The following is a 72,089-nucleotide window of genomic DNA, read 5'->3' as shown; positions in this document are numbered from 1 at the left end:
AAGCATACAGTATCCTGGGCTTTATTAATAGGGGCATAGAGTACAAGAGCAAGGAAGTTATGTTGAACATGTGTAAGACGCTAGTTCGATCTCAGCTGGAGAATTGTGTCCAGTTCTGGGCACCGCACTTGTTTTAGTTTTACTCACACTGTCCCAGACGTTAACACTTTCAAATCCTTACCCTACACTCTGTCTCTCTCCCCTTCTCTGTCTCTGTCTGTCTCTCTCTCGCCCTCTCTGTCGTCTCTTTCTCTCATATGGCTGTCTACCTCTCCCTCTCATGTCTCTCTCTCTCCCTCAGGTTTCTCTCACTCTCTCATGTCTCTCTCTCTCATCTCACTCTCTTTCATGTCTCTCTCTCTCTCTCTCATGTCTCTCTCTCTCATGTCTCTCTCTCTCTCGTTCATGTCTCTCTCTCTCTTTCATGTCTCTCTCATGTCTCTCATATCTCTCTCTCATGTTTCTGTCTCTCACGTCTATCTCTCTCTTTCATGTCTCTCTCTCTCTTTCATGTCTCTCTCTCTCATGTCTCACTCTTTCATGTCTCTCTCTCTCTCTTTCAAGTCTCTCTCTCTCTTTCAATTCTCTCTCTCTCTAATGTCTCTCTCTCTCTCTCCCTGTCATGCATCTCGCTCATGTCTCTCTCTCTCTCTCATGTCTCTTTCTCTTCTCTCATGTCTCTTTCTCTCATCTCTCATGTCGCTCTCTCTCTCATGTCTCTCTCTCTCTCTCCCTCTCATGTCTCTCTCTCATGTCTCTCTCTCGCTCTCTCTCTCATGTCTCTCTCTCTCTCTCCCTCTCATATCTCTCTCTAATGTCTCTCTCTCTCCCTCTCATGTATCTCGCTCATGTATCTCTCTCTCTCTCTCTCATTTCTCTTTCTCTTCTCTCGTGTCTCTTTCTCTCATCTCTCATGTCGCTCTCTCTCTCATGTCTCTCTCTCTCTCTCTCTCTCTCTCTCTCTCTCTCTCTCTCATGTCTCTCTCTCTCTCCATCTCAATGTATACTGACCCTAACCCTAATGTATAATAAGCCTAACCCTAATGTACAGTAACCATGAACCCAAATGTACACTAACCCTAATGGATACCAACCCTAACACTCATGTATACTAACCCTGAACCATAATGTATACTTACCCTAACCCTAATGTATACCAACCCTAACCCTAATGTATACTGACCCTGACCCTAATGTATACCAACCCTGAACCATAATGTATACTGACCTTGAACCCTAATGTGTACTAACCCGAACCCTAATGTACACTAACACTGAACCCAAATGTACACCAACCCTAATGCATACAAACCCGAACCCTAATGTATACTGATCCTAACCCAAATGTGTACTAACCCTGAACCTTAATGTATACTATACCCTGAACGCGAATGTATACTGACCCTGAACCCAACTGTATACTGACCCTGAATCCGAATGTATACTAACCCTGAACCCTAATGTGTACTGACCCTGAACCCTAATGTATACTAAACCTGAACCACAATGTATATTGACCCGAAGCCTAATGTACAGTAACCCTAACCCTAATGTATACTAACCCTGAACCCGAATGTATACTTACCCGAGCCCTAATATATACTAACCCTAACCTTGATGTATACAAACCCTGAACCATAATGTATACTGACCCTAACCTTAATGTATACTGTCCCTGAACCCCAATGTATATCAAAACTAACCCTAATCTAGACTAACCCTAACCCTAATGTTTACGAACCCTGAACAATAATGTACACTACCCCTAATGTATACCAACCCTAACCCTAATTACACTAACACTAACCCTAATCGATACTGACATAGAACATAGAACATCGAACAGCACAGTACAGGCCCTTCGGCCCACGATGTTGTGCCGAACCTTTAACCTACTCTAAGCTCAAACTAACTACCTACCCTTCATTCTACTATCATCCATGTACCTATCCAAGAGTCACTTAAATGCCCCTAATGTATATGCTTCTACTTCCACCCCTGGCAGCGCATTCCACGCACCCACCACTCTCTGTGTAAAGAACCTACCTCTGACATCTCCCCGAAACCTTTCTCCAATCACCTTAAAATTATGCCCCCTGGTGATAGCCCTTTCCACACTGGGAAAAAGTCTCTGACTATCCACTCTAACTATGCCTCTCATCATCTTGTACCCCTCTATCAAGTCACCTCTCATCCTTCTTCGCTCCAATGAGAAAAGTCCTAGCTCCCTCAATCTTTCTTCGCAGGACATGCCCTCCAGTCCAGGCAGCATCCTGGTAAATCTCCTCTGCACCTTCTCTAAAGCTTCAACATCCTTCCTATAATGAGGCGACCAGAACTGAACACAATATTCCAAGTGTGGTCGAACCAGGGCCTTATAGAGCTGCAGCATAACCTCGCGGCTCTTAAACTCAATCCCCCTGTTAATGAAAGCCAACACACCATACACCTTCTTAACAACCCTATCAACTTGGGTGGCAACTTTGAGCGATCTGTGGACATGGACCCCAAGATCCCTCTGTTCCTCCACACTACCAAGAATCCTGTCTTTAAGCCTGTATTCCGCATTCTAATTCGACCTTCCAAAATGAATCACTTCACGCTTTTCCAGGTTGAACTCCATCTGCCACTTTTCAGCCCAGCTCTGCATCCTGTCAATGTCCCGTTGCAACCTACAACAGCCTTCCACACTATCCACAACTCCAGAAACCTTCATGTCATTGGCAAACTTGCTAACCCAGCCTTCCACTTCCTCATCCAAGAAATTTATAAAAATCACAAAGAGCAGAGGTCCCAGAACAGATCCTTGTGCAACACCACTGGTCACCGAGCTCCATGCTGAATACTTTCCATCTACTACCACCCTCTGTATTCTGTGGGCCAGCCAATTTTGTATCCAGACAGCCAACCTTCCCTATATTCCATGCCTCCTTACTTTCTGAATGAGACTACCATGGCGAACCTTATCAAATGCCTTGCTAAAATTCATATGCACCACATCCACTGCTCTTCCTTCATCAATGTGTTTTGTCACATCTTCAAAGAATTCAATAAGGCTTGTGAGGCATGACCTGCCCCTCACAAAGCCATGCTGACTGTCTTTAATCAAACCATGCTTTTACAAGTGATCATAAATCCTGTCTCTCAGAATCCTCTCCAATAATTTTCCCACTACCGACATAAGACTGACTGGTCTATAATTCACAGGGTTATCCCTATTCCCTTTCTTGAACAAGGGAACAACATTTGCCACCCTCCAATCATCCGGTACTACTCCAGTGGACAGTGAAGGTGCAAAGATCATCGCCAAAGGCGCAGCAATCTCTTCCCTCGCTTCCCGTAATATCCTTGGGTATATCCCGTCTGGCCCGGGGACTTATCTGTCCTCATAACATTCAAAATTTCCAGCAGGTCTCTTAACCTCAACCTGTTCGAGCATATCAGCCTGTTTCACGCTGTCCTCACAAACGACCAGGTTCCTCTCACTAGTGAATACTGAAGCAAAGTATTCATTTAGGACCTCCACTACCTCCTCCGACTCCAGGCACTAGTTCCCTCCACTAGACCAGATCAGCCATACCCTCACTCTGGCCATACAGAGTCTGTATGTGTAGATGTGTGTGTGTCTCTCTCTGGCCATCTGAGTCTCTGAGTTTATGTGTGTGTCTCTCTCACTGCCTATCTGAGTCTGTGTGTGTCTCTCTCTCTCTCTCTCTCTGTCTATCTGAGTCTCTGTGTGTATATGTGTGTGTCTCTCTCTCTGCCTATCTGAGTGTCTGTGTGTATGTGGTGTCTCTCTCTCTGCCTCTCTGAGTCTCTGTGTGTATGTGTGTTGCTCTCTCTCTGCCTATCTGAGTCTGTGTGTGTGAATGTCTCTCTTTCTGCCCATCTGAGTCTGTGTGTGGATATGTGTCTGTCTCTCTCTCTGCCTATCTGAGTCTCTGTGTGTATGTGTATGTCTCTCTGTCTGCCTATCTGAGTCTCTGTGTGTATGTGGGTGTCTCTCTCTCTGCCTATCTGAGTCACTGTGAGTATATGTGTGTGCCTCTCTCTCTCTCGATCTGAGTCTCTGTGTCTGTGTGTGTCTCGCTGCCTATCTGAGTCTCTGTGTGTCTGTGTGTGTCTCTCTGCCTATCTGAGTCTCTGTGTGTCTGTGTGTGACTCACTCTCTGCCTTTCTGTGTCTCTGTGTGTATGTGTGTGTGTCTCTCTCTGCCTTCCTGAGTCTCTTTGTGTCTATGTGTGTCTCTCTCTCTGCCTATATGAGTGTCTGTGTGTATGTGGTGTCTCTCTCTCTGCCTCTCTGAGTCTCTGTGTGTATGTGTGTTGCTCTCTCTCTGCCTATCTGAGTCTGTGTGTGTGAATGTCTCTCTTTCTGCCCATCTGAGTCTTTGTGTGGATATGTGTTTGTCTCTCTCTCTGCCTATCTGAGTCTATGTGTGTATGTGTATGTCTCTCTGTCTGCCAATCTGAGTCTCTGTGTGTATTTGGGTGTCTCTCTCTCTGCCTATCTGAGTCTCTGTGAGTATATGTGTGCGTGTCTCTCTCTCTTGATCTGTGTCTCTGTGTGTCTGTGTGTGTCTCGCTGCCTATCTGAGTCTCTGTGTGTCTGTGTGTGTGTCTCTCTGCCAGTCTGAGTCTCTGTGTGTTTGTGTGTGTCTCTCTCTCTCTGCCTTCCGGAGTCTCTGTGTGTATGTGTGTGTCTCTCTGTCTACCTATCTGAGTCTCTGTCTGTATGTGTGTGTGTGTCTCTCTCTCTGCCTATCTGAGTCCCTGTGTGTGTGTCTCTCTATCTCTGCCTATCTGAGTCTCTGTGTATACTTGTGTGTCTCTCTCTGCCTATCTGAGTCACTGTGTGTGTGTGTCTCTCTCTCTGTCTGCCTATCTGAGTCACTGTTTGTGTGGGTGTCTCTCACTCTGCCTATCTGACTCTCCGTGTGTATGTGTCTGTCTCTGTCTCTGCCGATCTGAGTCACTGTGTGTGTGTGTGTGTCTGTCTCTCTCTGCCTATCTGAATCTCTGTGTGTGTGTCTCTCTCTCTCACTGCCTATCTGAGTCTCTGTGTGTATGTGTGTGTCTGTCTCTCTCTGCCTATCTGAGTCTCTGTGTATATGTGTATCTCTCTCTCTCTGCCTATATGAGTCTCTGTATGTATGTGTTTATCTCTCTCTCTGCATATCTGAGTCTCTGTGATAATGTGTGTGTCTCTCTCCACCTATCTCAGTCTCTGTGTGTATGTGTGTGTCTCTCTCTCTCTCTGCCTTCCTGAGTCTCTTTGTGTCTTTGTGTGTCTCTCTCTCTGCCTATCTGAGTCTCTGCCTGTATGTGTGTGTGTCTCTCTCTCTGCCTATCTGAGTCCCTGTGTGTGTGTCTCTCTCTATCTTCTGCCTATCTGAGTCTCTGTGTATACTTGTGTGTCTCTCTCTGCCTATCTGAGTCTGTGTGTGTGTGTCTCTCTCTCTCTCTCTCTGCCGATCTGAGTCTCTGTGTGTATGTGTGTGTCTCTCTCTGCCTATCTGAGTCTCTGTGTGTGTGTGTCTCTCTCTCTCTGCCTTTCTGAGTCATTGTTTGTGTGGGTGTCTCTCGCTCTGCCTATCTGACTCTCCGTGTGTATGTGTCTGTCTCTCTCTCTGCCGATCTGAGTCTGTGTGTGTGTATGTGTCTGTCTCTCTCTGCCTATCTGAGTCTCTGTGTCCGTGTCTCTCTCTCTCTCTCTCTGCCTATCTGAGTCTCTGTGTATATTTGTATCTCTCTCTCTCTCTCTGCCTTTCTGTGTCTCTGTGTGTATGTGTGTGTCTCTCTCTCTGCCTTCCTGAGTCTCTTTGTGTCTATGTGTGTCTCTCTCTCTGCCTATCTGAGTCTATGTGCGTATGTGCATGTCTCTCTGTCTGCCTATCTGAGTCTCTGTGAGTATATGTGTGTGTGTCTCTCTCTCTCGATCTGTGTCTCTGTGTGTCTGTGTGTGTCTCGCTGCCTATCTGAGTCTCTGTGTCTCTGTGTGTGTCTCGCTGCCTGTCTGAGTCTCTGTGTGTCTGTGTGCGACTCACTCTCTGCCTTTCTGAGTCTCTGTGTGTATGTGTGTGTGTGTCTCTCTCTGCCTTCCCGAGTCTCTTTGTGTCTATGTGTGTCTCTCTCTCTACCTATCTGAGTCTCTGTCTGTATGTGTGTGTGTGTCTCTCTCTCTGCCTATCTGAGTCCCTGTGTGTGTGTCTCTCTATCTCTACCTATCTGAGTCTCTGTGTATACTTGTGTGTGTCTCTCTGCCTTTCTGAGTATGTGTGTGTGTGTCTCTCTCTCTCTCTCTCTCTGCCGATCTGAGTCTCTGTGTGTATGTGTGTCTCTCTGCCTATCTGAGTCTCTGTGTGTGTGTGTCTCTCTCTCTGTCTGCCTATCTGAGTCATTGTTTGTGTGGGAGTCTCTCGCTCTGCCTATCTGACTCTCCGTGTGTATGTGTCTGTCTCTCTCTCTGCCGATCTGAGTCTCTGTGTGTGTGTGTCTCTCTCTCTCTCTCTGCCTATCTGAGTCCCTGTGTGTGTGTCTCTCTATCTCTACCTATCTGAGTCTCTGTGTATACTTGTGTGTCTCTCTCTGCCTATCTGAGTCTGTGTGTGTGTGTCTCTCTCTCTCACTGCCTATCTGAGTCTCTGTGTGTATGTGTGTGTCTGTCTCTCTCTGCCTATCTGAGTCTCTGTATGTATGTGTTTATCTCTCTCTCTGCCTATCTGAGTCTCTGTGACAATGTGTGTGTGTCTCTCTCCACCTATCTCAGTCTCTGTGTGTATGTGTGTCTCTCTCTCTCTGCCTTTCTGAGTCTCATTGTGTCTATGTATGTCTCTGTCTCTACCTATCTGAGTCTCTGTCTGTATGTGTGTGTGTCTCTCTCTCTGCCTATCTGAGTCCCTATGTGTGTGTCTCTCTATCTCTGCCTATCTGAGTCTCTGTGTATACTTGTGTGTCTCTCTCTGCCTATCTGAGTCTCTGTGTGTGTGTGTCTCTCTCTCTCTCTCTCTGATGATCTGAGTCTCTGTGTGTATGTGTGTGTCTCTCTCTGCCTATCTGAGTCTCTGTGTGTGTGTCTCTCTCTCTCTGCCTATCTGAGTCATTGTTTCTGTGGGTGTCTCTCGCTCTGCCTATCTGACTCTCCGTGTGTATGTGTCTGTCTCTCTCTGCCGATCTGAGTCTCTGTGTGTGTGTGTCTGTTTCTCACTGCCTATCTGAGTCTGTGTGTGTGTCTCTCTCTCTCTCTCTCTGTCTATCTGAGTCTCTGTGTGTATATGTGTGTGTCTCTCTCTCTGCCTATCTGAGTGTCTGTGTGTATGTGGTGTCTCTCTCTCTGCCTCTCTGAGTCTCTGTGTGTATGTGTGTTGCTCTCTCTCTGCCTATCTGAGTCTGTGTGTGTGAATGTCTCTCTTTCTGCCCATCTGAGTCTGTGTGTGGATATGTGTCTGTCTCTCTCTCTGCCTATCTGAGTCTCTGTGTGTATGTGTATGTCTCTCTGTCTGCCTATCTGAGTCTCTGTGTGTATGTGGGTGTCTCTCTCTCTGCCGATCTGAGTCACTGTGAGTATATGTGTGTGCCTCTCTCTCTCTCGATCTGAGTCTCTGTGTGTCTGTGTGTGTCTCGCTGCCTATCTGAGTCTCTGTGTGTCTGTGTGTGTCTCTCTGCCTATCTGAGTCTCTGTGTGTCTGTGTGTGACTCACTCTCTGCCTTTCTGTGTCTCTGTGTGTCTATGTGTGTGTCTCTCGCTGCCTATCTGAGTCCCTGTGTGTGTGTGTCTCTCTCTCTCTCTCTGCCTATCCGAGTGTCTGTGTGTATGTTGTGTCTCTCTCTCTCTCTCTGCCTCTCTGAATCTCTGTGTGCATGTGTGTGTCTCTCTCTCTGCCTATCTGAGTCTGTGTGTGTGAATGTCTCTCTTTCTGCCCATCTGAGTCTTTGTGTGGATATGTGTTTGTCTCTCTCTCTGCCTATCTGAGTCTATGTGTGTATGTGTATGTCTCTCTGTCTGCCAATCTGAGTCTCTGTGTGTATTTGGGTGTCTCTCTCTCTGCCTATCTGAGTCTCTGTGAGTATATGTGTGCGTGTCTCTCTCTCTTGATCTGTGTCTCTGTGTGTCTGTGTGTGTCTCGCTGCCTATCTGAGTCTCTGTGTGTCTGTGTGTGTGTCTCTCTGCCTGTCTGAGTCTCTGTGTGTTTGTGTGTGTGTGTCTCTCTCTGCCTTCCGGAGTCTCTGTGTGTATGTGTGTGTCTCTGTCTACCTATCTGAGTCTCTGTCTGTATGTGTGTGTGTGTCTCTCTCTCTGCCTATCTGAGTCCCTGTGTGTGTGTCTCTCTATCTCTGCCTATCTGAGTCTCTGTGTATACTTGTGTGTCTCTCTCTGCCTATCTGAGTCTGTGTGTGTGTGTGTCTCTCTCTCTCTGTCTGCCTATCTGAGTCACTGTTTGTGTGGGTGTCTCTCGCTCTGCCTATCTGACTCTCCGTGTGTATGTGTCTGTCTCTGTCTCTGCCGATCTGAGTCACTGTGTGTGTGTGTGTGTGTCTGTCTCTCTCTGCCTATCTGAATCTCTGTGTGTGTGTCTCTCTCTCTCACTGCCTATCTGAGTCTCTGTGTGTATGTGTGTGTCTGTCTCTCTCTGCCTATCTGAGTCTCTGTGTATATGTGTATCTCTCTCTCTCTGCCTATCTGAGTCTCTGTATGTATGTGTTTATCTCTCTCTCTGCATATCTGAGTCTCTGTGATAATGTGTGTGTCTCTCTCCACCTATCTCAGTCTCTGTGTGTATGTGTGTGTCTCTCTCTCTCTCTGCCTTCCTGAGTCTCTTTGTGTCTTTGTGTGTCTCTCTCTCTGCCTATCTGAGTCTCTGTCTGTATGTGTGTGTGTCTCTCTCTCTCTGCCTATCTGAGTCCCTGTGTGTGTGTCTCTCTCTATCTTCTGCCTATCTGAGTCTCTGTGTATACTTGTGTGTCTCTCTCTGCCTATCTGAGTCTGTGTGTGTGTGTGTCTCTCTCTCTCTCTCTCTCTGCCGATCTGAGTCTCTGTGTGTATGTGTGTGTCTCTCTCTGCCTATCTGAGTCTCTGTGTGTGTGTGTCTCTCTCTCTCTGCCTTTCTGAGTCATTGTTTGTGTGGGTGTCTCTCGCTCTGCCTATCTGACTCTCCGTGTGTATGTGTCTGTCTCTCTCTCTGCCGATCTGAGTCTGTGTGTGTGTATGTGTCTGTCTCTCTCTGCCTATCTGAGTCTCTGTGTCCGTGTCTCTCTCTCTCCCTCTCTGCCTATCTGAGTCTCTGTGTATATTTGTATCTCTCTCTCTCTCTCTGCCTTTCTGTGTCTCTGTGTGTATGTGTGTGTCTCTCTCTCTGCCTTCCTGAGTCTCTTTGTGTCTATGTGTGTCTCTCTCTCTGCCTATCTGAGTCTATGTGCGTATGTGCATGTCTCTCTGTCTGCCTATCTGAGTCTCTGTGAGTATATGTGTGTGTGTCTCTCTCTCTCGATCTGTGTCTCTGTGTGCCTGTGTGTGTCTCGCTGCCTATCTGAGTCTCTGTGTCTCTGTGTGTGTCTCGCTGCCTGTCTGAGTCTCTGTGTGTCTGTGTGCGACTCACTCTCTGCCTTTCTGTGTCTCTGTGTGTATGTGTGTGTGTGTCTCTCTCTGCCTTCCCGAGTCTCTTTGTGTCTATGTGTGTCTCTCTCTCTACCTATCTGAGTCTCTGTCTGTATGTGTGTGTGTGTCTCTCTCTCTGCCTATCTGAGTCCCTGTGTGTGTGTCTCTCTATCTCTACCTATCTGAGTCTCTGTGTATACTTGTGTGTGTCTCTCTGCCTTTCTGAGTATGTGTGTGTGTGTCTCTCTCTCTCTCTCTGCCGATCTGAGTCTCTGTGTGTATGTGTGTCTCTCTGCCTATCTGAGTCTCTGTGTGTGTGTGTCTCTCTCTCTGTCTGCCTATCTGAGTCATTGTTTGTGTGGGTGTCTCTCGCTCTGCCTATCTGACTCTCCGTGTGTATGTGTCTGTCTCTCTCTCTGCCGATCTGAGTCTCTGTGTGTGTGTGTCTCTCTCTCTCTCTCTGCCTATCTGAGTCCCTGTGTGTGTGTCTCTCTATCTCCACCTATCTGAGTCTCTGTGTATACTTGTGTGTCTCTCTCTGCCTATCTGAGTCTGTGTGTGTGTCTCTCTCTCTCACTGCCTATCTGAGTCTCTGTGTATATTTGTATCTCTCTCTCTCTCTCTGCCTTTCTGTGTCTCTGTGTGTATGTGTGTGTCTCTCTCTCTGCCTTCCTGAGTCTCTTTGTGTCTATGTGTGTCTCTCTCTCTGCCTATCTGAGTCTATGTGCGTATGTGCATGTCTCTCTGTCTGCCTATCTGAGTCTCTGTGAGTATATGTGTGTGTGTCTCTCTCTCTCGATCTGTGTCTCTGTGTGTCTGTGTGTGTCTCGCTGCCTATCTGAGTCTCTGTGTCTCTGTGTGTGTCTCGCTGCCTGTCTGAGTCTCTGTGTGTCTGTGTGCGACTCACTCTCTGCCTTTCTGAGTCTCTGTCTGTATGTGTGTGTGTGTCTCTCTCTCTGCCTATCTGAGTCCCTGTGTGTGTGTCTCTCTATCTCTACCTATCTGAGTCTCTGTGTATACTTGTGTGTGTCTCTCTGCCTTTCTGAGTATGTGTGTGTGTGTGTGTCTCTCTCTCTCTGCCGATCTGAGTCTCTGTGTGTATGTGTGTCTCTCTGCCTATCTGAGTCTCTGTGTGTGTGTGTCTCTCTCTCTGTCTGCCTATCTGAGTCATTGTTTGTGTGGGTGTCTCTCGCTCTGCCTATCTGACTCTCCGTGTGTATGTGTCTGTCTCTCTCTCTGCCGATCTGAGTCTCTGTGTGTGTGTGTCTCTCTCTCTCTCTGCCTATCTGAGTCCCTGTGTGTGTGTCTCTCTATCTCTACCTATCTGAGTCTCTGTGTATACTTGTGTGTCTCTCTCTGCCTATCTGAGTCTGTGTGTGTGTGTCTGTCTCTCTCACTGCCTATCTGAGTCTCTGTATGTATGTGTTTATCTCTCTCTCTGCCTATCTGAGTCTCTGTGACAATGTGTGTGTGTCTCTCTCCACCTATCTCAGTCTCTGTGTGTATGTGTGTCTCTCTCTCTCTGCCTTTCTGAGTCTCATTGTGTCTATGTATGTCTCTGTCTCTACCTATCTGAGTCTCTGTCTGTATGTGTGTGTGTCTCTCTCTCTGCCTATCTGAGTCCCTGTGTGTGTGTCTCTCTATCTCTGCCTATCTGAGTCTCTGTGTATACTTGTGTGTCTCTCTCTGCCTATCTGAGTCTCTGTGTGTGTGTGTCTCTCTCTCTCTCTCTCTGATGATCTGAGTCTCTGTGTGTATGTGTGTGTCTCTCTCTGCCTATCTGAGTCTCTGTGTGTGTGTCTCTCTCTCTCTGCCTATCTGAGTCATTGTTTGTGTGGGTGTCTCTCGCTCTGCCTATCTGACTCTCCGTGTGTATGTGTCTGTCTCTCTCTGCCGATCTGAGTCTGTGTGTGTGTCTCTCTCTCTCTCACTGCCTATCTGAGTCTCTGTGTGTATGTGTGTGTATGTGTGTGTCTGTCTCTCTCTGCCTATCTGAGTCTCTGTGTATATGTGTATCTCTCTCTCTCTCTCTCTGCCTATCTGAGTCTCTGTGATAATGTGTGTGTGTCTCTCTCCACCTATCTCAGTCTGTGTGTATGTGTGTGTCTCTCTCTCTCTGCCTTCCTGAGTCTCTTTGTGTCTATGTGTGTGTCTCTCTCTACCTATCTGAGTCTCTGTCTGTATGTGTGTGTGTCTCTCTCTCTGCCTATCTGAGTCCCTGTGTGTGTGTCTCTCTATCTCTGCCTATCTGTGTCTCTGTGTATACTTGTGTGTCTCTCTCTGCCTATCTGAGTCTCTGTGTGTGTGTGTCTCTCTCTCTCTCTCTCTGCCGATCTGAGTCTCTGTGTGTATGTGTGTGTCTCTCTCTGCCTATCTGAGTCTCTGTGTGTGTCTCTCTCTCTCACTGCCTATCTGAGTCTCTGTGTTTATGTGTGTGTGTGTCTCTCTCTGCTGATCTGAGTCTCTGTGTGTGTATGTCTGTCTCTCTCTGCCTATCTGAGTCTCTGTGTGTGTGTCTCTCTCTCTCACTGCCTATCTGAGTCTGTGTTTATGTGTGTGTCTGTTTCTCTCTGCCTATCTGAGTCTCTGTGTATATTTGTATCTCTCTCTCTCTCTCTCTCTCTCTGCCTTTCTCAGTCTCTGTATGTATGTGTTTATCTCTCTCTCTGCCTATCTGAGTCTCTGTGTGAATGTGTGTGTCTCTCTCTCCACCTATCTCAGTCTCTGTGTGTATGTGTTTGCCTCTCTCTCTCTGCCGATCTGAGTCTCTGTGTGTGTGTCTCTCTCTCTCACTGCCTATCTGAGTCTCTGTGTGTATGTGTGTGTATGTGTGTGTCTGTCTCTCTCTGCCTATCTGAGTCTCTGTGTATATGTGTATCGCTCTCTCTCTCTCTCTCTGCCTATCTGAGTCTCTGTGATAATGTGTGTGTGTCTCTCTCCACCTATCTCAGTCTCTGTGTGTATGTGTGTGTCTCTCTCTCTCTGCCTTCCTGAGTCTCTTTGTGTCTATGTGTGTGTCTCTCTCTACCTATCTGAGTCTCTGTGTGTATGTGTGTGTCTCTCTCTGCCTATCTGAGTCTCTGTGTGTGTCTCTCTCTCTCACTGCCTATCTGAGTCTCTGTGTTTATGTGTGTGTGTCTCTCTCTCTGCTGATCTGAGTCTCTGTGTGTGTATGTCTGTCTCTCTCTGCCTATCTGAGTCTCTGTGTGTGTGTCTCTCTCTCTCACTGCCTATCTGAGTCTGTGTTTATGTGTGTGTCTGTTTCTCTCTGCCTATCTGAGTCTCTGTGTATATTTGTATCTCTCTCTCTCTCTCTCTCTGCCTTTCTCAGTCTCTGTATGTATGTGTTTATCTCTCTCTCTGCCTATCTGAGTCTCTGTGTGAATGTGTGTGAGTCTCTCTCCACCTATCTCAGTCTCTGTGTGTATGTGTTTGCCTCTCTCTCTGCCGATCTGAGTCTCTGTGTGTATTTGTGTCTCTCTCTCTGCCTATCTGACTCTCTGTGTGTTTATGTGTGTGCCTCTCTCTGCCGATCTGAGTCTCTTTGTGTATGTGTGTGTCTTTCTCTGCCTAGCTGAGTATGTGTGTGTATATGTGTGTGTGTCTCTGTCTGCCGATCTGAGTCTCTGTGTATATGTGTGTGTGTCTCTCTCTCTGCCTATCTGAGTCCCTTTATGTATATGTGTGTGTCTCTCTCTGCCTATCTGAGTCTCTGTGTGTGTATGTGTGTCTCTCTCTCTGCCTATCTGAGTCTGTGTGTGTGTGTGTCTCTCTCTCTCTCTCTCTCTGCCGATCTTAGTCTCTGTGAGCATATGTGTGTATGTCTCTCTCTCTGCCTATCTGAGTCTCTGTGTGTGTTTGCGTCTCTCTCTGCCTATCTGAGTCTCTGTGTTTCTGTTTGTGTGTCTCTCTCTGCTTGTCTGTGTCTCTGTGTGTCTCTCTCTTTCTGCCTATCTGAGTCTCTGTATGTCTGTGTGTGTCTCTCTCTCTCTGCCTATCTGAGTCTCTGTGTGTATGTGTGTCTCTCTCTGGCTATCTGAGTCTCTGTGTGTATATGTTTGTCTCCATCTCTGCTTGTCTGTGTCTCCGTGTGTATGTGTGTGTCTCTCTCTGCCTATCAGAGTCTCTGTGTGTATGTATGTGTGTGTCTCTCTCTGCCTATCTGAGTCTCTGTGTGTCTATGTGTGTGTGTCTCTCTCTGCTTTTCTTTGTCCCTTTGTGTATGTGTCTTTGTGTCTCTCTGCTTGTCTCTGTCTGTGTTTATGTGTGTGTGTCTCTCTCTGTTTGTCTCTGTTTGTTTGTATGTGTATGTCTCTCTCTCTGCTTGTCTCTGTCTGTGTGTATGTGTATGTCTCTCTCTGCTTGTCTCGGTCTGTGTGCATTTGTGTGTCCCTGTCTCTGCCTATCAGAGTATTTGTCTTTGCATATTTGTATTTGTATTTGTCTCTCTCTCCCTGCCTGTCTGAATCTCTGTGTGTATGTGTGTGTGTGTGTCTCTCTCTCTGCCTTTCTGAGTCTCTGTGTGTTTGTGTGTGTCTCTCTCTGCCTATCTGAATCTCTGTCTGTATATGTGTGTGTGTGTCTCTCTCTGCCTATCTGAGTCTTTGTGTGTGTGTATGTGCGTCTCTCTCTGCTTGTCTCTGTCTGTGTATGTGTGTGTGTCTCTCTCTCTGCTTGTCTCTGTCTGTGTGTATGTACATCTCTCTCTGCTTGTCTCTGTCTGTGTGTATGTGTGTGTGTCTGTCTTTGCTTGCCTTTGTCTCTGTCTGTCTCTCTGCCTGTCTGTGTCTCTGTGCTTTGTATGTGTGTGTCTCTCTTCCTGTCTGTGTCTGTGTGTCTATCTGTCTCTGTCTTTCTCTGCCTGTCTGTGTCCTCTCTTTCTATGTGTGCATATTCTTTCCTATCTGCATGTGTGTGTCTTTCTGTGAGTCTGTGTATATCTCACACAGACTCTCACAGGCACACACTCACAACTCATACCTTCAAAGGCAGGCACACACACGCACACACACACACACACACACACACACACACACACACACACACACACCTCATTCCCACACAGACACTGTCACACACATTCATTCACATACATATACACACACTCACACTCATTCACCTACACACACACACTCAAACTCACACACAACACATTTCCACACATACAGACTCACTCACTCTTATTCACACATATGCCCACACTCAATCTCACTCACATACACAATTCATTTCCACACACTCAAACTCTCATTTCCTCACACACTCAAACTCACTCACACACTCACAAACACACATCCACTCACACACACCCATTCACACATTTCATTCCCATACAGACAAACACACATATTCACACACACACACTCTCACACTCCACGCCACACACACACACGCACACACACACACATTCCCCCACAAACACAGACACTCATACAGACACACAGCCACACTCGCAGACACAGACACACTCATTCACACACCGACACACGTGTATCCGTGAGTGAGTGATTTTTGTGCGTGTTTGAGGATGTCATGAGGATGTGTGAGGGTGATGTGCATCTGTATGTGTGCTCTATAGAGCTGTGTGTGTGTGTGTATGTCCATGCTTGTGTGAGTGTTGCATCTGCGTGTGTGTATGTGTAATTCTGTGTGAGTCTGTGTGTATGCCTGAGTGTGTGTGTGTGTCTGCATGTGTGATTTTTCTGTGTGTGTGTATGTGTGTGAGGGTGTCTGTGTCTCTGTGTATGTGTGGTGTGTGTGTGTGTGTGTGTGTGTGTGTGTGTGTGTGTGTGTGTGTGTGTGTGTGTGTGTGGAGTGATGTGATGGAGCAGGTTGTACAGGGTGTGTCTGTGTGTGTGAGGGTGTCTGTGTCTGTGTGTATCTGTGTGTGAGTGTGTCTTGAGGGCGTCTGTGTGTCTGTGACTGTGTGTGTGTGCTCTATGGGAGCTGTGTGTGTGAGTGTGTGAGGGTGTTTTGAGGGCATCTGTGTGTCTGTGTGAGGGTGTCTGTGTCTGTATCTGTGTGTGAGGGTGTCTGTGTCTGTGTGCTCTATGGATCTCTGTGTGCGTGTGTGTGTCTGTGAGAGGGAGTCTGTGTGTGAGTGTGTGAGTGTGTGAGGGTGTTTTGAGGGTCTCTGTTTCTGTGTCTGTGTGTGCTCTATGGAGCTGCGTGTGTGTGTGTGCTGATCTGGAAGTGAGAGCCTCTCCTTTGACAGAGAGCTGCTGCCCTTACACACAACATACGGACTGCTGACCCACAGCAGTGTTGCCCTCAGTAATGGCAGATAGAGTGAGGCACTCAATGCCACTTTCGCAGAGTGGTATGAGGGGATGGGTAATAAAAACCACTGTGACCTCGCAGCGACACCCACATCATGTGCATGAATGAAAATGATGATGTGAAGAGGAGGAAAGTCCCTCCCTCATTCTCTTTCGCAATCATTTCCGCTCAATACCGACAAGATTAAGAACCAGGCCTCTGGTAATTATTATCAGAGATATTTCGGCGATTGCCTGAACGGATTGTGCCCCACGAGAGTGAGAAGTGACCCCAAAGTTTGAGGGCAGAGAGAGAGAAGGATTCGCTTGGAGATTGGAACTCCATCGCAGATCACAGCCCGGGATCTTTCTGCACACCAAATACAAGGTGGGTACAGGCTCAGGAAAGGCCCAGGCTGCACGCTTGGCATAGTCTGAACTGCTCGTGGGAGGGAGAGCAGGAATTTAGCCAGTACCCTGCTCTCCTGTGTCCCGCAATGACACTGATTCCCTTCGCCCTTCATCTCCTCCCCGTGCTCACAGACCCTCCCAGTCCAGCAACACCACCATTCGAAAATGCGAATCCCAGTCTTCAAATCCCCACATGGCATGCTCGGCCCATCCCTAACGCTGTAACCTCCTCCACCCCTACAACCTTCCCTATCTCTGCAACCTCCTCCACCCCTACAAACTTCCCTAACTCTGTAACCTCCTCCACCCCGACAACCATCCCTATCTCAGTAACCTCCTCCACCCCGATAACCTTCCCGAACTCAGAAACCTCCTGCACCCCGACAACCTTCCCTAACTCTGCAACCTCCTCCACCCCGACAACCGTCCCTAACTCTGCAACCTCCTCCACACTGACAACCTTCCCTATCTGTGTAACCGCCTCCACCTCTGCAACATTCCCTATCTCTGTCACCTCCTCCACCCCGACATCCCTCGCTATCACTGTAATCTCCTCCAGTCCCTACAACCTTCCCTATCTCTGCAACCACCTCCAGCCCTACAACCCTCCCTATCTCTGTAACCACCTCCAGCCCCTACAACCCTCCCTATCTCTGTAACCTCCTCCACCCCGACAACCCTCGCTCTCACTGTAACCTCCCCCACTCCTACAACCCTCCCTATCTCTGTAACCTCCTCCACCCCTACAACCTTCCCTATCTCTGTAACCTCCTCCAGCCCCTGCAACCATCCCTATCTCTGAAACCACCTCCAGCCCCTACAACCCTCCCTATCTCTGAAACCTCCTCCACCCAGACAACCCTGGCTCTCTCTGTAACCTCCTCCAGTCCCTACAGCACTCCCTATCTCTGTAACCTCCTCCACCCCTACAAACTTCACTATCTCAGTAAACGCCTCCAGCCCGACAACCCTCGCTATCACTGTAACCTACTCCAGTCCCTACAACACTCCCTATCTCTCGAACCTCCTCCACCACCACAGACTTCACCAAATCTGTAACCTCCTCCAGCCCGACAACCTTCCCTATCTCTGTAAACTCCTCCAGCCCCTACAACCCTCCCTATCTCTGTAACCTCCTCCAGTCCCTACAGCACTCCCTATCTCTGTAACCTCCTCCACCCCTACAGACTTCCCCATCTCTGTAACCTCCTCCACCCCTGCAACCTTCCCTATCTCTGTCATCTCCTCCAGCCCCTACAACCCTCCATTTCTCTGTAAACTCCACCAGCCCCTACAGACTTCCCTATCTCTGTAACCTCCAACACCCCTACAGCCTTCCCCATCTCTGCAATCTACTCCACCCCTACAACCCTCCCTATCTCTGTAACCTCCTCCACCCCTGCAACATTCCCTATCTCTGTAACCTCCTCCACCCCGACATCCCTCGCTATCACTGTAATCTCCTCCAGTCCCTACAACACTCCCTATCTCTGTAACCTCCCCCACTCCTACAACCCTCCCTATCTCTGTAACCTCCTCCACCCCTACAACCTTCCCTATCTCTGTAACCTCCTCCAGCCCCTACAACCCTCCCTATCTCTGTGACCTCCTCCACCCCGAGAACCCTCGCTCTCACTGTAACCTCCTCCATTCCCTACAACACTCCCAATCTCTGCAACCTCCTCCACCCCTACAACCTTCCCTATCTCTGTAAACGCCTCCAGCCCCAACATCCATCCCAATCTCTGAAACCACCTCCAGCCCCTACGACCCTCCCTATCTCTGTAACCTCCTCCAGTCCCTACAGCACTCCCTATCTCTGTAACCTCCTCCACCCCTACAACCTTCCCTATCTCAGTAAACGCCTCCAGCCCGACAACCCTCGCTATCACTGTAACCTACTCCAGTCCCTACAACACTCCCTATCTCTCTAACCTCCTCCACCACCACAGACTACCCCAAATCTGTAACCTCCTCCAGCCGTACAACCTTCCCTATCTCTGTAACCTCCTCCAGCCCCTACAACCCTCCCTATCTCTGTAACCTCTTCCGGTCCCTACAGCACTCCCTATCTGTGTAAACTCCTCCACCCCTACAGTCTTCCCCATCTCTGTAACGTCCTCCACCCCTACAACCTTCCCGATCTCTGTAATCTCCTCCAGCACCTGCAATCCTCCATTTCTCTGGAACCTCCACCAGCCCCTACAGACTTCCCTATCTCTGTAACCTCCAACACCCCTACAGCCATCCCCATCTCTGCAATCTACTCCACCCCTACAGCCTTCCCCATCTCTGTAACCTCCTCCACCCCTACAACTTTCCCTATCTCTGTAATCCCCTCCAGCCCCTACAACCCTCCATTTCTCTGTAACCTCCACCAGCCCCTACAGACTTCCCTATCTCTGTAACCTCCAACACCCCTACAGCCTTCCCCATCTCTGCAATCTACTCCACCCCTACAACCTTCCCTATCTCTGTCACCTCCTCCAGCCTCTACAACCCTACCTATCTCTGTAAACTCCTCCACCCCTACAGCCTTCCCCATCTCTGTAACCTCCTCCACCCCTACAATCTTCCTTATCTCTGTAAACTCCTCCACCCCTACAACCCTCCCTATCTCTGTAACCTCCTCCACCCCGACAAACCTCGCTATCACTCTCACCTCCTCCACCCCTACAACCCTCACTATCTCTGTAACCGCCTCCACCCCTACAGCCTTCCCTGTCTCTGTGACCTCCTCCACCCCTACAAACCTCACTATCTCTGTAACTTCCTCCAACCCTACAAACTTCCCTGTCTCTGTTACCTCCTCCAGCCCCTACAGCCCTCCCGATCTCTGCAACCTCCTCCACCCCAACAACCCTCACAATCTCTGTAAACTCCTCCACCGCTACAGCCTTCCCCATCTCTGTAATCTCCGCCACCCCTACAACCCTCCCTATATCTGTAACCTCCTCCAGTCCTACAACCTTCCCTATCTATGTCACCTCCTCCACCCAGACTACCCTGGCTCTCTCTGTAACCTCCTCCAGTACCTACAGCACTCCCTATCTCTGTAACCTCCTCCACCCCTACAACCTTCCCTATCTCAGTAAACGCCTCCAGCCCGACAACTCTCGCTATCACTGTAAGCTACTCCAGTCCCTACAACACTCCCTATCTCTCTAACCTCCTCCACCACCACAGACTACCCCAAATATGTAACCTCCTCCAACCCCGCAACCTTCTGGATCTCTGTAACCTCCTCCAGCCCCTACAACCCTCCCTATCTCTGTAACCTCCACCAGTCCCTACAGCACTCCCTATCTCTGTAACCTCCTCCACGCCTGCAGCCTTCCCCATCTCTGTAACCTCCTCCACCCCGACAACCTTCCCTATCTCTGTAATCTCCTCCAGCCCCTACAACCCTCCATTTCTCTGTAACCTCCACCAGCCCCTACAGACTTCCCTATCTCTGTAACCTCCAACACCCCTACAACCTTCCCTATCTCAGTAAACGCCTCCAGCCCGACAACCCTCGCTATCACTGTAACCTACTCCAGTCCCTACAACACTCCCTATCTCTCTAACCTCCTCCACCACCACAGACTTCCCCAAATCTGTAACCTCCTCCAACCCCACAACCTTCCCTATTTCTGTAACCTCCTCCAGCCCCTACAACCCTACCTATCTCTCTAAACTCCTCCACCCCTACAGCCTTCCCCATCTCTGTAACCTCCTCCACCCCTGCAACCTTCCTTATCTCTGTAAACTCCTCCACACCTACAACCCTCCCTATCTCTGTAACCTCCTCCACCCCGACAAACCTCGCTATCACTCTCACCTCCTCCACCCCTACAACCCTCACTATCTCTGTAACCGCCTCCACCCCTACAGCCTTCCCTGTCTCTGTGACCTCCTCCACCCCTACAAACCTCACTATCTCTGTAACCTCCTCCAACCCTCCAAACTTCCCTATCTCTGTTACCTCCTCCTGCCCCTACAGCCCTCCCGATCTCTGCAACCTCCTCCACCCCTACAACCCTCACAATCTCTGTAACCTCCTCCAGTCCTACAACCTTCCCTATCTCTGTAACCTCCTCCACCCCTACAACGTTCCCTATCTCTGCAACCAGCTCCACGCCGACAACCTTCCCTATCTCTGTAACCTCCTCCACCCCTACAACCTTCCCTATCTCTGTAACGTCCACCACCCCGGCAACCCTCCCAATGTCTGTAACCTCCTCCAGCCCTCCAGCCTTCCCTATCACTGTAACCGCCTCCAGCCTCTTCAACCCACGCTATCTCTGAAAACTCCTCCACCGCTGCAGCCTTCCCCATCTCTGTAACCTCCTCCACCCCTACAACCCTCCCTATCTCTGTAACCTCGTCCAGTCCTACAACCTTCCCTATCTCTGTAACCTCTACCACCCCTACAACGTTCCCTATCTCTGCAACCAGCTCCACGCCTACAACCTTCCTGATCTCTGTAACCTCCTCCACCCCTACAACCTTCCCTATCTCTGTAACGTCCACCACCCCGGCAACCCTCCCTATGTCTGTAACCTCCTCCAGCCCTCCAGCCTTCCCTGTCACTGTAACTGCCTCCAGCCTCTTCAACCCACGCTATCTCTGAAAACTCCTCCACCGCTACAACCTTCCCTATCTCTGTAACCTCCTCCACCCCTTCAACCTTCCCTATTTCTGTGACCTCCTCCAGCCCCGACAACCTTCCCTATCTCTGTAACCTCCTCCACCCCGAAAACCCTCCCTATCTCTGTAACCTCCTCCAACCCTACAACCTTCCCTATCTCTGTAACCGCTTTCTGCCCCTACAACCCTCACTATCTCTGTAACCGCCTCCACCCCTACAGCCTTCCCTGTCTCTGTGACCTCCTCCACCCCTACAAACCTCACTATCTCTGTAACCTCCTCCAACCCTACAACCCACCCTATCTCTGTAAGCTCCTCCAGCCCCTACAACCCTCCCTATCTCTAACTTCCTCCACCTAATTCAGCCCTCGCTACCTCTTTAACCTCCTCCAGCCCCGACAACCTACCGAGATCTCCGCACTACTCCAATTCCGGCCTCTTGAACATCCCCCGATTCCCATCGCTCCACCATTGGCGGCCCTGCCTTCAGCTGCCTGGGCCCTGAGCTCTGGAATTCCCTCCCTAAACCTCTCCGCCACTCTCTCTCGCTCTCGCTCCTCCATAAAACCTCCCTCTTTCACCAAGCCTTTGCTCGCCTATCATTAAGATCTCCTTAAGTGTCTCAGTGTTGAATCTTGTTTGATGCAAAGCAGCTTGGGATGTTAACGAGGCTATGTAAATACAATAAAGTAAATATATAAATGCAAGTTATTGTGGGACTCCCCCCATCCCCAAACAGTGGGACTCCTGCCCCCCGCCAAACTTATGAACTCTTAATTGATTTTGACAGATGATGCTGGATGATTTCCGAGTGTTTGGAAAAGCTCTCCAATTGTCAGTGAAGATTTCGACCGAGAATGCGGCTGAGGTGAGTTTCTTGGCCAGGAGAATGATTTTGGGTGGAGACCAACATCTCATTGCAGGTAGGCCCCACCAAGCCTGTTCCACCTCTCAGAACCTGGATTATACTGTCCCAGGGCCCAGTGTGGTCCCGAAAGCCAAACACAGGCACAGCAAGATCCCATGTCCCAGGGCCCACTGTTGCCCTGAGAGCGCAACACAGGCACTGCATGATCCCATGTTCCAGGGCCCACTGTGTCTCCCAGACCCAAACACAGGCACAGCAAGATCCCATGTCCGAGGGCCCACTGTGTCTCCCAGACCCAAACACAGGCACAGCAAGATCCCATGTCCCAGGGCCCATTGTGGTCCCGAGAGCCAAACACAGGCACAGCCAGATCCCAGCTCCCAGGGCCCACTGTGGTCCAGAGAGCCAAACACGGGCATGCAATATCCCAGCTTCCAGGGTCCACTGTGGTCCTAAGAGCCAGACACAGGCACAGCAAGATCCCAGCACCAAGGACCCAGTGTGGTCCAAACACAGGAACAGCAAGATCCCATTTCCCAGGGCCCACTGTGGTCCAGAGAGCCAAACACAGGCACAGCAAAATCCCATGACCCAAGGCCCACTGTGGTCCCGAGAGCCAAACACAGACACAGTAAGATCCCAGCTCACAGGGCCAATGTGTTCCACAGAGCCAAACACAGGCACAGCATGATCCCAGCTCCCAGGGCCCACTGTGGTCTCGAGAGCCAAACACAGGCACAGCAAGATCCCATGTCCCAGGTCCCTGAGTGATCCCGAGAGCCAAACACAGGCACAGCAAGATCCCAGCTCCCAGGGTCCACTGTGGTCCTAAGAGCCAAACACAGGCACAGCAAGATCCCAGCTCCAAGGGCCCAGTGTGGCCCAAACACAGGCACAGCAAGAGCCCATGTCCCAGGGCCCACTGTGGTCCAGAGAGCCAAACACAGGCACTGAAAGATCCCATGTCCCAAGGCCCACTGTGGTCCCGAGAGCCAAACACAGGCACAGTAAGATCCCAGCTCCCAGGGCCAAAGTGGTCCATAGAGCCAAACACGGGCACAGCAAGATCCCAGCTCCAAGGGCCCAATGTGGTCCCGAGAGCGAAACACAGGCACAGCAAGATCCCAGCTCCCAGGGTCCACTGTGGTCCTGAGATCCAAACACAGGCACAACAAGATCCCAGCTCCCAGGGCCCACTGTGGTCCCGAGGGCCAAACACAGGCACAGCAAGATCCCAGCTCCCAGGGTGATACTGAGACCAAAACACAGGCACTGCAAGATCCCAGGTCCCTCTCTCCCACTGTGGTTCCGAGAGCCAAACACAGGCACAGCAAGATCCCATGTTCCAGGCCCCAGTGTGGTCCTGCGACCCACACACAGGCACAGCAACATCCCTGGGCCCAGTATGGTCCTGAGATCCAAACACAGGCACAGCAAGATCCCATGTCCCAGGCCCCGGTGTGCTACTGAGACCCAAGCACGGAATCACAGCAAGATCCCTGGTCCCTCATTCGCAGTATGGTCCCGAGACCCAAATGCAGGCACAGCAAGATCCCATGTTCCAGGCCACAGTGTGGTCCTGAGACCCAAACACAGGCACAGCAAGATCCCATGACTCAGGGCCCAGTGCTGGACTGAGACCTAAGCACAGGCACAGCAAGATCCCATGACCCAAGGCCCACTGTGCTCCTCAGACCCAAACACAGGCACAGGAAAATCCCAGGTCCCTCCCTCCCAGTGTGGTCCCATGACCCACACACAAGCACAGCAAGATCCCAGGTCCCTCCCTCCCAGTGTGATCCCGAGACCCAAATACAGGCACAGCAAGATCCCATGTCCCAAGGCCTAGTGTGGTCCTCAGACCACAACACAGGCACAGAAAGTTCCCAGGTTACAGACCACTCCAATATGGTGCTGAGCTCCAAACACAGGCACAGCAAGATCACACATCTCCCCCTTCCCGCCCCCCAGTGTGGGACTGAGCTCCACACACAGACACAAGATCCCAGGTTCCCAACCCCCATTGTGGTACTGAGATCCATGCACAGGCCCAGTAGGATCCCAGGTCCCAGCCCCTGGTGGGGGTGGGAGTGTGTGTGGGGAGGGGTAGGCAGGATACATTGGTCCTCAGTACACCTCGGGTTGGATTTAGTTGTAGCTCCTGTGCTGGATGACGGTGCAGAGATCCCTGTTGGTGACATTTGGGAGTGCGGTTGCAATCAGGGCTCAGTCGTGGTGCAGCCTTCCACAGTGCAATATCCAGTGGACACTCGCAGTACGGAGCTGGCAGGTGAAGCTGCTCCTGGACTGGCAAGGAGGAATTATCATCGTGTTCTCAATTCACGGTCAGAAACTTTCAATTCTATCTCTGTTTAACAGCAGGAGAATGGGATAATTCGCAGCCCGGATAAAACTGCTGGTGGATACATTGGAGGTAAAAAGAAATCATATTCACTTGCTCCCTCTCTGCCTCACCACCCTCTCCCTCAACCTACCCCCCTCACTCCCACTCTTCTTCTCTCCCTCCCTCTCACTCTCTCGCCCCCTCTCTCTCTCATCTCCCACTCGCTCCCTCTCTCCCTCTCTCTGTCTCACTCTTCATCTCTACTCTCTCCCTCTATCCTTCTCTCCCTCTGTCTCACTCTCTCTCTCCTGGTCTCTCCCTCTCTTCTATCTTCCTATAGCTTTCCTATGTATATGTGATGGTTTTCTAGAACAGTAAAATAGTATATTGAGGAACCAATTGGAGAACGAGCTATGTTAGATATAGTATTGTGCAGAGAGAAAAGGGTTGATTATTAATCTTGTTGTCAAGGAGCCTTTCGGAAAGAGTGACCATAATATTATAGAATTCTACATTATGTTTGAAAGTGATGTAGTTCAATCCAAAACTAGGGTCTTAAAGTAAATTGGGAAACTACATTAAAAAGGTATTACTGTAGACAGGAAGTGGTTAGCATTTAAAGAATTAATACATGGCTTTCAACAAATGTACAGTCCTTTGAGGCACAAAAACCCAGCAGGAGAAATGATTCAACGATGACTAACAAGAGAAATTAAAGGTAGTGTTAAATCAAAGGAAGAAGCTTCTAAAGTTGCCAAAAAACGTAGTGAGCCTGAGGATTGTGAGTGTTTTGGAATTCAGCAGAGTAGGACCAAGAAACTGATAAAGAAAGAGAAAATATAATATGAAAGTAAACTAGCGAGGAGCAGAGGAACAGACCGAAAAAGTTCCATAGGTATGCAAAAAGGGAAAAGATTAGCAAAGACAGCAATGGGCCCATATTCACTTCTGGCAGATGGAGTAGAATGTGGGAAATTGCAAAGTTGTCCATTTTGGCAGGAAGAATAAAAAAGAAGCATAATATGTAAATGGTGAAAGATTGCAGAGCTCTGAGATGCAGAGGGATCTGGGTGTCCTAGTGCATGAATCACAAATGTTTAGTCTGCTGGTGCAGCACGTAATTAGGAAAGCTAATAGAATATTATCGTTTATCGTGAGGGGAATTGAATGCAAAAGTAGGGAGGTTATGCTTTAGCTATACAGGGCATTAGTGAGACCACATCTGGAGTACTGTGTACAGTACTGGTCTCCTTATTTAAGGAGGGATGTAAATGCATTGGAAGCAGTTCAGAGAAGGTTTACTAGACTAATATCTGGAATGGGCGGTCTGTCTTATGAGGAAAGATTGGACAGACTAGGCTTGTATCTGCTGGAGTTTAGAAGAGTTAGAGGCGACTTGATTGAAACATATAAGATTCTGAGGGGTCTTGACAGGGTGGATGTGGAAAGGATGTTTCCCCTTGTGGGAGAATCTCGAACGAGGTGTCACTGTTTAAAAATAAGGGGTGGTCCATTTAAGATAGGGATGAGGAGAATTTTTTTTCTTTCAGAGTGTTGGGAATCTTTGGAATTCTCTTACTCAAAAGGCAGTGGAAGCAGAGTCTTTGAATATTTTGAAGGCAGAGGTAGATATTCTTGATAAGTAATGGGGTGAAAGGTTATTGGGGTTGGTGGAAATCCATGTTGACTCTGCCCAATCCTACCATTATGTTCTAAGTATGCAGTTATCACATGCTTTATTACAGATTCTAACATTTTCTCTGTAACTAATATCAGAGTAACAGGTCTGTAGTACCCCACTTTCTCTCTCCCTACTTTCTTAAAGAGTGGGGTTACATTTGCTACTTCCAATCTTTAGGAACTGTTCCAGTATCTAAAGAATTTTGGAAGATGACCACCAATGCATCCACTATCTCTGCAGCCACCTCTTTCAACACTCTGGGAATGTAGATCATCAGGTCCAGGGGATTTAATCAACTTTCAATCCGATTAATTTCTCCAGTACAACATTTTTACTGATTGTAATTTCTTTCAGTTCCTCATTCTCGCTTGAGACTTGGTTCTCTAGTATCTCTCGTTTTTTTTGTAAAAGGGAAATCATGTTTGACAAACCTGTTGGAGTTTTTTGAAGCTAAAACTAGCAGAATAGATCAGGGGGAGCCAGTAGATGTGGAAGAGTCTGTCAATCTGGAATTAGCCTTTATAACCACTCCAGGTGCTGCTTCACAAACCACTGACCATCTTCAGGCGCTTACCCATTGTCTCTCGAGACAAGGAGGCGAAAGAAGAAGGTATATTTGGATTTTCAGAAGACTTTTGATAAGGTCCCACACAGGAAGTTAGTAAATAAAATTAGAGTGCATGGGATTGGGGGTGATATACTGGTATGAATTGAGAATTGGTTAATGGACAGGAAACAGAGAGTAGGAATAAACGGGTCATTCTCAGGTTGGCAGGCTGTGACTAGTGAGGTACTACAAGGATCAGTGCTTGGGCCCCAGCTATTCACAATCCAAATCAATGAATTGGAGGTGGGGAACTAATGTAATATTTCCAAGTTTGCTGATGACACAAAACTAGTTGGGAATGTGAGTTGTGAGGCGGATGAAATGAGGCTTCAGAGAGATTTCGATAGGCTAAGTGAATTTTTTTTCAAATTCATTCATGGGATGTGAGCCTCCCTGGCCAGACCAGCATTTATTGCCCATCCCTAATTGCCCTTCAGAAGGTGGTGGTGGACTGCCTTCTTGAACCGCTGCAGTCCATGTGGGGTAGGTACACCCACAGTGCTGTTAGGAAGGGAGTTCCAGGATTTTGACCAGGAAACATTGAAGGAACGGCGATATAGTTCCAAGTCAGGATGGTGTGTGACTTGGAGGGGAACTTGCAGGTGGTGGTGTTCCCATGTGTCTGCTACCCTTGTCCTTCTAGTTGGTAGAGATCACGGGTTTGGAAGGTGATGTCTAAGGAGCCTTGGTGCATTGCTGCAGTGCATCTTGTAGATGGTACACACTGCTGCCACTGTGTGTCAGTGGTGGAGGGAGTGAATGTTTGTAGATGGGGTGCCAATCAAGAGGGCTGCTTTGTCTTGGATGGTCTTGATCTTCTTGAGTTTTGTTGGAGCTGCACCAATCCAGGCAAGTGGGGAGTATTCCATAACACTCCTGACTTGTACCTTGTAGATGGTGGACAGGTTTGGGGAGTCAGGAGGTGAGTTACTCGCCTCAGGATTCCTAGCCTCTGACCTGCTCTTGTAGCCACTGCATTTATATGGCTACTTCATGTTCAGTTTCTGCTCAATGGTAGCCCCTAGGATGTTGACAGTGGGGGTTTCAGCGATGGTAATACCATTGAATGTCATGGGGAGATGGTCTCTCTTGTCTCTCTTGTTGGAGATGGTCATTGCCTGGCACTTGTGTGGCGCGAATGTTACTTGCCACTTATCAGCCCAAGCCTGGATATTGTCCAAGTCTTGCTGCATTTCTGCACAGACTGCTTCAGTATCTGAGGAGTCACGAATGGTGCTGAACATTGTGCAATCATCAGTGACAATCCCCATTTCTGACGTTGTGATTGAAGGAAGGTCAGTGATGAAGCAGCTGAAGATGGTTTGGCCGAGAGTAATAATAATTAACTGGGGGAAAGCCAACTTCAATGGGGTAAGAATGGAGCTGGGACAAATAAATTGGAATCAAAGGTTGGCAGGCAAAACAGTAGCTGAACAATGGGTTGCCTTCAAAGAAGAGATAGTTCGGCTGCAGTCAAGGTATAGACACATGAAGGGGAAAGGTTGGGCAAAGAACTCCAGAGCTCCTTGGATGACAAAAGAGATGGTGTCCTGCAGACCCCCACCTACCAAGACTGAGGCAAACATTATTTTGACACATGAACATTAAAACTTAAAATTATGGCTGGGAAGAAAAGTTGACCTTTCACAAGGAATTGCCAAGCCCCTGACTGGAAAGACATTTGCATGCTGGCAGACAGTGTTGCAACAAGAGACCCCAGTCCTTGCTTCCCCATTACAGAGAAGAAGAGGTCAGACCAGTTCAGTCACATGACTAACGCCTGGACTGAAAAGATCTCTCTCCTGCCTGCTCACATTTCTTTCTCACGGAACTGAAGACCCATTGAAGTCACAGGAACCCCAAGAGAGAAAAGTCTCCTGCAGTGAACAAGGTTTAAGAAGAATACTGGGCCCCAATGAAAAGCAAGACGACATCCAATCAAGGACCACAGCGAGCTTGAAGCACAGTAAAAACCCCTCTTCAGAGATTGCCTCAAACATTTTTTACATAATTTTTCTTATCTTTTCTGCCCCTATTTTCATGTGTGTATCGTATGCATGCTAGCGTGTGGTGGGGCATGTATCTATAAACAATTCCCATATTAGAGTTTAAGTTTAAGGTTTAATGCATTTCACTTTTCTTCTTTACACCAAAGAAAGCCTGTTTATGCTCATTTCTTGACCTTTTCATTGGAAAGTGGTGAACAAGGATCCACCAAGGGGGCGCTCAAAACACAGTGTGTTTGAAATGAAACCCTGTTGCAGTCAGACCAGGTGAAGACAGTAAAATACCCCTGGACAACTTTCTCACCAGGTCATAACAATAGAGATTAAGATGAAGAAAAAGTGTGCTTATTGCAGATGCCGGGTCGATAAGACAAAAGAGAACCAGGCTGAACATAGAAGCTTCAGAGGGGAAGTGAAAAAACATATGAGAGAAGCAAAGAGAGAGTATGAGAAGAGACTGGCAGCTAACATAAAAGGGAATGCAGAAGTCTTCATAGGCATATTAATAGTAAAAGGGAGGGTGGAATCGATTAGGGACCACAAAGGGGATTTATGCATGGAGGCAGGTATCTGTTTTTATCAAGTAAGAAGATGCAACCCAGGCCACGGTGAAAGAGGAAGTAAGTCAGACACTAGAATAATTTAAAATTGATTAGGAGGAGGTATTGGATAGACTGTGTACTTAAATTTGATTAAGCACCAGGTGAGATGCATCAAGGATACTGAGGGAAGTGAGAGTGGAAATTGCGGAGGTACTGACCATAATCTTTCAGTCTTCCTTAGACTCGGGGGTGGAGCCAGAGGACTGGAGAATTGCAAACCTTACACTCTTGTTCAAAAAATGGTGTAAAGATAAGCCCAGCAACTGCAGGCCAGTCAGTTTAACTTCAGTGGTGGGGAAGCTTCTGGAAACAACAGTTAGGGACAAAATTAATAGTCACTTGGGTGAATGTGGGTTCATTAAGCAAAGCCAGCAATGGATTTCTTCAGTGAAAGTCATGCTAACTAACTTGCTGGAGTTTTTTGAGGAGGTAACAAAGAGGGTTGATGAGGACGATGCTGTTGATGTGGTGCACATGAACTTTCAAAAGGCGTTTGATACAGTGTCACACAACAGACTTGTGAGTAAACTTGTATCTCATGGAATAAAAAGGACATGGATATGAATTTCGTTGAGTGACAGAAAACAAAGAGTAGTGGTTAATGGATGTTGTTCGGGCTGGAGGAAGGTTTGCAGTGGAGTTCCCCCGGGATCAGTGTTGGGACCCTTGCTTTTTCTGATATATATTAATGACCTAGACCTTGGTGTACAGGGCACAATTTCAAAACTTGCAGTGATATGAAACTTGGAAGCATTGTGAACTGTGAGGAGGATAGTGTAGAACTTCAAAAGGACATAGACAAGTTGGTGAAATGGGCAGACAGGTGGCAGATGAAGTTCAATACAGAGAAATGTGAGGTGATTCATTTCGGTTGGAAGAACATGGAGAGACAATACAAAATAAAGTGTACAATTCTAAAGGGGGTGCAGGAGCAGAAGGACCTGGATGTATATGTGCATAAGTCATTAAAGGTGGCAAGACAGGTTGAGAGAGTGGTTAATAAAGCATACAGTATTCTGGGCTTTATTAATAGGGGCATAGAGTACAAGAGCAAGGAAGTTATGTTGAACTTGTGTTCGACACTAGTTCGGTCTCAGCTGGAGAATTGTGTCCAGTTCTGGGCGCTGCACTTGAGGAAGGACGTGAGGGCATTGGAGAGAGTACAGAAAAGATTCACGAGAATATTTCCAGGGATGAGGAATTTCGTTTCTGAAGATAAATTGGAGAAGTTAGGGCTGTTTTTCTTGGAGAAGAGAAGGCTGATAGGTGACTTGATAGAGGTATTCAAAATCATGAGGGGTCAGGACAGAGTAGATAGAGAGAATCTGTGGAAGGATCGAGAACAAGAGGGCACAGATTTAAACTGTTTGGTAAAAGAAGCAATGGCAACACGAGGAAAAATGTTTTTATGCAGCGATTGTTTGAGGTCTGGAATGTACTGCCTGAGAGTGTGGAAGCAGGTTTGATTGAGGAATTCAGTAAGGAATTGGATTGTTGTCTGAAACTGAAGAATGGGAAGGGCTGCAGGGAGAAGGAGGAGGAGTGGCAGGAGGTAAACAGCTCGTTCGGAGAGCCAGTACAGACAGGATGGGTTGAATGACCTCCTTCGGTGTGTAACAATTCTGTGATTCAGAGATTCTCCATTTCTCTGTTTCTCTCTCTCTCACCTTTGATCATTGATCCAACCCGTGTGCCTGCCATAATACAGTTTTTCTTTCTCTATTTAAGGAAATAATGGATCATGGAACATCAAATCCATCATCGCGTGTCTGATAATAATGGCTAAAATCGCACAGTCATCAGGTAGGATCAACCAACGGTATAACTGGGATTCAAGCAGTGAGCTACCTTATGATATAACCGGTGGTATGTCAGTGAGATAAAGCAGTGAGATAACTTGTGATATAACCAGTGATATATCAGCAAGATAAGGCAGTGAGATAACTTGTGATATAACCAGTGATATATCAGTGAGACAAAGCAGTGAGATAACTTGCGATACAACCAGTGATACATTAGAATTTTTAGAATTAGAACATTACAGCGCAGTACAGGCCCTTCGGCCCTCGATGTTGCGCCGACCTGTGAAACCATCTGACCTACACTATTCCATTTTCATCCATATGTCTATCCAATGACCACTTAAATGCCCTTAAAGTTGGCGAATCTACTACTGCTGCAGGCAGGGCGTTCCACGCCCTTACTGCTCTCTGAGTAAAGAAACTACCTCTCACATCTGTCCTATATCTATCACCCCTCAACTTAAAGCTATGTCCCCTCGTGTTTGCCATCACCATCCGATGAATAAGACGCTCACTATCCACCCTATCTAACCCTCTGATTATCTTATATGTCTCTATTAAGTCACCTCTCCTCCTCCTTCTCTCCAACGAAAACAACCTCAAGTCCCTCAGCCTTTCCTCGTAAGACCTTCCCTCCATACCAGGCAACATCCTAGTAAATCTCCTCTGCACCCTTTCCATAGCTTCCACATCCTTCCTATAATGCGGTGACCAGAACTGCACGCAATACTCCAGGTGCGGTCTCACCAGAGTTTTGTTCAGCTGCAGCATGACGTCGTGGCTCCGAAACTCGATCCCCCTACTAATAAAAGCTAACATACCATATGCCTTCTTAACAGCCCTATTAACCTGGGTAGCAACCTTCAGGGATTTATGCACCTGGACACCAAAATCTCTCTGTTCATCTATACTACCAAGAATCTTCCCATTAGCCCAGTACTCTGCATTCCTGTTGCTCCTTCCAAAGTAAATCACCTCACACTTTTCCGCATTAAACTCCATTTGCCATCTCTCAGCCCAGCTCTGCAGCCTATCTATGTCCCTTTGTATCCTACAACATCCTTCGGCACTATCCACAACTCCACCGACCTCAGTGTCATCTGCAAATTTACTAACCCACCCTTCTACACCCTCTTCCAGGTCATTTATAAAAATGACAAACAGCAGTGGCCCCAAAACAGATCCTTGCGGTACACCACGAGTAACTAAACTCCAGGATGAACATTTGCCATCAACCACCAACCTCTGTCTTCTTTCAGCTAGCCAATTTCTGATCCAAAGCTCTAAATCACCTTCAACCCCATACTTCCGTATTTTCTGCAATAGCCTACCGTGGGGAACCTTATCAAACGCCTTACTGAAATCCATATACACCACATTAACTGCTTTACCCTCATCCACCTGTTTGGTCACCTTCTCGAAAAACTCAATAAGGTTTGTGAGGAACGACCTACCTTTCACAAAACCGTGCTGACTATCGCGAATGAACTTATTCTTTTCAAGATGATTATAAATCCTGCCTCTTATAACCTTTTCCAACATTTTACCCACAACTGAAGGAAGGCTCACAGGTCTATAGTTACCAGGGCTGTCTCTACTCCCCTTCTTGAACAAGGGGACAACATTTGCTATCCTCCAGTCTTCCGGCACTATTCCTGTCGACAATGATGACACAAAGATCAAGGACAAAGGCTCTGCAATCTCCTCCCTTGCTTCCCAGAGAATCCTAGGGTAAATCCCATCTGTCCCAGGGGACTTATCTATTTTCACACTTTCCAAAATTGATAACACCTCCTCCTTGTGACCCTCAATCCCATCTAGCCTAGTCGCCTGAATCTCAGTATTCTCCTCAACAAAATTTTCTTTCTCTACTGTAAATACTGACGCAAAATATTCATTTAACACTTCCCCTATCTCCTCTGATTCCACACACAACTTCCCACTACTATCCTTGATTGGCCCTAATCTAACTCGAGTCATTCTTTTATTCCTGATATACCTAAAGAAAGCCTTCGGGTTTTCCCTGATCCTATCCGCCAATGACTTCTCGTGCCCTCTCCTTGCTCTTCTTCGCTCTCCCTTTCGATCCTTCCTGGCTAGCTTGTAGCTCTCAAGCGCCCTAACTGAGCCTTCACGTCTCATCCTAACATAAGCCTTCTTCTTCCTCTTGACAAGCGCTTCAACTTCTTTAGTAAACCACGGCTCCCTCGCTCGACAAGTTCCTCCCTGCCTCATAGGTACATACTTTTCAAGGACACGCAGTAGCTGCTCCTTGAATAAGCTCCACATTTCGATTGTTCCCATCCCCTGCAGTTTCCTTCCCCATCCTACGCATCCTAAATCTTGCCTAATCACATCATAATTTCCTTTCCCCCAGCTATAATTTTTGCCCTGCGGTAAATACCTGTCCCTGCCCATCGCTCAGGTAAACCTAACCGAATTGTGATCACTATCACCAAAGTGCTCACCTACCTCTAAATCTAACACCTGGCCGGGTTCATTTCCCAGTACCAAATCCAATGTGGCATCGCCCCTGGTTGGCCTGTCTACATACTGTGTCAGAAAACCCTCCTGCACACACTGGACAAAAACTGACCCATCTAAAGTACTCGAACTATAGTATTTCCTGTCTATATTTGGAAAGTTAAAGTCCCCCAGAACAACTACCCTGTTACTCTCGCCCCTGTCGAGAATCATCTTCGCTATCCTTTCCGCTACATCTCTGGAACTATTTGGAGGTCTATAAAAGACTCCCAACAGGGTAACCTCACCTCTCCTGTTTCTAACCTCGGCCCATACCACCTCAGTAGACGAGTCCTCAAACGTCCTTTCTGTCGCAGTAATACTCTCCTTGATTAACAATGCCACACCCCCCCCCCCTCTTTTACCATCTTCTCTGTTCTTACTGAAACATCTAAATCCTGGAACCTGCAACATGCATTCCTGCCCCTGCTCTACCCAAGTCTCCGAAATGGCCACTGCATCGAGATCCCAGGTACCAACCCATATCAGTGAGATAAAGCAGTGAGATAACTTGTGATATAACCAGTGATATATCAGTGAGATCAAGCAGTGAGATACATAGTTGTGACAATTCTGGTCTCCATATCCCTTGGTTAGACCACACTTGGAGCATTGTGCACAGTTCTGATCTCCGCATCCCTTGGTTAGACGACACGTGGAGCACTGTGCACAGTTTTGCTCTCCATTTCCCTTGGTTGGACCACACTTGGAGCACTGTGCACAATTCCAGTCTCCATATACCTTGGTTGGACCACACATGGAGCACTGTGCACAGTTGTGATCTCCATATGTCTTGGTTGGACCACACTTGGAGCACTGTGCTCTGTTCTGGTCTCCATATCCCTCGGTTAGACCATACTTGGAGCACTGTTCACAGTTCCGGTCTCCATATCCATTCGTTAGACCACTCTTCAAGCACTGTGCACAGTTCCAATCTCCATATACCTTGGTCAGACCACACTTGAAGCACTGTGTACAGTTCCGGTCTCCATATACCTTGGTTGATCACACTTGGAGCACTGTGCACAGTTCTGGTCTCCATATCCCTTGGTTAGACCACACTTGGAGCACTGTGCACAGTTCCAATCTCTATATCCCTTGGTTCAACAGCACTTGGAGCACTGTGGACAGTTCCGGTCTCCATATCCCTTGGTTAGATCACACTTGGAGCACTGTGCAGCGTTCCAGTCTCCATATCGCTTGGTTAGACCACACGTGGAGCTCCGTGTACAGTTCAGATCTCCATATCCCTTGGTTCGACCACACTTGGAGCACTGTGCACAGTTCTTGTCTCCATATTATAAAAAGGATATAGAGACCCTCGTGAAGATGCAAACAAGGATGATCCCAGAACTGAGAGGTTACATATAACTATCAGGAAAGACTGAACAGGCTGGGGCGGTTTTCTCCAGAAGTGAGAACGCTTGAACCGTGGCCTAATAGAGGTCTTTAAAATCATGGCAGTTTCGATGGGCCCTGTGTGGAGAAGACGTTTCCACTTGTGGGTGAGATCAGAACTCGGGACCGTCAATATAAGATAGTAATAAATGCAGTCAGGGAATTCAGGAGAAACATCTTTCCCCACAGAGTGGTGAGAATGTGCAACTCGCTCCCACAGGGATTGGGTGAAGTTAATAGTGTGGATGTATTTAAGGGGGAAGCTGGAGAGAAAAAGCAATAGAAGGATATGGTGATGGGGTGAGATGAAGAGGTGCTTGTGTGGGGTATAGACATGGATCTGTTGGGCCGAATGGCCTGTTTCTGTGCTGAAATACTGTGTCACACTGTCATCTCTCACATGTCCTTCATCGGACGGGGCATTGAGTACAAGAGTTGGCAGGTCATGTTACAGTTGTATAGGACTTTGGTTCGGCCACATTTGGAATACTGCGTACAGTTCTGGTCGCCACATTATCAAAAGGATGTGGATGCTTTGGAAAGGGTGCAGAGGAGGTTCACCAGGATGTTGCCTGGTATGGAGGGCGCTAGCTATGAAGAGAGGTTGAGTAGATTAGGATTATTTTCATTAGAAAGACGGAGGTTGAGGGGGGACCTGATTGAGGTGTACAAAATCATGAGAGGTATAGACAGGGTGGATAGCAAGAAGCTTTTTCCCAGAGTGGGGGTTTCAATTACTAGAGGACACGAGTTCAAAGTGAAAGGGGAAAAGTTTAGGGGGGATATGCGTGGAAAGTTCTTTACGCAGAGGGTGGTGGGCACCTGGAACGCATTGCCAGCGGAGGTGGTAGATGCGGGCACGATGGAGTCTTTTAAGATGTATCTAGACAGATACATGAATGGGCAGGAAGAAAAGAGATACAGAAGCTTAGAAAATAGGCGACATGTTTAGAGAGAGGATCTGGATCGGCGCAGGCTTGGAGGGCCGAAGGGCCTGTTCCTGTGCTGTAATTATCTTTGTTCTTTTGTTCTTTGTATGTCAGAATTATTGACCTGATCATTGGCTGTTCGGATTTGCTTTGTAGGACATAATATAAGTGCCAGGGTTGGAGGTGATGTACTTCTTCCCTGTAAGAGTGATCCCAATGGAATTGCTAAGGGTTCCATATACTGGCAAATACTGCAAACGAAAATCGTGGTATGGTATTGGAACAAAGGCAAGGAAGGTTCCCAGTATCAGGACCTGCAGTACAGGAATCGAACCCTCATCGCCAACAGTGAAGTCATCAGAGGAAATCTGTCACTGCTGATTCAGGGGCTGCAATTGAATGACAGTGGAGAATACGAATGTATTGTCTCGAAGAAAGGGAGTGCCGAAAGATTTGTTGTCAGACTGGCAGTAAACAGTGAGTGCTAAAGTCATCTCTGTCCGTCATACATTACAATCATATATCTCTCTGTCTCTCTGTCTGTCTGTCTGTCTTTCTCTCTCTCTTTCATGTCTCTCTCTCTTTCATGTCTCTCTCTCTCATGTCTCTCTCTCGCATCCCTCTCTCCCTCTCTCTCTCATGCCTCTCTCTCTCTCATGTCTCTCTCTCCCATCTCTATCTCTCTCTCTCTTTCATGTCTCTCTCTCTCACTCATGTCTCTCTCTCCATCATCTCTCTCTCTCATCTCTCTCTCATCTCTCTCATCTCTCTCCATCTCTCTCTCATCTCTCTCATGTCGCTCCCTTTCATGTCCCTGTCTCTCTTTCATGTCTCTTTCTCACTTTCCTGTCTCTCTCTCTCTTTCCTTCATGTCTCTCTCTCTCTCTCTTACATGTCTCTCTCTCTCTTTCATGTGTCTCTCTCTCTTTAATGTCTCTCTCTCATGTCTCTCGCTCTCTCTCATGTCTGTCTCTCTCTCTCATGTCACACTCTGTCCGATTTTCTCTTTGTCGTGTCCTCTCTCTGATCCTGACCCATTGTCGATGCAAAACATCGATTTGCTCTGTTTGATTTGTGTTTAACAGATTCTAAGACGGAGACTGAAGTGAATACCAAACCAGACAGCTTTGATAACTATACCAAGCCTAATAATACAGGTGAGAGACCATGAGATCATAACCCTGAACCCTAATGTATACTAGCCCTTACCCTATTGTATACTGACCCTACCCCTAATGTATACGAAACCTAAACCTAATGCATACTGACCCTGAACCCTAATGCATACTGACCCGACCCCAAATGCATACTAACCCTAACCCGAATGTGTACTGACCCTAACCCTAATGGACACTGACCCTAACTCTAATGTATACTGACCCTGAACCCTAATGTATATTGACCCTAACCCTAATGTGTAAGGACCCTATACCTAACGTACACTAACCCTGAACCCAAATGTATACTGATCCTACCTCTAATGTATACTAACCCTAAACCTAATGTATACTTACTCTGAACCGCAATGAATACTGTCACTAAACGTAATGTATACTAACCCTAACACTAATGTGTTACGACCCTAAACCTAATGTATACTGACCCTAAGGCTAATGAATACTGACCCTAACCCTAATGTGTACTAACCCTGACCCGAATGTATACTAACCCTGAACTGTAATGTATACTGACCCGAACTCTAATGTATACTAACCCAATACCTAATGTATACTAACCCTGAACCCTAATGAATACTGACCCTAAAGCTAATGTATACTGACCCTGAACCTAATGTATACTGACCGTTACTCTATTGTATACTGACCCTGAACCATAATGTATAGTGACCCTTACCCAAATGTGTAATAACCCTAACCCTAATGTATACTACCCCTGACCCATAATGTATACTGACCCTGAACCCTAATGTGTACTAACCCTGAACCTGATGTATACTCACGCTGAACCCTAATGTATACTGAACCTAAACCTAATGTATACTAACCCTGAACAATAATGTATACTGACCCTGAACCCTAATGTATACCAACACTAACCCTAATGTATACTACACCTGACCCATAATGTATACTAACCCTGAACCGAATGAATACTGACCCTGAACCCTAATGTATACTAACCCTGAAACTAATGTATACTGACGCTGAACCCTAATGTATACTGACCCTAAACCTAATGTAAACTACCCCTGACCCATAATGTATACTGACCCTGAACCCTAATGTTTACCAACCCTAAATCTAATGTATACTGACAATGAACCCTAATGTATACAGACCCAAACCCTAATGTGCACTAGCCTTGAACCCAAATGTACACTAACCCTAATGCTAATGTACACCAAGCCTAACCCTAATGTATACTAACCCTGAACCATAATGTATACTGACGATGAACCCTAATGTATACATACCCAAACCCTAATGTATACTAACCCTGAACCATAATGTATACTGACCATCACCCTAATGTATAATAACCCTAACCCTAATGTACAGTAACCCTGAACCCAAATGTGCACTAACGCTAATGCCTAGCAACCCCAACCCTACTTTACACCAACCCTAACCCCAATGTACACTAACCCTAACCCTAAAGTATACCAACCCTAACCCCAATGTATCCTAACCCTGAACCATAATGTATACTGACCCTAACCCTAATGTATACTAACCCTGAACCATAATGTATACTGACCCTAACCCTAATGTATAATAACCCGAACCCTAATGTACAGTAACCCTGAACCTAAATGTACACTAACCCTAATGTATACCAACCCTAACCCTAATGTATTATAGCCCTGATCCATAATGTTTACTGACCCTGAACCCTAATGGATACTAACCCTGAACCATAATGTATACTGACCCTAACCCGAATGTATACCAACCCTAACCCTTATGTATACTGACCCTAACCCTAATGTAAACTAACCCTAAACCTAATGTATACTAACCCTGAACCCAAATGAATACTGACCCTAATGCTAATGTATACTGACCCTTAACCTAATGTATACTGACCCTAATGCTAATGTATACTGACCCTAACCCTAATGTGTAATGACCCTAACGCTAATGTATACTGACCCTAATGTGTACTGACCCTAACCAGAATGTGTACTAACCCTAACCCTAATGTATACTGACCCTAACCCTAATTAATACTGACGCTGAACCCTAATGTATACCAACCCTAACCCTAATGTGCAAGGAACCAAACTTAATGTATCCTGGCTCTAATGTATACTGACCCTAACGCTAATAATTACTAACCCTAATGTATACTCACCCTCACCCTAATGTATACTAACCCTGAACCCTAATGTATACTGACCCTAACCCTAATGTACACTGACCCTAATCCTAATGTATACTAACCCTGAACCCTAATGTATACTGACCCTAACTCTAATGTATACAAACCCTAAACCTAAAGTATACTAACCCTGAACCTTAATGAATACAGACACTAAAGCTAATGTATACTGAACCTAACTCTAATGTGTAAGGACCCTAACCCTGATGTATACAAACCCCAACCCTATTGTATACTGACCCTAACCCTAATGTGTACTAACCCAAACCCTAATGTATAGTAACCCTGAACCCTAATGTATACTGACCCTAACTCTAATGTATACTAACCCTAAACCTATGGTATGCTGACCTAAACCTAATGTATACTAACCATGAACCCGAATGAATAATGACCCTAAAGCTAATGTATACTGGCCCTAACCCTAATGTATACTGACCCTAACGCTAATGCATACTGACCATAACCCTAATGTATACTGACCCTATCCCTAATGAATACTGACCCTAGCCCTCATGTGTACTGACCCTAGCCCTAATGTATACCAACCCTAACTCTAATGTATGCTGACCCTAACTCTAATGTAAACTAACCCTAAACCTATGGTATGCTGACCTAAATCTAATGTATACTGACCTAACACTAATGTATATTAACCCTAACCCTAATGTATACTAACCCTGAACCCAAATGTACACTAACCCTAATGCCGAGCAACCCTAACCCTACTGTATACTAACCTGAACCCTCATGTAAACTAACCCTGAACCCAAATGTACACTAACCCTAATGTATGCTAACCCTGAGCCCTAATGTACACTAACCCTTAACCGTAATGTACACTAACCCTAATGCTAATGTACACCAAGCTATAACCCTAATGTACACTAACCCTAACCCTAATGTACAACAACCCTGAACACAAATGTACACTAACCCTAATGTATACTGACCCTAACCCTAATGTATACTAACCCTGAACCATAATGTATACTGACCCTAACCCTAATGAATCATAACCCTAACCCTAATGTACAGTAACACTAAACCCAAATGTACACGAATCCTAATGCCTAGCAACCCTAACCCTACTGTACACTAACCCTGAACCCTAATGTACACCATCCCTAATGTATACTAACCCTGAACCCTAATGTACACTGACCCTGAACCATAATGTTCACGAACCCTAACTCCGAATGTACATTAACCCTAACCCTGAAGTATACCAACCCGAACCCTAATGTATAATAACCATAAACCATTATGTATACTGACCCTAAACCCTAATGTATAATAACCCTAACCCTAATATACAGTAGCCCTGAACGTAAATGAACACGAACCCTAATGTATCCCAACACTAACCCTAATGTACAATAACCGTGAACCTAAATGTACACTAACCATAATGGATACCAACCCTGAACCCGAATGTATACTGACCCTAACCCTAATGTTTACTGACCCTAATCCTGATGTATACTAACCCTAATTCAAATCTATACGAACCCTGAACCCTTATGTATACGGACCCTAACCCTAATGTATACTGCCCTAACCCTAATGTATACTGACCCAAACCCTAATGTATACTGACCCTGGACCCTGATGTATAGTAACCCTGAACCCTAATGCATACTAACCCTGAACCCTACTGTATGCTGACCCTAACGCTAATGTATACTGAACCTGAACCCCAGTGTATACTGACCCTAACCCTAATGTTTAATGATCCTATCCCTAATGTATACTGACCCTGAACCCGAATGTAAACTGACCCTGAACCCTAATGTATACTGTCCCTAACCCTAATGTGTACTGACCCTGAACCCGAATGTATACTGACCCTAACCCAAATGTTTACTGACCCTAATCCAAATGTATACCACCCTGAACCCTAATGTATACTAACCCTGAACCCTAATGTATACTGACCCTGAACCCTAATGTATACTAACCGTGAACCCTAATTTATACTAACCCTGAACGCTGATGTATACTATCCCTGATCCTTAATGTATACTAACCCTGAACTCTGACGTATACTGACCCTGAACCCTACTGTATACTGGCACTGAACCCTAATGTATACTGACCCTGAACGCTAATATAGACTGACCCTAACCCCAATGTATACTAACCCTGAACCCTAATGTATACAAACACTAAGCCTAATGTATACTGACCCTGAACCCTAATGTATACTCACCCTAACCCTAATGTATTCGAACCCTGAACCCGAATGTATCCTGACCCTAACCTTAATGTATACTAACCCTGAACCTTAATGTATACTAGCCCTAAACCTACTGTATACTGACCCAGAACCCTATTGTATACTGACTCTGAACATTAATGTACACTAACTCTGAACCCTAATGTATACTGAACCTGAACCCTACTGTATACTGGCCCTGAACCCTAATGTATACTGACCCTAACCCTAATGTATACTAACCCTGAACCCGAATGTAGACGAACCCTAACCATAATGTATACTGACCTTGAAGCCTAATGTATACTGACCCTTACAGTAATGTATACGATCCCTGAACCCTAATGTATCCCTACCCTAACCCTAATGTATATTAACCCTGAACCCTAATGTATACTGACCCTAACCCTAATATTTACTGACCCTAACCCTAATGTACACTAACCCTGAGCCCTAATGTATACAAACCCTGAGCCCTCATGTATACTGAACCTCACCCTAATGTGTACTGACGCTAACCCTAATGTATACTGACCCTGAACCATAATGTATTCTGTCCTAACCCTAATGTATACTGACCCTATCCCTAAAGTATACTGACCCTAACCCTAATGTATACTAACCCTGAACCCGATTGTATGCAGACCCTAACCCTAATGTATACTAACACTGAACCCTAATGTATACTAACCCTGAACGCTGATGTATACTCACCCTGAGCCCTGATGTATCCTGACCCTCAACCCTACTGTATACTGACCCGGAACCCGAATGGATACTGACCCTGAACCCGAATGTATATTAACCCTGAACCTTATATATACAAACCCTGAACCCTAATGTATACTGATCCTGAACCTAATGTGTACTGACACTAACACTAATGTATACTAACCCTGAACCCGAATGTATGCTAACCCTAACCCTAATGTTTACTGACCCTAATCCTGATGTATACTAACCCTAATTCAAATCTATACTGAATCTGAACCCTAATGTATACTAATCCTGAACCCTAATGTATGCTTACCCTGAACCCTAATGTATACTGACCCTAACCCTAATGTATACTAACCCTGAACCCTAATGTAGACTCGCCCTGAACCCTAATGTATACTGACCCTAACCCTAATGTATATTGACCCTGAACCCTAATCTATACTAACCCTAACCCCAATGTATCCTGACCCTAACCCTAATGTATACTAACCCTGAACCTTAATGTGTACGAACCCTGAACCCTAATTTATACTGACCCAGAACCCTAATGTATATTAACCCTGAACCCTGATGTATGTTAACCCTGAACCCTGATGTATACTGACCCTGAACCTAATGTATACTGACCCTAACACTAATGTCTGCTGACCCTATCCCTACTGTATACTGGCCCTGAACGTGAATGTATACTGACCCTGAACCCTAATGTATACTGACCTTAACCCTAATGTATACTAACCCTGAACTCGAATGTATACTGACCCGAACCCTAATGTTTACTGACCCTAATCCTGATGTATACTAACCCTAATTCAAATCTATACTGACCCTGAACCCTAATGATATACTAACCCAGAACCCTAATGTATGCTGACCCTGAACCCGAATGTATACTGACCCTAACCCTAATGTAAACTAACCCTGAACCCTAATGTATACTAACACTAACCCGAATGTATACTGACCCTAACCCTAATGTATACTAACCCTGAACCCTAATGTATACTAACCCTGAACCCTAATGTATACTGACCCTAACCCTAATGTATATTGACCCTGAACCCTAATGTATACTGACCCTAACCCTAATGTATACTGACCCTATCCCTAATGTATTTTGACCCTGAACCCTAATGTATACTGACCCTGAACCCGAATGTATACTGACCCTGACCCGAATGCTTACTAACCCTGAACCCGAATGTATGCTGACCCTGACCCGAATGGCTACTGACCCTGAACCCGAATGTATGCCATCCCTAACCTGAGTGTATACTAACCCTATCCTTTCTGTATACTAACCCTAACATTAGTGTATACTAACCCTAATCCTAATGTATATTAATACTAACCGTTTTGTATACGAACCCCAATGTGCCCTAATCTAATGTACCCTAACCTTAATGCACCCGAACTCGAACACTGACCCCTACTGCCCAAAATATGGAATTTAAATTGGGGTAAGTTGAACATTTATTGAAATAATATTAGCACAGACAGGACTAGAGACATCATTAAAATGTAATCAGTAAAATAATTCGTTTGTTAAACGCCATAACGATGGCAGAGTAGGCGATGTGTGGCAGCTGCAGAATGTGGGAGCTGGTGGATACCAGTGTGATCCAGGGCAAACACGCCTGTCGTAAGTAGCTGCAGCTTGAGGAGCTTTGGCTCAGAGTCATTGAACTGGAGGTCGAGCTCCAGATACTGCGACACATCAGGGAGGGGGAAAGTTACCTGGTCACTTTGTAGCAGGAGATAGTCACACCCCTTAGGATAGGGTCTTCTGATTTGTTCAGTGGTCAGGAACAGGAGAGTGTGACTGCGAGTGAGGCAGGTAAGGGTATCGAGAAGTCAGAAGTGGAGGACCCTCAGCCCTTGCAGTTGTCAAAGAAGTTCGAGGTTCTTGCAGCTTGTATGGACAAGAGCGAGGGGTTCAGGGTGAATGTGTGAACTCACCAAGGCACCATGGTACAGGAAGCCATTCCAGTTGGGGGAGTAATTAGGAATGTAGTGGTAATAGGGGGCAGTATAGTCAGGGGGATAGACATAGTTCTGTGCAGCCCAAAGCGAGACTCCAGAAGGCTGTGTTGCCTGCCCGCTGTCTGGATTCGGGACATCTGCTCCGGGCTGGAGAGAAACTAGCAGTGGGAGGGGGAGGATCCAGTTGTCATGGTCCACGTGGGTACCAATGACATAGATAGGACTGGGAAAAAGGTTCTATTTAGGGAGTATGAGCAGCTAGGGGCGAAGTTAAAAAGCAGAACCTCAAAGGTAATATTCTCTGAATTCTTACCTGAGCCACAAGCAAATTGGAGTCGGGTAAATAAGATTAGAGAGTAAAATGCGTGGCTGCAAGATTGGTGTCGGAGAAAAGGGTTTCAATTCATGGGGCACTGGCAGCAGTACTGGGGAAAGTCGGATCTGTCATATTGGGATGGTCTTCACTCGAACTATGCTGGGACCAGTGTTCTGGTGAGTCATATAACTAGGGCTTTAAGCGAGGGCTGTAAAATAAAAAGTGGAACGAAGGATCAAGCAAGGGAAGATATGATAAATTAAAGAGAGAGGAAAAGGCAAGAGAGATCGGTAGAAATAAGGGAACACATAACCTGTGTGTGGCAGGAAGGGTCAGAGCGTACAAACTTACACGTGCACCAGCAGATAAGGTTAGAGGTTGTGAAAATAATAAAAAGACAGAATTAAAGGCACTCTATCAGAATGCACACAGCATTCGCAAAAAGATGGATGAATGACGGCACAAATAGTAGTAAACAGGTATGATCTAATTGCCATTACAGAGACATGGCTGCAGGGTGACAAGACAGGGAACTGAAAGTCCAAGGGTATTCAACATTTAGGAAGGACAGGCAAAAGAGGAAAGGAGGTGGGCTAGCACTGCTAATAAAGGATCAGATCAGTATATTACTGAGAGAGAATCTTAGATCGAAGGAGCAAGAGCTAGAATCAGTTTGGGTGGAGCTAAGAGACAGCAAAGGGCAGAAAACATTGGCTGTCGTTGTTATCGGCCCACAAAGAGTAGTGGTAAAGTAGGATATGATATACATCAGGAAATTAGAGGTGCATGAAACAAGGGTAATACTGTATTCACGGGGCACTTCAATCTGCATATAGACGGGGTAAACCTAATTAGCACTAATGCTGTGGAGGATGAATTCCTGGAATGTATACGAGATGGTTTCCCAGAACAGTATGCTTAGTAACAACCAGAGAATGAGTTATTTTAGATCTGGTATTGTGCAATGAGATAGGGCTAATTAATAATCTGGTTGGAAAGGCACCTTTAGGGAAGAGTGACCATAATGTAATAGAATTGTATTTTAGGCTTGCAAGTGATGTAATTCAATCCAAAACTATGATCTTAAATCTAAACAAAGGAAACTACAAAGGTATGAGGGCAAATTGGCTGCGGTAGATTGGGAAATTATATTAAAAATGTGATGTTCGACAGGCATGCTAGCATTTGAAGAATTAATACATGGTTTACAACGGATTCCATTCCTTTGAGGCACAAAAACCCAGCAGGAAATGTAACAAGGTTAAAGATTATATTAGATCAAAGGAAGAGGCGTATAAAGTTGCTAAACTGTAGTAAGTCTGAGGATTGGGAGCCTTTTAGCCTTCAGCAAAGGAGGACCAAGAAACCGATAGAGAATATAGAATAACAAAAACATAAAAACGGACCATAAAAGCTTCTGTAGGTATGCAAAAAGGAAACGATTAGCAAAGATAACTGTGGGCCCTTACAAGCAGAGTAAGGAGAATTTATCATGGTGAACAAGGAAGTGGCTGAGAAACTAAACAAATATTTCTGTCTGTCTTCACAGTGGAAGATGCAAAAATGCTCCCAGAAATGCTAGAGAAACAAGGGACTAGTGCGAGGGAGGAACTGAAGGAGCTTAGCAGAAGTAAAAAAAAGTCGGACAGGGGAAATTAATGAGACTCGAAGTTAATAAATCCCCTGCACCTGATGATCTGCACTGCACTTGGTTCTGGTGTCCATATCTCTTGGTTAGACCACACTTGGAGCACTGTACACACTTCTGGTCTCCATATCCCTTGGATAGACCACACTTGGAGCACTGTACACAGTTCCAGTATCCATATCCCTTGGTTAAACCACACTTGGAGAACTGTACACAGTTCTGCTCTCCATATCCCTTGCTTAGACCACACTTGGAGCACTGAATACAGTTCCAGTCTACATATCCCTTGGTTTGACCACACTTGGAGCACTGTACACAGTTCTGGTGTCCATATCCTTTGGTTAGACCACACTTGGAGCACTGTACACAGTTCCAGTCTCCATATCCCTTGGTCAGACCACATTTGGAGCACTGTACACAGTTCCGGTCTCCATATCCCTTTGTTAAACCACACTTGAAGCAATGTACACAGTTCTGGTCTCCTTAACCCTTAGTTAGACCGCACTTGGAGCACTGGGCACAGTTCCAGTCTCCATATCCCTTGGTTAGACCACACTTGGACTACTGTGCACAGTTCCGGCCTCCATATCCCTTAGTTAGACCACACCTGGAGCACTGTGCACATTTCTGGTCTCCATATCCCTTGGTTAGACCACACTTGGAGCACTGTGCACTGTTCCGGTCTCCATATCCCTTGGTGAGACCACACTTGGAGCACTGTGTACAGTTGTGGTCCCCATATCCCTTGGTTAGGCCACACTTCGAGCATTGTGCACAGTACTGGTCTCCATATCCCTTGGTTAGACCACACTTGGAGCACTGTGCACAGTTCGAGTCTCCATATCCCTTGTTTATAACACACTTGGAGCATTGTGTACCATTCTGATCTCTGTTTTCCTTGGTTAGACCACACGTGGAGCACTGTTCACAGTTCTGGTCTCCATATCTCTTGGTGAGATCATACTTGGAGCACTGTGCACAGTTCTGGTCTCCATATCATTTGGTTATACCACACCTGGAGCACTGTGCACAGTTCCAATCTCCATATCCCTTGGTTAGACCACATTTGGAGCACTGTGCACAGTTCTGGTCTCCAAATCCTTTGGTTAGACCACATTTGGAGCACTGTGCACAGTTCTGGTCTCCAAATCCTTTGGTTAGACCCACACTTGGAGCACTGTACACAGTTCCAGTCTCCATATCCCTTGGTCAGACCACATTTGGAGCACTGTGCACAGTTCTGGTCTCCAAATCCTTTGGTTAGACCCACACTTGGAGCACTGTACACAGTTCCAGTCTCCTTATCCCTTAGTTAGACCACACTTGGAGCACTGGGCACAGTTCCAGTCTCCATATCCCTTGGTTAGACCACACTTGGAGCACTGTGCACAGTTCTGGTCTCCATATCCCTTGGTTAGACCACACTTGGAGCACTGTGCACAGTTCGAGTCTCCATATCCCTTGTTTAGAACACACTTGGAGCATTGTGTACCAGTCTGGTCTCCGTTATCCTTGGTTAGACCACAAGTGGAGCACTGTTCACAGTTCTGGTCTCCATATCCGTTGGTTATACCACACCTGGAGCAGTCTGCACAGTTCCAATCTCCATATCTCTTGGTTAGACCACACTTGGAGCATTGTGTACCATTCTGATCTCTGTTTTCCTTGGTTAGACCACACGTGGAGCACTGTTCTCAGTTCCGCTCTCCATATCCCTTGGTTAGACCACTATTGGAGCACTGTGCACAGTTGTGTTCTCCTCATACCTTGGTAAGATCACACATGGAGAACTGGGCACAGTTCCGGTCTCCATATCTCTTCGTTAGACCACACTTGGAGCACTGTGCACAGTTCCGGTCTCCATATCCCTTGGTTAAACCACACTTGGAGCACTGTACGCAGTTACAGTCTCCATAACCATTAGTTAGACCACACTTGGAGCACTGCACACAGTTCCACTCTCCATATCCCTTGGTTAGACCACACTTGGAGAACGGTGCACAGTTCTGATCTCCATATCCCTTGGTTAAACCACACTTGGAGCACTGTACACAGTTCCAGTCTCCATATCCCTTAGTTAGATCACATCTGGATCACTGTGCGCAGTTCTGGTCTCCATATCCCTTGGTTAGACAACACTTGCAGCACTGTGCACGGTTCCCGTCTCCATATCCCTTGGTTAGACCATACTTGGAGCATTGTGCACAGTTCTGGTCTCCATATCCCTTAGTTAGACCACACTTGGAGCACTGTGCACAGTTCGAGTCTCCATATCCCTTGTTTAGACCACACTTGGAGCATTGTGCACAGTTCTGGTCTCCATATCCCTTAGTTGGACCACACTTGGAGCACTGTGCACAGTTCGAGTCTCCATATCCCTTGTTTAGACCACACTTGGAGTATTGTGTACCACTCTGGTCTCCGTTTTCCTTGGTTAGACCACACGTGGAGCACTGTGCACAGTTCTGGTCTCCATATCCTTTGGTTAGACCCACACTTGGAGCACTGTGTACAGTTCTGGTCTCCATATCCCTTGGTTAGACCAACCTTGGAGCACTGTGCACCGTTCCGGTCTCCATATCCTTTGGTTAGACCACACTTGGAGCACTGTGCACTTTTGTAGTCTCCGCATACCTTGGTTATATCACACATGGAGAACTGTGCACAGTTCCAGTCTCCATATCCCTTGGTTATACCATGCTTGGAGCTCTATGCAAAGTTCCAATCTCCATATCCCCTGATTAGACCACACTTGGAGCATTTTGCACAGTCCCGGTCTCCATATCCCTGGGTTACACCACAGTTGGAGCACTGTGCACAGTTCCAGTCTCCATATCCCTTTGTTAGATCACACTTGGAGCACTATGCACAGTTCCAGTCTCCATATCCCTTGATTGGACCACACTTGGAGCACTGTGCACAGTCCCCGTCTCCATATCCCTGGGTTATACCACAGTTGGAGCACTGTGCACAGTTCCAGTCTCCATATCCCTTTGTTAGATCACACTTGGAGCACTGTGCACAGTTCTGGTCTCCATATCCCTTGGTTAGACCCACACCTGGAGCACTGTGCACAGTTACAGTCTCCATATCCCTTGGTTAGACAACATTTGGAGCACTGTGCTTTGTTCCAGTCTCCATATTCCTTGGTTAGACCCACACTTAGAGCACTGTGCACAGTTCCAGTCTCCATATCCCTTGGTTAGACCAACATTGGGAGCACTGTGACTTAGTTGAATGATAGCAGAACTGGGAAGTTACGGCAATCAGGAAAGACTGAACGGACTTGGACTCTTTTCAGTAGAAAAGGGCAGACTGAGGGATGACCTGACAGATGTCTTTAAAATCATGGACATTTCGATGGGACTGATGTATAGAAGATGTTTGTGAGATCAGATCTCGGGACCGTCAATATAAGATAGTAATAAATCCAGACAGGGAATTCAGTAGAAACATCTTTCCCCAAAGAGTGGTGAGAATGTGCAACTCTCTCCCACAGGGATTGGGTGAGGTTAATAGTGTGGATGTATTTAAGGGGGAAGCTGGAGAAACACATGGGAGAGAAAGGAATAGAAGAATATGACTCTCAATCTCTCTGTCTGTCTCTCCTTTCCGGGATCTTACTCTCTGTCTGTCTGTCTGTCTCTCTTTCCTGATATATCTCTGTCTCTCTCTTTTCCTTGTTCAATCCAACAGGACAATATTAAACTGGTCCAGTTCTGAGACATCAGTATAGACTGTTCATATTAAGATGTATTCTCTTTCACAGATGGGGAACACCAGGTCGAACATCATTCCAGCATCATTGGAATTGTCATATCCGTTCCCATCGCTTTTGTTTTTTCTCTTTGCCTCTGGAAAATCTCGAAAAGTCAGTGAGTATAAATTTAATTTAATCTCTCTTTGACCCTCTGTATCTAATCCCTATGTTTTTAGGACTTGCATAAAGCAATATATCATCACTGTGTCTAACCTGCTTTCTTTCAGCAACCAAAACCTGAGGAACCGCCCCTTCAAATACTCAAAGAGGGGCTGCAACCACGCACACTCCATATATACATGGAACACGGACTCGTCCAGGCCACAGAAAGTACAGGCGGCCAGGGAGTCCGTGAACCTGCTTAAAAGTCTGTTGCACGGGACTGCCCTGTGCAACACCCTCCACCCCAGGTCCCCAATGTCAAGGGGGAGGACTCCCACGGAGAGAGACCTCCATCGGGGTTTCCCCTTGCCGCCAGATGGCAACGCGGACCACCAGGGCATGTCCGGCTGGCTGACGAGTGAGAGGAAGTGGAGAGTGTGCAGGAGCAGCCCGTACAGGAACCCCTCCACGCCGGTTGGAATGGCACGGAGGACATTTCCAATAGGCAGCTCGGTTTGTGCTGGACCAGCTCCCGAGGAGGGTATCAGGTCCTCGTTCCGAAGTGCACGTTCCAGAGGCTGTTCTCCCGAAGACCGAGCAGGACTGGAGTGAGCCCGGTCTTTACCTCCCCCAGATGGTGCAGGTGGGGAAGGAGGAGCTCACCAGGAATGAAGGGCGGAACGTTGCATAAAATGACCCTTTGCACCGTGGCCTCCAGGGGGTCCACTGGAAGAAAGGTCCCGCCCATGGTGAGCCCCTTGTTCAGAGCCAGGGTCACCGCCCGCTCGGTCTTCAGGAAAAACACTGCCTTCCCGTACATTTTAGAGGCTGCAACAATGGCTGAAGGGCCGAAAATCTTGGCCATTGCCTTTACACATGCCTCTATTGACATATTGGGGTGGACGTAGCTCTTGACCCCATGCTTCGATGTTATTAATGCAAATGGTGATGGGGCAACAGGTGCAGCTGCAGCAGCCACAACATCCATGCGAGAAGACCCCGCCACCAGTGAAGAGCGGCTTGCCATGGGGTCGCAGAGCCACACCCACTGCCAAGAAACAAAGCACAATACAATTTCTTTCTTTAAAAAACTGAAGCAATTTGATGGGAGGGTGGGAGCAGAGCAGGATAGGGGTGAAAAGGAGAGGAGAGGATAGGTGGCCGAGGGTTGCAAGGGAGAGAACAACTGAGAGGATGTTGCTGTACGATCGGTGGTTGGAGCACATTGCTGCAGAGTCCACCATCCTGTCTTCCAGTTAGGGGAGGGCTCTTCGATCGGGTCGGCTAGAGCCGCCCGGTTCTCTCCTATTCCTGCTGTTGTTAAAGAGTTTCTCAGCAGGGCAGCTCCAGTCATCCCGAGCCACACAGTTGGGGGTGGGGAGGGAGCCCCCTTTGTGCAGGATGGCAGATAAACACACGAGCAAATACAAGGGCTCCCGATAGAATTTGGCAGCCCCACCCCTGGATCTTCCGGTGCCTTCTCCCTCCCCCAACAGTCCAAACAACAAACAGTTCTCTGGTGCTCCAACACCCACCTCTCCAAAATGACTTTCAGGTCTTCCCTGTTCTTGTAAAAATAGCAACAGTTCCACAGTTGAAGCTGGAAGTTGCCGCTCTCTCCACTCTCCTGTCCAGTTCCAGCTCCCACAGCCTGCTCGAGTGCAGTTGTTCTCCCTGACTGCACACAGGAAGTGCTCCCAACTCTCCAGCCAATCCCGAGTGTCCTTGTCCTGGGAGTGTTTGGGACAGAGTAGAGGGAGCTTTACTCTGCATCTAACATGACTGACCCTCTGACAGTGCAGCTCACCCTCAGTACTGACCCTGTGACAGTGCATCTCAGCCTCAGTACTGACCCTCCGACAGTACAGCGCACCCTCAGCACTGACCCTCTGACAGTTCAGCTCACCCTCAGTTCTGACCCTCTGACAGAGCAGTGCTCCCTCAGTACTGACCCTCTGACAGTGCAGCCCTCCTTCAGTACTGACCCTCTGACAGCGCAGCACTCCCTCAGTACTGACTCTCTGAAAGTGCAGCGCTCCCTCAGTACTGACCCTCTGACAGTGCGGTACACCCTCAGTACTGACCTTCCGACAGTGCGGCACTCCCCCAGTGCTGACTCTCTGACAGTGCTGAACTCCGTCAGTACTGACCCTCTGACAGTGCAGCATTCCCTCAGTACTGTCCCTCCGACAGTGCAGAGCACCCTCAGTACTGACCCTCCAACACTGCAGCGCTCGCTCAGTACTGACACTCTGACCATGCAACACTCCCTCAGGACTGACCCTCTGACAGTGCAGCATTTCCTCACTGCTGACCCTCTGACAGTTCAGCATTACCTCAGTTCTGACCCTCTGACAGTGCAGCATTCCCTCAGTACTGACCCTCTGACAGTGCAGCGCTCCCTCGGTACTGACCCTCTCACAGTGCAGCGCTCCCTCAGTCCTGACCCTCCGACAGTGCAGCACTCACTCAGTCCTGATCCTCTGACAATGCAGCGCTCCCTCAGTACTGACACTCTGACAGTGCACTGCTCCCTCAGTACTGACACTCTGACAGTGCAGCACTCCCTCAGTGGTCTAAGTAGATTATCCCCCATGTTCTGCCGTCTCTGTAAGTAAGTGAAGTACCTCAAGCATGGAGCTGTTCTGTTAATGGAGGAATTTGATCACTTGCGGGATGGATTGCGTCCCCGCACTCACAGGCGAATGTCCTGTGGGCTTTGTTACTTATCTGGTGCCAGGGTGTACAATGTCCTCACTATTCTGTAGCCACCTGACTACGTGGGGAGATTTAATGTCTTTTCAGTTTATTATATAGAAAGATTGACTCTCTCCCGATATCTCTCCGTCTCTGACAGGTTGTGCGATGGAGTTAGAAGAAGGAGACAATCCTCGACAGTTTAAACTGATCAATAAATGGAGGAACTCTCCGGGATTTTTAATGTCTCTGTGTTCTTGAATGATGGATTTCACAGGAGGAATGTTTATGGAATATTAAACAGGTCACATGTCCCAGATACTTCGGTCAGTCACATCATGTACACTCTCCCCTATCACAGTCTCTGCGCCCCCATTCAATCTCCCACAGCCCATGTACACTCTCCCCTAGCACAGTCTCTACGCCCCCATTCAATCTCCCATAGCCCATGTACACTCTCAATTATTACAGTCTCTAAACCCCCATTCAATCTCCCACAGCCCATGTTCAATCTCCCCTATCACCGTCTCTACATCCCCATTCAAACTCCCACAGCCCAAGTACACTGTCCTCTATCACAGTCTCTACATCCCGATTCAATCTCCCACAGCTCATGTACACGCTCCCCTAACACAGTTTCTACTTCCCCATTCAATCTCCCACAGCCCATGCACAATCTCCCCTATCACAGTCTCGACATCCCCATTCAAACTCCCGCAGCCCATGTACACTCTCCCCATCACAGTCTCTACACCCCCATTCAATCTCCCACAGCCCATGTAAACTCTCCCCGATCACAGTCTCTGCACCCCCATTCAATCTCCAAGAGCCCATGTACACTCTCCCTGATCACAGTCTCTGCATCCCCATTCAATCTCCCACAGCCCATGTACACTCTCCACTATCACAGTCTCTACACCCGTATTCAATCTCCCACAACCCATGTACACTCTCCCTCACCACAGTCTCTGCACCGCCATTCAACCCCCTTCCACAGCCCATGTGCACTGTCCCTTAGCTCTTTCTCAACCCACACTTCCGCAGGGAGATATCTGTACACTGACTGGTGTCTCGCAGTCCCCTCTCTCAGGGCGATATCTGTACACTGACTGGTGTCTCTCAGTCCCCTCTCTCAGGGTGATATGTGTACACTGACTGGTGTCTCTCAGCCCCTCCCTCAGGGTGATATTTGTACACTGACTGGTGTCTCTCAGTCCCTCTCTCTCAGGGAGATATCTGTACACTGACTTGTGTCTCTCAGTCCCCTCTCCCAGGGTGATATCTGTACACTGACTGGTGTCTCTCAGTCCCCTCTCTCAGGGTGATATGTGTACACTGACTGGTGTCACTCAGCCCCTCCCTCAGGGTGATATCTGTACACTGACTGGTGTCTCTCAGTCCCTCTCTCTCAGGGAGATATCTGTACACTGACTTGTGTCTTTCAGTCCCCTCTCTCAGGGTGATATCTGTACACTGACTGGTGTCTCTCAGTCCCCTCTATCAGGGTGATATCTGTGCACTGACTGGTGTCTCTCAGTCCCCTCTCTCAGGGTGATATGTGTACACTGACTGGTGTCTCCCAGCCCCTCTCTCTCAGGGAGATATCTGTACACTGACTTGTGTCTTTCAGTCCCCTCTCTCAGGGTGATATGAGTACATTGACTGGTGTCTTTCAGTCCCTCTCTCTCAGGTTGATATGTGTACACAGACAGGTGTCTCTCAGTCCCTCTCTCAGGGAGATATCAGTACACTGACTGGTGTCTCTCAGTCCCACTCTCTCAGGGTGATAGCTGTACACTGACTGGTGTCTCTCAGTCCCTCTCTGACAGTGATATCTGTCCATTGACTGGTGTCTCTCAGTCCCTCTCTCTCAGGGTGATATGTGTACACAGACTGGTGTCTTTCAGTCCCTCTCTCTCAGGGTGATATGTGTGCACTGACTGGTGTCTCTCAGTCCCTCTCTCTCAGGGTGATATCTGTACACTGACTGGTGTCTCTCAGTCCCCTCTCTCAGGGTGATCTGTGTACACTGACTGGTGTCACTCAGCCCCTCCCTCAGGGTGATATCTGTACACTGACTGGTGTCTCTCAGTCCCTCTCTCTCAGGGAGATATCTGTACACTGACTTGTGTCTTTCAGTCCCCTCTCTCAGGGTGATATCTGTACACTGACTGGTGTCTCTCAGTCCCCTCCATCAGGGTGATATCTCTGCACTGACTGGTGTCTCTCAGTCCCCTCTCTCAGGGTGATATCTGTCCACTGACTGTTGTCTCTCACTCCCTCTCTCTGAGGGTGATATGTGTACATTGACTGGTGTCTTTCAGTCCCTCTCTCTCAGGGTGATATGTGTGCACAGACAGGTGTCTCTCAGTCCCTCTCTCTCAGGGAGATATCAGTACACTGACTGGTGTCTCTCAGTTCCACTCTCTCAGGGTGATAGCTGTACACTGACCGGTGTCTCTCAGTCCCCTCTATCAGGGTGATATCTGTGCACTGACTGGTGTCTCTCAGTCCCCTCTCTCAGGGTGATATCTGTACACTGACTGGTGTCTCTCAGTCCCCTCTCTCAGGGTGATATGTGTACACTGACTGGTGTCTCTCAGCCCCTCCCTCAGGGTGATATGTGTACATTGACTGGTGTCTTTCAGTCCCTCTCTCTCAGGTTGATATGTGTACACAGACAGGTGTCTCTCAGTCCCTCTCTCAGGGAGATATCAGTACACTGACTGGTGTCTCTCAGTCCCACTCTCTCAGGGTGATAGCTGTACACTGACTGGTGTCTCTCAGTCCCTCTCTCTCAGGGTGATATCTGTACACTGACTGGTGTCTCTCAGTCCCCTCTCTCAGGGTGATATGTGTACACTGACTGTTGTCTATCAGTCCCTTCTCTCAGGGTGATATGTGTACACTGACTTGTGTCTCTCAGTCCCTCTCTGACAGTGATATCTGTCCAGTGACTGGTGTCTCTCAGTCCCTCTCTCTCAGGGTGACATGTGTACACAGACTGGTGTCTTTCAGTCCCTCTCTCTCAGGGTGATATGTGTGCACTGACTGGTGTCTCTCAGTCCCTCTCTCTCAGGGTGATATCTGTACACTGACTGGTGTCTCTCAGTCCCTCTCTCTCAGGGAGATATCTGTACACTGACTTGTGTCTCTCAGTCCCCTCTCACAGGGAGATATCTGTACACTGACTGGTGTCTCTCAGTCCCCTCTCTCAGGGTGATATCTGTACACTGACTGGTGTCTCTCAGTCCCCTCTCTCAGGGTGATATCTGTGCACTGACTGGTGTCTCTCTTAATCCCTCTCTCTCAGGGTGATATGTGTACACTGACTGATGTCTCTCAGTCCCTTCTCTCAGGGTGATATCTGTACACTGACTGGTGTCCCTCTGTCCCTCTCTCTCAGGGAGATATCTGTACACTGATTGGTGTCTCTCAGTCCCCTCTCTCAGGGTGATATCTGGAGACTGACTGGTGTCTCTCAGTCCCTCTCTCTCAGGGTGATATGTGTACACTGACTGGTGTCTTTCAGTCTCTCTCTCAGGGTGATATCTGCACACTGACTGGTGTGTCTCAGGGCGATATCTGTGCACTGACTGGTGTCTCTCAGTCCCTCTCTCTCACGGTGATATCTGTCCACTGACCTGTGTCATTCAGTCCCTCTCTCTGAGCGTGATATCTGTATACTGGTGTCTGTCAGTCCCCTCTTTCAGGGAGATATCTGTACACTGACTGGTGTCTCTAAGTACCCTCTGATGGAGATATCTGTACATTAACTGGTGTCTCTCAGTCCCTCTCTGTCATCGTGATATCTGTCCACTGACTGGTGTCTCTCAGTCTCTCTTTCTGAGGGTGATATCTGTACACTTTTGTCTGTCAGTCCCCTCTCTCCGGGAGATATCTGTGCACTGACTGGTGTCTCTGAGTACCCTCTATTGGAGATATCTTTACACTGCCCGGTATCTCTCAGTACCCACTCTCTCAGGATGATCTGTACTCTAACTGGTATCTCTCAGTCATTGTCTCTCAGGGAGATACCAGTTCTGAGGGACAGGATAAACTGCCAGTTCGAAAGGCACTGATTAATTAGGGATAGTTAGTGTGGATTTGTTAGTGGAAAGTCATGTCTTACTAACTTGAGGTTTTTGAGGAACTAACAAAGAGGGTTGATGAGGGTAGTGCAGTGGATGTGGTTTCATGGCGGACTGGTCAGTAAAATGAATGCCCTTGGAATACAGGGGAATGTGGCAGTTCGGATCATAATTGGCTCAGTGACAAGAAGCAAAGGGTCGTCGTCGATGGATGTTTTTGTGAATGGGAAGCGGTTTCCCGTGGTGTTTCACAGGGCTCAGTGTTGAGTCCCCTGCTGTTTGTGGGATATATTAATGATACAGACTTAAATGTGGGAGGCATAATTGGGAAATTTGCTGATGACACAAAAATTGTTCGTGCAGTTGATAGCGAAGAGGACAGCTGTGGACTACAGAAATATGTAAATGGTTTGGTTGAGTGGGTGGAAAAGTGGCAAATGGAATTCAATCCAGCAAAGTGTAAGGTAATGCATTTGAGGGCAAATAAAGCGAGGAAATACACAATAAATTAGAGGATATTGAGAAGGGTAGAAGACGTGAGAGACGTTGGAGTGCATATGGAATGCCTTCTTTTACTGTCTGAGATATAGAATACAAAAGCAGGGATGTGATGCTGGAACTGTATAAAACACTGGTTAGGCCACAGCTGAAATATTGCGCACAGTTCTTGTCACCACATTACAGGAAGGACATAATTGCTGTGGAGAGAGTACAGAGGAGATTTACAGGAATGTTACCTGGGCTTGAAAGTTGCAGCTATGAGGAAAGATTGGATCAGCTCGGGTTGTTTTCCTTGGAACAGAGGAGGCTGAGGGGTGACTGAATTTTAGTGTAAAAATTATGAGGGGCCGAGACAGAGTAGACAGGAAGGATCTGTTTCGCCCAGCGGAGAAGTCAATTACCAGGGGACACAGATTTAAGATGATTGATAGAAGGATTAGAGGGGACATGAGCATAAACTTTTTCACCCAGAGCATGGTGGGTGTCTGGAATTCACTGCCAGGAATGGTGGTGGAGGCAGAAATCCTCAATTCTTTTAAAAGATACCTGGACATGTATCTGAAGTGCGGTAACCTGCAAGGCTATGGACCAGGTGCTGGAAGGTGGGATTAGAATGGGCAGGTTCTTCAGCTGGCGCAGACATGATGGGCTGAATGTCCTCCTCCTGTTCCATAACTTTTCTATGGTTCTTTATCTGTACCCTGACTGATATATTTTAGTGTTGCCTTGTCTGGTTTGACTGGGTGCAGTTGAGGAGTGAGGGTGAGGTGTTGTTGGTCATGCGGTTGAGTAATTGGGGTAGAGCGGGTGTGTGGTCCATCGTCTGAGGTGAGTGGTTCTCAATCCCCGCGCGACAGCATATGGGAAGCAGATTGCACACCTCGGGACCCATTTGCGGAGATTGCGAATGATCATGAGACAGATGATGTTTCATTTATTCTTTATACATTTTTTGAAGACTCCAAAACACATCGATCACTAAATTTCCAATTGCAGAATCCGTGCCTTCACAATGTGTCACTAGGCTGTGACAGCGGCCAACCGTCGCACAAGCTCCCCACAGCCCCCACTCGAACCAAACCCCATCCCGCTCGCTCCCACTCCCCACAGCCCCAATGGACCCAAACCCCATCCCGCCAGCTACCACTCCCCACAGTCCCAATAGACACAAAGCACTTCGCGCTCACTCCCACTCCCCACAGCCCCACTGGAACCAAATACCTTCCCGCTCGGTCCCACACCCCACAGCCCCAATAGACCCAAACCCCTTCCCGCTCGCTCCCACTCCTCACAGTCGCAAGAGACCCAAACCATTTCCCGAACGCTCCCACTCCCCAAAGTACCAATAGACCCAAACCCCGACCCACATGCTCCCACACCTCACAGCCCCAATAGACTAAAATCCCTTCCCGGTCGCTCCCACTCCCCACAGTCCCAATGGACCCAAACTGCTTCCCGCTCGCTCCCACTCCCCACAGTCCCAATAGACCCAAACCCCTTCAAACTCGCAACCGCTCCCAACAGTCCCACTGCACCCAAACCCCTTCCCGCTCACTCCCACTCCCCACAGACCCAACAGACCCAAACCCCTTCCCACTCTCTCCCATTCCCCACAATCCCAATAGACCCAAACCCCTTCAAACTCGCAACCGCTCCCAACAGTCCCACTGCACCCAAACCCCTTAACGCTCACCCCCATTCCCCACAGTCCCAATGGCCCCAAACCCCTTCCCGCTCACTCCCACTCCCCACAGCCAGACAGGACCCAAACCCCTTCCTGCTCGCACCCACTCCCCACAGCCCAACTTGACCCAAACCCCTTCCCGCCTTCTACCACTCCTCACAGTTGCAATAGACCCAAAACCCTTCCCGCTCGCTCCCACACCCCACAGACCCAATAGACCCAAACCCCTTCCGGCTAAATCCCACTTCCCACAGGACCAATAGACCCAAACACCGTCCAACACGCTCCCACTCCTCACTGCCCCAAACGACCCATAACCTTCCCGATTGCTCCCAGTACCCACAGTCCCAATAGACCCAAACCCCTACCAGCTCTCTCCCACTCCCCACAGTGCCAATAGATCCAAACCCCTTCCCGCTAGCTCCCACACCCCACAGTCCCAACAGTCCCAAACCTCTTCCTGCTCGCTCACACTCTCCACATACCCATTAGACCCAAATGCCTTCCCGCTCGCTCCCACTCCCCACAGTTCCACTGGACCCAAACCCCTTCCCAAACGCTCCCACTCCCCACAGCCGCACTGCACCCAAACTCATTCCCGCTCGCTCCCACTCCTCACAGTGGCAATAGAACTTAACCCCCTTCCCGCTCGCTCCCACTCCCCACATTACCAATAGACCCAAACCCCGTCCCACTCGCTCCCACTCCTCACAGCCCCAGTAGACCCATAATCCTTCCCGCTCGCTCCCACTCCCCACAGACCCAATAGACCCAAACCCCTTCCTGCAAGCTCCCACTCCCCACATTACCAATAGACCCAAACCCCGTCCCACTCGCTCCCACTCCTCACCGCCCCAATAGACCCAAATTCCTTCCCGCTCGCTCCCACTCCCCACAGACCCAATAGACCCAAACCCCTTCCTGCTAGCTCCCACTTCCCACAGTACCAATAGACCCAAACCCCGTCCAACTCGCTCACACTGCTCACTGCCCCAATAGACCCAAAGCATTCCCGATTGCTCCCAGTCCCAACATCCCACTGCACCCAAACCCCTTCCTGCTCGCTCCCACTCCCCACAGTCCCAATAGACCCAAACCCCTTCCGGCTCGCTCCCACTTCCAACAGCCCCACTGGACCCAAACACCAACCAGCTCGCTCCCAATCCCCACAGTGCCAATAGACCCAAACACCTTCCCGCTAGCTCCCACTCCACACAGTCCTTTTAGTCCAAAAACCCCTTCCTGCTCGCTCACAATCTCCACAGATCCATTAGAAACAAATGACTTCCCACTCGCTCCCACTCTCCACAGTCCCACTGGAACCTAACCCTTTCCCAAACGCTCCCACTCCCCACAGACCCAATTGACCCAAACCCCTTCCATTTCTTTACCACTCTCCACAGTCCCAATAGAACAAAATCTCTTCCCGCTTGCTCCCACTCTCCACAGTCCCAATAGACCCAAACCCCTTCCTGCTCGCTCCCACACACCACTGGCCCACTGGACCCAAACCCCTTCCCGCTCGCTCCCACTCCCCTCAGTCCCAATAGACCCAAACCCCTTCCCGCTCGCTCCCACTCCCCACAGTGCCACTGGACACGAACCCCTTCCCGCTCGCTCCCATTCCCCAAAGATGCAATAGACCCAAACACGTTCGTGCTCGCTCCCACTCGACACAGACCCACAGACTCACAGGACCCAAAGGACGCAAAACCCTTCCCGCTCGCTGCCACTCCGCACAGTCCCAAAAGACACAAAACCCTTCCCGCTCGCTCTCACTCCCGACAGTCCCAATAGACCCAAACACCTTCCCGCTTGCTCCCACTCTCCACAGTCCCAGAAGACCCTAACCCCTTCCCGCTCGCTCCCACTCCCTACCGTCCCAATAGACCCAAACCCCTTCCCGCTCGCTCCCACTCCCCACAGTGCCACTGCACCCAAACCCCGTCCCACTCGCTCCCACTCCTCACAGCCCCAGTAGACCCAAATCCCTTCCCGCTCAGTCGCAATACCCACAGCCTCACAGGACACAAACACCTTCCCGCTCTCTCCCACTCCCCACAGTCCAAATAGATCCAAACCCCTTCCCGCACACTCCCATCCCCACAGTCCCAATAGACACAAACACCTTCCCACTCGCTCCCACAATCCACATCCCATTAGACCAAAACCCATTCCTGCTCGCTCCCACTCCCCAAAGCCCCAATAGTCCTCAACCCCATCCCACTCGCTCCCACTCCTCACAGCCCCAAGAGACCCAAATCCCTTCCTGCTTGATCGCACTACCCACAGACTCACAGGACCCAAACCCCTTCCCGCTCTCTCCCACTCCCCACAGCCCCACTGGACACGAACCCCTTCCTGCTCACTCCCATTCCCCAAAGACGCAATAGACCCAAACACCTTCCCGCTCGCTCCCACTCCCCACAGACCCACAGACTCACAGGACCCAAAGGATACAAAACCCTTCCCGCTCGCTGCCACTCCGCACAGTCCCAATAGACCCAAAACCCTTCCCGCTCACTCCCACTACCCGCAGTGCCACTGCACACAAACCCCTTCCCGCTCGCTCCCACTCCCCACAGCCCTACTGGACCCAAACTCCTTCCCGCTCACACCCACTCCCCACAGCCCCACTGCACCCAAACTCCGTCCCACTCCCTCCCACTCCCCACAGCCCCACTGTGCCCAAACCCCTTCCCGCTCGCTCCAACTCCCCGTAGCGCCACTGGTCACAAACCCCTTCCCCCTCGGTCGCACTACCCACAGACTCACAGTACCCAAATCCCTTCCCGTTCTCTCCCACTCCCCACAGTCCCAATAGATCCAAACCCCTTCCCGCACACTCCCACTCCCCACAGTCCCAATAGACCCAAACACCTTCCTACTCGCTCCCACAATCCACATCCCATTAGACCAAAACCCATTCCTGCTCGCTCCCACTCCCCACAGCCCCAATAGGCCTCAACCCCTTCACGCTCGCTCCCACTCTCCACAGTCCCAATAGACCCAAACACCTTCCTGTTTGCTACCACTCTCCACATTCCCACTGGACACAAACACCTTCCCACTCTCTCCCACTCCCCACAGCTCCAATGGTCCCAAAACGCATCCCACTCACTCCCAATCCCAACAGTCCCAATAGACACAAACCACTTCCCATTCGCTCCCAATCCTCACAGTCGCAATAGACCTAACCTCTTTCCAGCTCGCTCCCACTCCCCACTGTACCAATAGACCCAAATCCCTTCCCGCTCACTCCCACATCCCACAGCGCCAATAGATCCAAACGCCTTCCCGCTCGCTCCCACTCCCCAAAGCCCCGCTGGACCCAAACGCCTTCCTGCTCGCTCCCACTCCCCACTGGACCCAAACCCCTTACCGCTCGCTCACACTCCCCACAGCCCCACTGGACCCAAACCGCTTCACGCTCGCTCTCACTCTCCACAGCCCCACTGGACCAAAACCCCTTCCCATTCACTCCCACTCCCCACAGCCCCAATGGTCCCAAACCCCTTCCCTCTCGCTCCCTCTCCGCCCAAAACCGTTCCCGCTCACTCCCACTCCCCACAGCCCCAATCCACCCTAACCCCTTCACGCTCGCTCCCAATCCCCACTGCCCCACTGGACCCAAACTCCTTCCCCCTCGCTCCCACTCCCCACAGCCCCACTGGACTCAAACCCATTCCCGCTCGCTCCCACTCCCCACTGGACCCAAACCCCTTCCCGCTCGCTCCCACTGCCCACTGCCCCACTGGACCCAAACTCCTTCCCCCTCGCTCCCACTCCCCACGGCCCCACTGGACTCAAACCCATTCCCGCTCGCTCCCAATCCCCACTGGACCCAAACCCCTTCCCGCTCGCTCCCACTGCCCACTGCCCCACTGGACACAAACTCCTTCCCACTCGCTCCCACTCCCCACAGCCCCACTGGACCCAAACCCCTTCCCGCTCGCTCCCACTGCCCACTGCCCCACTGGACCCAAACTCCTTCCCCCTCGTTCCCACTCCCCACAGCCCAACTGGACTTAAACCCATTCCCGCTCACTCCCACTCCCCACTGGACCCAAACCCCTTCCCGCTCGCTCCCACTGCCCACTGCCCCACTGGACCCAAACTCCTTCCCCCTCGCTCCCACTCCCCACGGCCCCACTGGACTCAAACCCATTCCCGCTCGCTCCCACTCCCCACTGGACCCAAACCCCTTCCCGCTCGCTCCCACTGCCCACTGCCTCACTGGACCCAAACTCCTTCCCACTCGCTCCCACTCCCCACAGCCCCACTGGACCCAAACCCCTTCACGCTCGTTCCCACTCCCCGCATCCCCAATGGTCCCAAACCCATTCCTGCTCGCTCCCACTCCCCACAGCCCCAACGGTCCCAAACACCTTCGTGCACGCTCCCACTCTCCACAGTCCCTCTGCAACCAAATCCCTTCCCGCTCGCTCCCACTCCCAAAAGTCCCAACAGACCCAAACCCCTTCCCGGTCGCTCCCATTCCTCGCAGTCCCACTGGACCCAATCCCTTTCTCGCTCGCTCACACTCCCCACAGTCCCAATGGTCCCAAACCCCTTCCCGCTCGCCCCCAGTCCCCACAGTCCACATGGATCCATCCCCTTCCCGCTCGACCCCACTCCCCACAGCCCCACAGGACATTAACCCATTCACGCTCGCTCCCAATCCCCACAGCCCCACTGGACCCAAACCCCTTCCCACTCGCTCCCATTCCCCACTGGACCCAAACATTTCCCGCACACTCCCAATCACCACAGCCCCACAGGACGGAAACCCCTTCCCGCTCGCTCCCACTCCCAACAGCTCCACTGGACACAAACCCCTTCCCTTCACTCCCACTCCCCAAAGCACCAATATTCCAAATCCCTTCCCGCTCGCTCCCACACCACCCAAACCCCTTTGTGCTCGCTCCCACTCCCTACAGACTCACTGGACTAAAACAACTAACCGCGCACTCCAACTCCACCCAGCCCCAATGGTCCCAAAACCGTTCCATACGCTCCCACACCCCGCAGCCCCAATGGTCACAAAACCCTTCCTGCTCGCTCCCACTCCCCACAGCCCCAATGGACACAAGACTCTTCCCGCTCCCTCCCTCACTCCACAATCCCAATGGTCCCAAACCCCTTCCCACTGGCTCCCACTCTCCACAGCCCCACTGCACCCAAACCCCTTCCCGCTTGCTCCCACTCCCCATAGTCCGAATAGACCCAAAACCCTTTCCGTTCGCTCCCACTTCTCACCGTCCCACAGGACCCAAACACCATCCCGCTCGCTCCCACTCCCCACAGCGCCATGGAACCCAAATCCCTTCCCGTTTACTCCCATTCCCCGCAGTGCCAAGAGGCACAAACCCATTCCCGCTCGCTCCCACTCTCCACAGTCCCTATAGACCCAAACCCCTTCCCGCTCGCTCGAACTGCCCACCGGAACAAACCCCTTACCACTCTCTCCCACTCCCCACAGACCCACTGGACCCAAACCCCTTCCCGCTCGCTGCCACTCTCCACAGTCTCAATAGACCCAAACTCCTTCCTGCACGCTCCCACTGCCCACAGCCCCACTGCACCCAAACCCCTTCCCACTCGCTCCCACTCCCCAGAGCCCCACAGGATACAAACCCCTTCCCGCTCGCTCCCACTCCCCACAGTGCAAATAGACCAAACGCCTTTCCGCTTGCTCCCACTCCCCACAGCCCCACGGCACCCAAACCCCTTCCCGTTCGCTCCCACTCCCCACAGTGCCAATAGGCACAAACCCCTTCCCGCTCGCTCCCACTGCCCACTGGATCAAACCCCTTACCACTCGCTCCCACTCCCCAGAGCCCCACAGGAGACAAACCCCTTCCCGCTCGCTCCCACTCCCCACAGTGCAAATAGACACAAACACGTTCCCGCTCGCTCCCACTCCCCACAGCGCCACGGCACCCAAACCCCTTCCCATTCGCTCCCACTCCCCATAGTTCCAATAGGCACAAACCCCTTCCCGCTCGCTTCCACTGTCCACAGTCCCTAAAGACCCAAATCACTTCGAGCTTGCTCCAACTGCCCACTGGACCCAAAACCCTTCCCGCTCGCTTCCACTCTCCACAGTCCAAATAGACCCAAATCCCTTCCCACCCGCTCCCACTCTCCACACTCCCAATGGACTCAAACCGGTTCCCGATCAATCCCGCTCCCCACTGCCCCACTGGACCCAAACCCCTTCCTGCTCGCGCCCACTCCCCAGTGGACCCAAACCCCTTCCCGCTCACTCCCACTCCCCACAGCCACGCAGGACCCAAACCCCTTCCCATTCACTCCCACTCCCCACAGCACCAATGGTGCCAAACCCCTTCCCGCTCGCTCCCACACCACCCAAACCCCTTTGTGCCCGCCCCCACTCCCCACAGCCCACCCCACCCTAACTCATTCCCGCTCGCCCCCACTCCCCACAGCCTCACTGGACCCAAACCCATTCCCACTCGCTCCGCACAACCCCACTGGACCCAAACCCCTTCCTGCTCGCTCCCACACCCCATTGGATCCAAAGCCCTTCCCGCTCGCTCCCACTCCCTACAGCCTCAGTGGATCAAAACACCTAACCACGCACTCCAACTCCCCACAGCCCCATTAGTCCGAAACCCCTTCCCACTCGCTCCCACTCCCCGCAGCCGCAATGGACACAAAACCCTTCCCGCTCGCTCCCACTCCCCACAGCCCCAATGGTCACAAGACTCTTCCCACTCGCTCCCACAGTCCACAATCCCAATGGTCCCAAACCCCTTCCCACTGGCTCCCACTCTCCACAGCCGCACTGCACCCAAACCCCTTCCCGCTTGCTCCCACTCCCCATAGTCCCAATAGACCCAAAACAATTTCCGTTCGCTCCCACTCCTCACCGTCGCACTGGACCCAAACACCTTCCCGCTCGCTCCCACTACCCACAGCGCCACGGCACCCAAACTCCTTCCCGTTCGCTCCCACTCCCCACAGTGCCAATAGGCACAAACCCCTTCCCACTAGCTCCCACTCTCCACAGTGCCTATCGACCCAAACCCCTTCCCGCTCGCTCCAACTGCCCACTGAACAAACCCCTTGCAACTCGCTCCCACTCCCCACAGACCCACTGGACCCAAACGCCTTCCCGCTCGCTGCCACTCTCCACAGTCTCAATAGACCCAAACTCCTTCCTGCACGCTCCCACTGCCCACAGACCCACTGCACCCAAACCCCTTCCCACTCACTCCCACTCCCCAAACCCCCACAGGATACAAACCCCTTCCCGCTCGCTCCCACTCCCCACAGTGCAAATAGACCAAACACCTTTCCGCTCACTCCCACTCCCCACAGCCCCACGGCACCCAAACCCCTTCCCGTTCGCTCCCACTCCCCACAGTGCCAATAGGCACAAACCCCTTCCCGCTCGCTCCCACTGCCCACTGGAACAAACCCCTTCCCGCTCGCTCCCACTGCCCACTGGAACAAACCCCTTACCACTCGCTCCCACTCCCCACAGACCCACTGGTCACAAGACTCTTCCCGCTCCCTCCCTCACTCCACAATCCCAATGGTCCCAAACCCCTTCCCACTGGCTCCCACTCTCCACGGCCCCACTGCACCCAAACCCCTTCCCGCTTGCTCCCACTCCGCATAGTCCCAATAGACCCAAAACCCTTTCCGTTCGCTCCCACTTCTCACCGTTCCACTGGACCCTAACCCATTCCCGCTCGCCCCCACTCCCCACAGCCTCACTGGACCCAAACCCATTCCCACACGCTCCCCACAGCCCCACTGGACCCAAACCCCTTCCTGCTCGCTCCCACACCCCATTGGATCCAAAGCCCTACCCGCTCGCTCCCACTCCCTACAGCCTCACTGGACCAAAACACCTAACCTCGCACACCAACACCCCATAGACCCAATGGTCCGAAACCCCTTCCCGCTCGCTCCCACTCCCCGCAGCCCCAATGGACACAAAACCCTTCCCGCTCGCTCCCACTCACCACAGCGCCAATGGTCACAAGACTCTTCCCGCTTGCTCCCACACTCCACAATTCCAATAGTCCCAAACCCCTTCCCGCTTGCTCCCACTCCCCATAGTCCCAATAGACCCAAAACACTTTCCGTTCGCTCCCACTCCTCACCGTCCCACTGGAACCAAACACCTTCCCGCTCGCTCCCACTACCCACAGCGCCACGGCACCCAAACCGCTTCCCGTTCGCTCCCACGCCCCACAGTGCTAATAGGCACAAACCCCTTCCCACCCGTTCCCACTCTCCACAGTCCCTATAGACCCAAACCCCTTCCCGCTCGCTCCAACTGCCCACTGGAACAAACCCCTTACAACTCGCTCCCACTCCCCACAGACCCACTGGACCCAAATGCCTTCCCGCCAGCTGCCACTCTCTACAGTCTCAACAGACCCAAACTCCTTCCTGCACGCTCCCACTGCCCACAGACCCACTGCACCCAAACCCCTTCCCACTCGCTCCCACTCCCCAGAGCCCCACAGGATACAAACCCCTTCCCGCTCGCTCCCACTCCCCACAGTGCAAATAGACCAAACGCCTTTCCGCTTGCTCCCACTCCCCACAGCCCCACGGCACCCAAACCCCTTCCCGTTCGCTCCCACTCCCCCAGTGCCAATAGGCACAAACCCCTTCCCGCTCGCTCCCACTGCCCACTGGAACAAACCCCTTACCACTCGCTCCCACTCCCCACAGACCCACTGGACCCAAAACCTTTCCCGCTCGCTGCCACTCTCCACAGTCCCAATAGACCCAAACCCTTCCCGCTCGCTCCCACTCCCCACAGTCCCGATGGACCCAAACCGCTTCCCGCTCGATCCCACTACCCACAGCCCCACTGGACCCAAACACCTTCCCGCTCGCTCCCACTCCCCACTGGACCCAAACCCCTTCCCGCCCGCTCCCACCACCCACAGCCCCACTGGACCCAAACCACTTCCCGCTCACTTCCACTCCCCATAGGGTCCAAAGCCCTTCCTGCTCGCTCCCACATCCTACAGCTCCAGTGGACCAAAACCCCTACCCGCGCACTCCAACTCCCCACAGCCCCAATGGTCCCAAACATCTTCCCGCTCGCTCCCACTCCCCGCAGCCCCAATGGTCACAAACCCCTTCCTGCTCGCTCCCACTCCCCACAGCCCAAATGGTCACAAGCCTCTTCCCGCTGGCTCCCACACTCCACAATCCCAATGGTCCCAAACCGCATCCCACGCGCTCCCACTCCCCACAGCCACTCAGGACCCAAACCCCTTCCCATTCACTCCCACACCCCACACCCCCAATGGTGCCAAACACCTTCCTGCTGGCTCCCACACCACCCAACCCCTTCGTGCTCGCTCCAACTCCCCACAGCCCACTCCATCCTAACCCATTCCCGCTCGCCCCCACTCCCCACAGCCTCACTGGACCCAAACCCATTCCCACTCGCTCCCCACAGCCCCACTGGACCCAAACCCCTTCCTGCTCGCTCCCACACCCCATTGGATCCAAAGCCCTTCCCTTCGCTCCCACACTCCATAGGATTCAAACCCCTTTCCGGTCGCTCCCACCCCTCACAGTCCCACTGGACCCAAACCCCATCCCGCTCGCTCCCACTCCCCTCAGTCCCAATGGTCCCAAACCCCATCCTGCTCTCTCCCACTTCCCATAGCCCCAATGTTCCAAACCCCTTCCCACTCTCCCCACACCGCCCGATCTCCTTACCACTCGCTCGCTCGCCCCACAGCCACACTGGACCCAATCCCCTTCCCGCTCGCTCCCACTCCCGTCTGTCCCACTGGACCCAAATCCCTTCCCACACGCTCCCACTCCCCACAGCCCCAATGGTCGCAAACCCCTTCCCGCTCACTCCTACACTCCACAATACCACTGGTCCCAAACCCCTTCCCGTTTGCTCCCACTCCCCACACTGACAATAGGCACAAACCCCTTCCCGCTCGCTCCCACTCTCCACAGTCCCTGTAGACCCAAACCCCTTCCCGCTCGCCCCAACTGCCCACTGGAACAAACCACTTACCACTAGCTCCCACTCCCCACTGACCCACTGGACCAAAACCCCTTCCTGCTCGCTGCCACTCTCCACAGTCCAAATAGACCCAAACCCCTTCCCACACGCTCCCACTCCGCACAATCCCACTGGACCCAAAACCCTTCCCGCTCGATCCCACTCCCCACAGTCACACCGGACCCAAACCCATTCCCACTCGCTCCCACTCCCCACAGCCCCACTAGACCCAAACCCCTTCCTGCTCGCTCCCACTCTCCATAGGATCCAAAGCCCTTCCCGCTCGCACCCATTCCCTAAAGCTCCATTGGACCAAAACCCCTACCCGCGCACTCCAACTCCCCAATGCCCCAATGGTCCCAACCATCTTCCCGCTCGCTCCCACTCCCCACAGCCCCGAATGGTTACAAGCCTCTTCCCGCTTGCTCCCACACTCCACAATCCCAATGGTCCCAAACCCCTTCCCACTCGCTCCCACTCTCCACAGCCCCACTGCACCCAAACCCCTTCCCGCTTGCTCCCACATCCCACAGTCCCAATAGACCCAAACACCTTCCGGTCGCTCCCACCCCTCACAGTCCCACTGGACCCAAACCCCTTCCTGCTCGGTCCCACTCCCCACAGTCCCAATGGTCCCATACCGCATCCCGCTATCTGCCACTTCCTATAGCCCCAATGTTCCAAACCCCTTCCCGCTCGCACGCTCGCCCCACAGCCACCCTGGACCCAATCCCCTTCCCGCTCGCTCCCACTGCCCACAGTCCCAATAAACCCAAACTCCTTCCCGCTCGCTCCCACTCCCCACAGCCCCAATGGACCCAAACCCCTTTCCACACGCCCCCACACCCCACAGCCCCAATGGTCGCAAAAACCTTCCCTCTCACTCCTACTCTCCACAATCCCACTAATCGCAAACGCCTTCCCACTCGCTCCCACTCTCCACAGCACCAATGGACCCAAACCCCTTCCCACTTGCTCCCACTCCTCACAGTCTCACTGGACCCAAATGCCTTTGCGCTCGATCTCACTCCCCACAGACCCAATGGTCCCAAACCCCTTCCCGCTCGCTCCCACTCCCCACAGCCCCACTGGACCCAAACCCTTCCCGCTTGCTCCCACTCCCCACAGCCACTTTCCACCCAAACCCCATCTCGCTCGCTCCCAGTCCCCAAAGCCCCACTGGACCCAAACCTCATCCCTCTCACTCCCACTCACCACAGATCCACTGGACGCTAACCCCTTCCCACTCGCTCCCACTCCCCACAGCCCCAATCGTTCCAAACCCCTTCCCGCTCGTTTCCACTCCCCACAGCCCAAATTGTCCCAAACACCTTACCGCTCGCTCCCGCTCTCCACATCGCCACTGCACCCAAACCCCTTCCCACTCGCACCCGCTACCCACAGCCCCACTGGACCCAAGCCCCATCCTGCTCGCTCCCACTCTCCACAGTCCCACTGGACCCAAATCCCTATCCAAACGCTCACCGCTCCCCACAGCCCCACTGCACCAAACACCTTCCCACTCGCCCCCACTCCCAAAAGTCCCAATAGACCCAAATCCCATCCCGCTCGCTCTCACTCTCCACAGTCCCAATAGACCCAAAACACTTCCCGCTCGCTCCCACTCCCCACAGTCCCAATAGACCCAAACCACTTCCCGCTCGTTCCCACTCCCCACAGCCCCAATAGACCCTAACACCTTCCCGCTCGCTCCCACTCCCCACAGTCCGATGGCACCCATACCCCTTCCCGCGTGCTCCCACTCTCCACAGTCCCAAGAGACCCAGACCCCTTCCTGCTCGCTCCCACACCATACAGCTCCGCTGCACCCAAACCACATCCAATCGCTCCCACTCCACACAGCACCACTGCACCCGAACCCCTTCCCACTCGCTTCCACTATCCACAGTCCCAATAGACCCAAATCCCTTCCCGATCGCTCCAACTCCCCACAGTCCCAATAGACCCAAACCCCTTCCCGCTTGCTCCCACTCACCACAGTCCCAATAGATCCAGCACCCTTCCGGCTCGCACCCACTCTCCAGCGTTCCAATAGACCGAAACCCCTTACCGCTCGCTCCCAGTCTCCACAGTCCCAATAGACTCCAAGCCCTTCCCGCTTGCTTCCACTCTCCACATTCCCAGAGGACCCTAACTCCCTCCCGCTCGCTCCCACTCCCCACAGTCCCAATAGAAGCAAACTTCTTCCTGCTCGCTCCCACTCCCCACACCCCCAATGTACCCAAACCCATTCCCATTCACTCCCACTCCCCATAGTCCCAATGGTGCCAAACCCCTTAACGCTTGCTCCCACATCTCCCAAACCTCTTTCTGCTCGCTCCCACTCCCCACAGCCCACTCCACCCGAACCCATTCCAGCTCGCTCCCACTCCCCACAGCCTCACTGGACCCAAAACCATTCCCACTCGCTCCCCTTCCCCACAGGCCCACTGGACCCAAACCCCTTCCTGCTCGCTCCCACTCTCCATAGGATCCAAAGCCCTTCCCGCACGCACCCACTCCCTGCAGCTCCTCTGGACCAAAACCCCTGCCCGCGCACTCCAACTCCCCACAGCCCCAATGGTCCCAAACATCTTCCCGCTCACTCCTACGCTCCACAATCCCACTGATCGCAAACGCCTTCCCACTCGCTCCCACTCTCCACAGCACCAATGGACCCAAACCCCTTCCCACTTGCTCCCACTCCTCACAGTCTCACTGGACCCAAATGCCTTTGCGCTCGATCTCACTCCCCACAGACCCAATGGTCCCAAACCCCTTCCCGCTCGCTCCCACTCCCCACAGCCCCACACAACCCAAACCCTTCCCGCTTGCTCCCACTCCCCACAGCCACTTTCCACCTAAACCCCATCTCGCTCGCTCCCAGTCCCCAAAGCCCCACTGGACCCAAACCTAATCCCTCTCACTCCCACTCACCACAGATCCACTGGACGCTAACCCCTTCCCACTCGCTCCCACTCCCCACAGCCCCAATCGTTCCAAACCCCTTCCCGCTCGTTTCCACTCCCCACAGCCCAAATTGTCCCAAACACCTTACCGCTCGCTCCCGCTCTCCACATCGCCACTGCACCCAAACCCCTTCCCACTCGCACCCGCTACCCACAGCCCCACTGGACCCAAGCCCCATCCTGCTCGCTCCCACTCTCCACAGTCCCACTGGACCCAAATCCCTATCCAAACGCTCACCGCTCCCCACAGCCCCACTGCACCAAACACCTTCCCACTCGCCCCCACTCCCAAAAGTCCCAATAGACCCAAATCCCATCCCGCTCGCTCTCACTCTCCACAGTCCCAATAGACCCAAAACACTTCCCGCTCGCTC

General features: G+C 49.9%; 1 protein-coding gene across 1 annotated transcript; it reads left to right on the top strand.

The window, feature by feature from the left end:
* The first annotated feature begins 16,012 nt into the window (after window positions 1–16,012).
* LOC137345320 (ICOS ligand-like) lies at window positions 16,013–52,684 on the top strand. Its single transcript, XM_068008818.1, has 8 exons — window positions 16,013–16,239; window positions 21,685–21,762; window positions 24,142–24,196; window positions 30,731–30,805; window positions 35,811–36,131; window positions 36,740–36,811; window positions 49,651–49,756; window positions 52,601–52,684. Exons 2-8 carry the CDS (start codon window positions 21,685–21,687, stop codon window positions 52,644–52,646), a joined length of 753 nt encoding a protein of 250 aa, XP_067864919.1. The 5' UTR covers window positions 16,013–16,239; the 3' UTR covers window positions 52,647–52,684.
* Window positions 52,685–72,089: the final 19,405 nt, after the last annotated feature.

Source organism: Heterodontus francisci, chromosome 28 (assembly GCF_036365525.1).
Source record: "Heterodontus francisci isolate sHetFra1 chromosome 28, sHetFra1.hap1, whole genome shotgun sequence".
Classification (NCBI taxonomy): Eukaryota; Metazoa; Chordata; class Chondrichthyes; order Heterodontiformes; family Heterodontidae; genus Heterodontus; species Heterodontus francisci.
Note: the sequence above shows the minus strand (reverse complement) of the source record. Positions and strands in the feature narration are given on the sequence as shown.

What these genes read in the sequence shown, in the direction of transcription:
- LOC137345320 (XM_068008818.1), top strand. Translation starts at nt 21,685, where the DNA reads ATGATGCTGGATGATTTCCGAGTGTTTGGAAAAGCTCTCCAATTGTCA. An exon ending in CGACCGAGAATGCGGCTGAG is followed by an intron (nt 21,763 to 24,141) that starts GTGAGTTTCTTG and finishes TCTGTTTAACAG; the next exon opens with CAGGAGAATGGGATAATTCG. An exon ending in TAAAATCGCACAGTCATCAG is followed by an intron (nt 30,806 to 35,810) that starts GTAGGATCAACC and finishes TTTGCTTTGTAG; the next exon opens with GACATAATATAAGTGCCAGG.